Below are 72,089 nucleotides of genomic sequence, written 5' to 3'. Positions count from 1 at the left end.
TATACCTGTACACTGCCCTTACACACATATTTACACTGCCCTTACACACACACACACTCACACTGCCCTTACACACACACACACACATATACATGTACACTGCCCTTTGATTTTGGAATCAAAACATTTGCTACTGCAAAAAAATTTTGATGAAAAAGTTAAATTTTATTAAGTGGAACAAAACAGTGATCACATTACTCTTCACAAGTTTCTTGTTAGAAACTTTTATTTCTTTATTAATTTATGTAAATATTTTTTTTCATATTTAATAAAAGCTATGATTAAGATTTTTTTTTATTTTCTTTTATTTGCCAACCTGTCTCCCCAGTTATGCACATCTGCCCCCAGGCTTGCCACTCTGCCCTCAGAAATGCCGTATACCCCCTATATGCCACTCTGCCTCCCTGATATGCCTTATTGCTCCTATATGCCACTCTACCCACCTATATGTCACTCTGTCCCATGATATGCCTTTTACCCCCCTATATGTCAGAGTGGCATATAGGGGTATGCCTTATACCCTCCTATATGCCACTCTACCCACCTATATGCCACTCTGTCCCATGATATGCCTTTTAAGACATATGCCTTATAAGACATTTCTGGAGGGAGAGTGGCATATAGGGGGTATAAGGCATTTCTGGAGGCAGAGTGGCATATAGGGGTTAAAAGGCATATAATGGGACAGAGTGGCATATAGGTGGGTAGAGTGGCATATAGGAGGGTATAAGGCATACCCCTATATGCCACTCTGGCATATAGGGGTTAAAAGGCATATCATGGGACAGAGTGGCATATAGGTGGGTAGAGTGGCATATAGGTGGGTATAAGGCATTTCTGGAGGCAGAGTGGCATATAGGGGGTTAAAATGCATTGCTAGAGGCAGAGTGGCATATAGGGGGTTAAAAGGCATTTTTGGAGGTAGAGTGGCATAAATGGGGTTAAAAGGAATATCATGGGACACTCTGCCTCCATAAAAGCCTTATGCCCTCCATATAACACCCCCACCCGACTTACCACTGCTTCTGACTCCCTGCTGTCTGGTGGGGGCAGCAGGTGGAGGCTGGCGTTCATGAAATTAAAGGGGCTGGCACGCACACACCATGCCACCCAATGGCCGTGTCTCAGCAGTTTGTCTTAAAAGGGGTGGGACGAACAGTTGAGGCATGGCCATTCGGAAATTATTAGTTTACTATCCTTCTGGCGTCACAAAGCAACCTTTGCAACCTTTTTAGTGATTGCACTAAACTTATCTTTGACCATTGTCTTATGAAACAAAGGAATGGTGAAACTTTCCAATCGATATAGATTTAAGTGGTTATTGTTTTTCCTACATTTTTGTGCATATGGCTTTTAAATACACTGTGAGATAGACATAGGGGAAGGACATTTCTGAATAATAATTACACTAGCTGTAACATTCCGTTATTGTAAAACACCTATTAAAAGTTGAAAATAGCTCAAAAAGATGGATATAGATAATAATACTATTGTATGTTTTCTCATAAACCCAACACTTGATGAGTTCTGAAATGACATTATGGCAAGCACAATTGTTCAAGGGCCCCAGTGTTCAGATGGGGGCCCTCCACCAATTGCTTCAGGGCACCAGCATACTTACAAACCTCTCACCTGTCCCTTAAAGCGACCATTCGAGAAAGGATGTTAGGCAACAGTGTCAGTAAAGAAAAAAGGTTGCTGTATGTTGCAAGACCGACACAGATTGCAACTCAATGAGGGAGCTGCAGACTACAAAGAACATACAGTTAGTGTATTTGTGTATATATGTATGTGTGTGTATTTGTATGTGTATATGTGCAGTATGTGCATATGTATGTCTGTGTATGCATGTGTGTGGGGGGCAGAAAAAGATGATGAAAAATGTAAAAGGCAGACAAGCAATGATTAAAAAAAGAAAAGGGAAAGAAGGTAGAAAAAAACAGAGGAAAGTGTGTCATCAAGATGAAAAAATAGATAGGACAAAATCAATTTCCAAAGAGGGAGCAAAAAATAGAACATAACAAAAAAACAACTGCAAAAGGTAGGCAGAAAACAGAGAAAAAGAGAGAAGAGACAGGCCCTTCCAAAATGATTGCTCCAGGACCAACCAGGCTTAACCTGTCCTTGATAGCAAGCACTAACACATTTACCTGATAACTTTGGCAGTTATATTTTGTAATTATAAGGGAGATCCCTGTTTCCCAGAATTGAACTTGTCTAGTGGAAGTTAAATAAAAGGTTACGTGAGCTAGTATGGGTTTCAGCCTAGTGCCTTGCTTAGCAGAAGGGGAATATGCGCCATACCCAAGCTGGAGCTGAGTAGGAACTAGATGTGCATTCGCCTTCGGGCGAACATGAAAACGAACACAAAGAGTGCGTTTTCGTGTTTGTTCCGAAGACATGAAGAAGAGAAGATAGCGGCGGTAAAACGGAGACGAAGACACACAACACGAAGAATCTTCGTGATCGTCTTCGTCTTCTAATCTCTCTGGCCCCTTCCCCATCTAGCCTACCTTATCTTCGCGGCATCGCAGGAGTTGACAGAAGCAGAAATCCGTAGGTTCGCCGTCAGGGGTTAAAGGGGAGTGCAAGTGAGCTCTTAATCCGGCCCTGCCTCCAGTGTGCATCAGCCAGCTTAAATCCAGCTTGTACACACAGTGTGCTCCAGCCTTGTGCAATTTTATTTGGCTAAACTTGTTTTAAATGGTTTGTGGATTGACTTTATTTTACTGTTTAAGTAATTTAGTATTGCTAGAATGTCATATAAAGGTTGATCAAAAAACTGTCCACTGCTTTTTTCATTATTGCCAAATTAACCCTGTATTAATATGCATTATAAAGCTAAATGGCCATATTTTCTCTCAGTGAAAAATGAGTGCGGCCCACGCACACATACATTTCTGATGAAGTGGCCCACTGCAGAAAAAACTTGGACACCCCTGCCCTGTGGGAAGCCTGGACATTCTCAACGATTTTGACACCCATTTTTTAACTGTGATTCCTAAGAAGTGTTACTTTTATCCATGGAAAACTTTTCACTTACCACACTTATGTAAATAAACCACAGTTGCCACAAATTTAACCGGAACAAAGCATTTTGAATTTTTTTCTTGATCTTTTTACATTTTGTCTATGTATCAAACTGGCAAAATCTGTCTCTTCAAACTGTCTCTTCACTGGATTTGGGACCATTTTTTGGTGCCTCTCCTTCCCTAAATTTGTGGACATTATTTTTATAAAACCAGCTTGCACACATATAATTAACAAAGCACCCAGTGAATATATTTAGAGGTTAAGGGATAGGATATGGTGTAAGCGGTATTGCTGGGTTACTGTTAGTGAATATTGATAGTGTTATGTTTGGTTAGATGTTAGGGTTAGCGTGTGTGTGTATAGTGTTGGTGTTAGGGATGATAATCAGATTACTAAAAGGTTACTGAAATGAGTAATCAAATGTTAGAAATATAATATAATAATAATGTTTTTATAATATAAAAATGTTAAAAAAATATTGCCAAATATAAAATTGTAATCAATTGTAAGTGGCACCCTTAGGCCAATGAGATTGATCAGTGAGACTAATCAATAAATTGAAAGAGCTTTGGGGTGTCCTGGCAAAACCATTGGCAGACTTATTTGATCAGTAACTACCAGTAGCAGGGAAGAATCTGTCAACTACAGACCAATAAGTGTTATGTCACTAGTTGGGAAATTAATGTTAACCATGCAAAAGGAAAAGATTGTCAAACAACTGGATGTAAATGGCTTTAAAGATTAGAAACAGCCTGTGTTTACTGCAGGGACATCTTGCCAAACGTCCTTGCTAACAAGCTGAAAAAAGGACGTGAAAAAGGACATTATTATGTCCAATAGGTTTTGCACCAGCAGGGACCTTTCCCCACAGTTACATGGGAGATCAGTGTAAGGTTAGAATGGGAGGAGTCCGGAATGCAGGAAAGCAACAACTAGGAACCCAAGAAGGGAAGAGCCAAGAACCACTCCAGGGTTGACTCTAGTGAGCAAGGTCAAATGAATAGCACATATAAAGGAACATATAAAGTTGTTTGAGTGCGCACTGCGCTCAGGACTAGCCATTCTGGAAGCAGCGGCGGAGGGGGCTGACAAAGAGGCACCTGTGAGTATCGGTCACTCTGGAGAGTGACTCTGTTGGGGTCATGGCAGGGACTCTGACAATCAGACTGTCGTTAGACAGCCAGGGGTCTCTCTTGTCAGCAGGAGCTAGCATCGCTAGTTTCTGCTTACTCATATGATGACATGACAATTACATCATAATGGTAGAGAATGACCAAACTTCAATTTGCTGGTAGGGGGAGAGGAGAAGAAACTGTATGTGTGTATGTAAGCGCTCAGTGGTAGAGTCAGTGTATGTGAAAAGTGAATTTGCGTGTTAGTATGTATGTGTGTTAGCTATAGTGAGGCCTTGAAGAAATAATACACCCACTACAATACCAGTACCCCTAGGCTTACCCGTGTTCTCATAAGGTGTGCTTATGGAAGGATGATGGTTGGAGCAAAGGGTAGGACAGTGGGATGGAAATAGGGTTGATGGGAGGGGCATGGGCACCCAGGTGTTAAGCATGTACTGCGCCCCAAGATTTCTGATGGCAGCCCTGTCTGTCTGTAGTTGAAAATGCTGTCAACCTCAAGTTTAAAAATGCCTTTGTCCTTTTGGGGTTAAACTGGTTCCTACTAGACTTGGGCACCAGGCAGGTCTTCGTGTTCGTCTTCGTGCTCGTCTTCGGCAAAAAAAAAATCTTTGGATTCCGCGAATATTCGCCCGTTCCTGTCTTCTCTTTGGGCGAATATTCGTGGACATTCTTCGTGTTCGTTTTTTCTTAGTTTTTTCTGGTTTCGTATAAAGAGTTAATACATGGTTAACACGGTACGGACTACGCAGAAGCTCTGGCGCCAGGAGTTTAAATGTCGGCATGAGCAAGTCTATTGGTCACCAGCAGGGGACTCGTCTGCCATCAACCAGTGGTTGATGGCAGACGAGCCCCCTGCTGGCGACTAATAGAGTCGCTCGTACAGACTTTTTAAATCCTAATGCAGCAACTTGTCCGGCAGAGACCAGTGGTCTTCCTGCTCTATCAGTTAAATGTCCATACAAGCGACTTTATTGGTCGTTCGTACTGACTTTTAACTGTTGCAGCAGGGAGACCAGTGGTCAGGTTGCACCTTAAGCAGTTAAGGGGCCGTGCGAGTGAGCCTATTGGTCGCTTGCATGGCCCTTTAACCTACGGATTTCCGCTCCCGTTATCTAATGCAGCCTCGCAGGGGTTAACAGGAGCGGAAATCCGTAGGTTCGCTGTCAGGAGTTAAAAAGGCCATGCGAGTGAGCCTATTGGTCACCTGCAGGGTCTTCCTCTGGCATCAGCCAATCGGTTGATGCCAGAGGAGGTCCCTGCTGGCGACCAATAGGCTCACTCGCACTGCCCTTTAACCCCTGACGGCGAACCTACGGATTTCCGCTTCTGTCAACTCCTGCGATGCCGCGAAGATAAGGTAGGCTAGATGGGGAAGGGGCCAGGGAGATTAGAAGACAATCACGAAGATTCTTTGTGTTGTGTGTCAGGTTACAGCTCATTAATTCACAGAGGAACGATGACTCATAGAGTCAGAGACTGGTTCAATGATTCGAATGATTCGAATCTTACAGGGATCCGGATCTTACAAGGATCCGAATCTTACAGAGATTCGAATCTTACAGAGAATATTACTGATACCATACTTTTATAAATAAATACATAAATAATGTTCACACTGCCCCCAGGATTTAGATTCCCCTAAGTTTGCCCCCCTTTACCTATAAGTGCACCTACAGTTAACTTTATTAAATTAATTAAATTAACCCTCAGTCATCAGCATAAAATTAACCCTTATACCCCATCAACCATAACTGCCCCTGAAATTAACCCCTTAAGGACAATAGGGGTTTTTACTCGTAGTATATTGTGGGACAATGGCTCTTTTAACGTTTTCCAGTGTTACTGTTTAGCTGTGATTTTCTTCTCTCTCATTTCGTGCTCCCACACATATTATATATTGTTTTTTTCAGGACAAACAGGGCTTTCTTTAGATACCATTCATTTTATCATATCATCTAATTTACTATAAAAAAATGATAAAATATGGGGATTTTTTGTTAAAAAATTACTTTTTCTCACTTTTTAAACAGAAAACTTTTACTCATCTGCAAAAACTAATGAAAAAACCTGCTAAATAGATTCTACTATTTGTCCTGAGTTTAGAAATACCCAATGTTTTTATGTTTTTTTTGCTTTTTTCTGCATGTTATGGGGCAATAAGTACAGGTAACGTTTTGCCATTTCAAAACCTTTTTTTCCAAATCTGGTAATTCTTCCCCCCATGTGCCATTTCGGGTATCTTTGAAGCCGGCCAATGAAATTTACCCCATCAAATCATATATTTTTAAAAACTAGACACCCCAAGGTATTTGAAATGCTGGTATTTTAACCCTTTCAATGCACTAATTTTACCACTACCCTTTGTGAAACTTTATGGTAGTAATTCTTTTTGTATTTTTTTCACACATGTTGTACTTCAGGTATAAATCTATCGCTCCTGGTGTATGTCCGTGTCACACAACACCCCAATATGTGTTCAGTAACATCTCCTGAGCGCAGCGATACCCCCCATGCATGGGTTTGTAGGGTTATTTGGGAGGTAAAAGGCCGCCTTTGTGAGGTGTGTATTTTTTTGCCATTTACACATCTGCCCCATGTCCCATATTTGGGACATCTTTGAACCCGGCCAATTCAATTTACCCCATCAAATCATATATTTTTTAATACTAGACACCCTATGGGCATTTGTAATGCCAATATTTTAACTCTTTCCATGATGGAATTTTTGTAAAGATAAAAAATTTTAGGACTTGCTTATTAAAAACTTTTTTTTTTTTTTGCTGACAGTGGGGATTTTTACATGTTACCATATTTTTAACATTTTTTTTAAACATTTTTGACCATTTTTTTTTATTTTTTTTTAATTATTTTTTTTTTTTTTACACTATTAGTGAGCTGGGCTCCATTGACCTTGCATGGTTGGATGCAGTACCTGCATTCAACCTGCAGGAGGAGCTCGAGAGTTCTCAAGAGGGTCTGGATAGACCCTCTGTGAACTCAAATCTCTTGTTAATGCCATCCTGTGAATGACGGCAACATCATTCACAGGATGGCACTTGTGGTTGCTCCTCGGAGCAATCACAAGGCGATCGGGGGTCGGGGGGGGGTTGTGTTGCTACATGCCTCGATACTGAGGCATGTCAGCAACACAGTTTATGCTTAATTCAGATCGCTTCCTAAGCAGTTTTTGCCGGGCGCCGCCGCGATCTTTGATGATCGGTGCGGCGGCGGCCATTTTTCCTCCGGGGAGGGCTGCCGAGGGCTGCCCTCCCCGGATCCACGGTCAGCCTCACTTGTGAGGCTTCCGTGGATGCTGCAAAGCCGCCGATCGCGGCGATGCAGCTATTTAACGGCAGCCCGTACATGTACGGGCATTGTCGTTAACCCGTTGCACGGCAACCCCGTACATGTACGGGGATTGTCGTTAAGGGGTTAACCGTAAAGATCCCATTAACCATAACAGCCCCTGAAATTAACCCTAAAGACCCCATTAACCATAACGGCCCCTGAAATTAACCCTAAATACTCCATTAACCATAACTGCCCCTAAATTAATTGCATGTACTCCAGATAAATTACCTAATAAATTGGTATGGTTGATGGGGTCTTTAGTGTTAATTTAGGGGCAGTTATGCTTAATGGGGTGTTTAGGGTTAATTTAGGGGCAGTTATGCTTAATGGGGTCTTTAGTGTTAATTTAGGGGCAGTTATGCTTAATGGGGTCTTTAGTGTTAATTTAGGGGCAGTTATGGTTAATGAGGTGTTTAGGGTTAATTTGGGGGCAGTTATGCTTAATGGGGTCTTTAGTGTTAATTTAGGGGCAGTTATGCTTAATGAGGTGTTTAGGGTTAATTTGGGGGCAGTTATGCTTAATGGGGTGTTTAGGGTTAATTTAGGGGCAGTTATGCTTAATGGGGTCTTTAGTGTTAATTTAGGGGCAGTTATGCTTAATGAGGTGTTTAGGGTTAATTTGGGGTTAATTTGGGGGCAGTTATGCTTAATGGGGTGTTTAATTAATTTAATAAAGTTAGCTTAAGGTGCAGTTGCAGGTAAAGGGGAATGTAAATCCTGGGGGCAGTGATTATTAATGTATTATTTATAACAGTATGGTAATATTATCTCACTGATTCGAATCCCAATGAAGGCAGAGAGTCGTTCAAAGATCCGGATCTTACAATGATCCGGATCTTACAGTGTTCCGGATCTTACAGTGATCCGGATCCCTGTAAGATCCGAATCTTTGAACGACTCTCTGCCTTCATTGACATCACTGGAGGCAGAGGGGAGGATTCATAATGAAAGGGGCGGGGCCAATCGTTAGTGTGCCTGCACGGAGTTACTGGAAAACAGTAACTCCTGTGAGTCACACTGAGTGATCCGAAGATTCGGATCATGAATCGGATCATTTCAGTGAACGAATCGAAATGATCCGATTCACTTTAATGATCTGAACTTCCCATTACTATTATCATCCCTAACACCAACACTATACACACACACTCTAACCCTAACATCTAACCAAACATAACACTATCAATATTCACTAACAGTTACCCAGCAATACTGCTTACACCATATCCTATCCCTTAACCTCTAAATATATTCACTGGGTGCTTTGTTAATTATATGTGTGCAAACTGGTTTTATAAAAATAATGTCCACAAATTTAGGGAAGGAGAGGCACCAAAAAATGGTCTCAAACCCAGTGAAGAGACAGTTTTAAGAGACAGATTTTGCCAGTTTGATACATAAACAAAATGTAAAAAGGTCAAGAAAAAAACTCAAAATGCTTTGTTCCGGTTAAATTAGTGGCAACCGTGGTTTATTTACAAAGATAAGTGTGGTAAGTGAAAAGTTTTCCATGGATAAAAGTAACACTTCCCAGGAATCACAGTTAAAAAAATGGGTGTCAAAATCGTTGAGAATGTCCAGGCTTCCCACAGGGCAGGGGTGTCCAAGTTTTTTCTGCAGTGGGCCACTTCATCAGAAATGCATGTGTGCGTGGGCCGCACTCATTATAAAGCATATTAATACAGGGTTAATTTGGCAATAATGAAAAAAGCAGTGGACAGTTTTTTGAGCAACCTTTATATGTCATTCTAGCAATACTAAATTACTTAAACAGTAAAATAAAGTCAATCCACAAACCATTTAAAACAAGTTTAGCCAAATAAAATTGCACAAGGCTGGAGCACACTGTGTGTACAAGCTGGATTTAAGCTGGCTGATGCACACTGGAGGCAGGGCCGGATTAAGAGCATCATGGGCATGGTGCTAAGGATTTTGGTGGCCATTTTATGGAAATAAATAAAATAGACAGAATCTTAATACAAGATAGAATCTTATGTGGTGGGATTGGGAGTAATCAATACACTAAAAAAGTCATCATACACGGGACGCCTAAAGCCAAAATTTATTGCCACTAATCCTTTTTAATAAAATATGCAGATTGAAACAGAGTAAATAACACAAAACCTTTACTTTTCCTCACTGATTTCTGGGCCAAGAGAGTTTTGTCCTCTAAAGTGACTACAAATTCAGGAGGGTGTTTTATCTCTGGATAAATAGTTCAATAGTTCAATAGGGATGCACCAATATATTGGTGGCCGAAACGTATCGGCCGAAAATAGCATTATTGGCAAAATGCCGAAACAAAAAACACCCACCGCAAATAATCATCCGCAGGGGCCCTGTCGATTCCCTCTGTGTTGCTCAGCAGCATCTCTTGCTCTGTTGAGGGGACGCAGGAACCCAGCAGAGTCACGTGAATGTGCGTCACCTCACGTGACTCCGCTCCATTCCTGTTCCCCTGGGCAGATCAAGAGAAGTTCAAACAGACTGCGAGCAACGCAGAGGGAGACAGCACCCCTGCGTAAGTCTGCGAGCGGCACCGGAAGAACTGCAGTTCAGTTAAGGGTAGGGGAGGGTGTATGAATGAGTATCTGTGAATGAGGGAATTAATGTTTATGATGAATGAATATGCATTTGATAGCATGCATGTGTAAGTAGGGGGGCAGGGCATTGGGAGGCTGTATCATGCCCAGGCATACCTAGATTCCAGCATGTGACGCTGTTGGACTCCCCTGCCAAATACCATCTAGACATAATCTTAAATGCTGATTCTTGGATTTCACGAGAAATTGAATATTTTGGAGTCAGACATATATTTTCCTTCTTTGGTCAGTATTTTAAATAATGTCTTTGCCCCTCCCTTACAGCCTAAGCTAGTATGTGGTTCCATCTGCCTGTACTACTGTCAGCATCTGATCGCATGCGGAGGGAGGTAATTACTAGAACAAATGGTGTGAGTTTTTTGGGAAGGGTATACTTTTTCTGAAGGAAGTGAATGCTTAACTTGATGGTACAAAAAGCAAGTCTTAAACAGTATGACCAGCATCTGCACAAGGTCCCTTAAGAGCTTGAGCTCATCATTATGGAGAATATGGTCCAGGCAAAGATATAAAACATGTCAATTCTACCATGAGTAAAGTCAGGATTATATCTAAGGGGTACCATAAAACTGGGAAAGGTAGAAATGTGTTTATTTTTATCATAGAGGCCATTGGATGTCAGAGATCCAATCCATCTTGACCGTAAATCCATGCTACATAGGATAAGAGGAGGCCAGACCGTTCCAATATAATCCATTATTTATTGGAATATGTTGGACACTCAACAATTCTTTATAGTTATATTACATGTCTGGCAAGCCCAAACCACCTCCCCCTTCGATCTTGACACTAAGTGATATGCCAATCTAGGCCTCTTACCCATCCAGATATAGGCATTTTGGGAAACAAAATGTTCTAGAGATCTATATGATTAAGGCTGATAAAAGATTCCGAAATCTTGGGAGTATTTTCATTTTGACCAATGCAATTCTACCTAGCTAGGTGAGGACATGCTTGTCTGGTGCCATTTGACAGCCATTTTCGCATGTAAGTGTACCATTCACCTTGAGCCGAGTACAGGGTTCCTAATATAGGGCTTTTATCCAATTCAACATCATTGGGCCAAATCTCATGGACTTAAACACCGCAAACAAGCAGGATCAAGCCACCCTGTGAAACACTTTTTCTCTATCCGTTGGCAAGAGGATCATTGGAGTGTTAGTTTTATGGGCATAATAAAGTAAGTTTAGCATCTTAGTAGTATTCTCACAAGCTTCACACCCCTTTACAAAGCCCACCTGGTCACCATGTGTCAGCTGGGGAATTATATGTTTCAATCAATTGGATAATATTGTACTAAATATTTTAAAATCCATATTAAGTAGAGAGATGGGCCTATAACTACTGCATAACTTTGGGTCTTTCCCTTGTTTATGTATAACTGTGATATTAGCTTCAGTGTTTGGGGTGAGAAATGTGTATGGGGGCTTATTGAGTTTTAAACTGTCTTGAAGGGTATGAAAATACTTGGCTGTAGATCCATTTGGTCCAGGACTTTTAACATTATGCAACGATTGGATGACTTCTGTAACCTCATCCAAAGTCACAGGGACATCAAGGATCCCTACTACATGTTGTAGAAGCCTACTATGGAGATTAGATTGTAAGTAATCTGAATAGAAAGGTGATCTTGAGAACAAAGTGAGTCTGTCAGAGCCAGATTATTCAACCCATGATAATATTGTTGAAAACACTTCATAGAAACGTTTTGCAAATATCTTTTGAGGAGGAAAGATTAGCCAGTTTTGCTCTCAGTATAGTATGTTTTTGCAAGGCATCTGTGGATAGGGTAGTTTTATGTTGTTATTTCACGCTTGCAATCTCATTAACTAGGTTGAGAAATTTAGAGCCCAATTTTATAAGATATACTCTAATAACTGCCTTATGGGCCTCCCATGTCATGGGTTTGGGAACATCACCTGTGTTTTTGTGAAAATAGTGTAGAAGCTGGGATTGGCGGCTAATAACATGCATTATCTAATAAACTCTGATTAAGCCACCATTTCTAGGTACTGCTTGGGAGATGTGGGAGTTGAAAAAGCATGTGTATTAGAGCATTATCACTCCAGGTAGACTCCAATTTCAGAGTGTCACAGAATCAGTAAATGTCTGTGAGATATAAAAATCATAGCTAAGCTCAAATATTTGATGGCCTGTCTAGGGTTAGTCACAACATACCACATTAAGAGCAGAGTAGTGTAATTTGACAACACTGCTAAGAAATTAGAAAAAACGAGCATTAGGATAGGTGCACACGCATTAAACAACAAATATCTGAATGTCTAATCGTTAAGTCCAAAATGGTATATCTCCTATTTGGATCTATAGTTTTAGAGTGAATGGTATATGTGAGGGACCTGTGCAACAAGATTGAAATTCTTCTAGCCTTTTACATAAACATGGCATTTATGTAATCAGAGTTCCGTGAATCTTTTCATATAGAATTTTCAATTGTAATAGCAGTATTATGGCGTTCAAGTGAATCCTAGTTCTCACCCAAGCACCCTGACAGCGGCAGGACAAAAAGAACTACAGGTACAAACATAGGTGTTTGTGGCACACAACAGTTCCACTGTGGCCAAACGAGCAAGCCCACAAAAAACTATTTTAACATAAATGACAGTGCCAAACCTAGCTCATACTGACGAAGTTCCATCCAGAAAAATAAATAAAGGATTACGAGGATGATTAGATGAAATTCGTGGAACACGTTCAAAATGGTAAACCCTGAAGAAAATCCTGGGCCTTCTGGGGGATTTTTAAGGTGTAGTCTTGTGCAGCAAATTACAGCCATTCAGGGTGAATCATGAAATAACAAGAGTAAACTCTCTACACTTTACAGCAGTGATTTTTAGGAATCATATTGTAAAGTAGGTGTGTTCCACTAAAAATATAATTTGGAATTTATCATAACATTTCCTGAGTATCATAATGGCTGGTCTAGATGTTTTAGCAGATGATATGCATGTTTGATTCGTAAAGGACAATCACATGACAGATTAAGAGCATTGGGGAGCTGTGTTTAGATCTTCAGTAGAGTCACATGGAACTTTAGGTTGTTCCTGTAATTGTGGCTCAGGTCATCTATCCTATCAGTTGATGAGATTCGTTGAGGTTTAGACTGTAGTTTCTTCTAGAGTGGTGTCCTCAGGCTTATTACATGATTGTTACAAAGCAGTAACCCTCATTAAGGTGGATTAAATCTGATGGAGAATAAACTCAATGAAGGTTGTGAAGTCCTTCAGATGTTTATCTAGAAGGGATATGGTGTATTTTGAGACGTTACACTACAGAGGAGAAAATACAAGAAAAGTGCAGAGTCAATTCGGCACCACTAGATTTAAATATGAATGCCAAAGAGAAAGAATAGTTAGTGATACAATGTGCTGCCACATCTATCAGGTGAAGAGGACAAAAAGTGTTGTACTGATTTAATGTAGCTAAAGAACTATATTTAATGCAGGCTATACTGTGAAAAGCAGGGGCGTAACTAGAAACCTCAGGGCCCCGGTGCGAGAATCTGTTGAGGGCCCCGGTGCGAGAATCTGTTGAGGGCCCCCCCACCCATCTATCCCTTTCTCACGATCTCCCCTCTCCCTCCCTAACCACCCTTCTCACAGTCTCCCCTCTCCCTCCCTACCCCTTCTCACAGTCTCCCCTCTCCCTTCCTACCCCCTTCTCACAGTCTCCCCTCTCCCTCCCCTTCTCACAATCTCCCCTCTCCCTCCCCCTTCTCATAATCTACCCTCTCCCTCCCTACCCCCCCTTCTCACAATCTACCCTCTCCCTCCCTACCCCCCCTTCTCACAATCTACCCTCTCCCTCCCTACCCCCCCTTCTCACAATCTACCCTCTCCTCCGTATCCCCCCCTTCTCACAATCTACCCTCTCCCTCCCTATCCCCCTTCTCACGATCTACCCCCCCTTCACACGATCTACCCACTCCCTCCCTACCCCCCCTTTGTAGGTCACTTACCGTTAACTCCTGTGCTGGGAGCGTAAGGCATTTGTCTCGGGTGCCGGCGCTTCACTGCTGAACGCCGGCATATGATGTCATAGACAAACGCCTCACGCTCCCAACACTGTACTCTGGGCAGCGCTGAGGCAGGCGGCGGCGGCAGCAGCAGCGGGGTGCAGAGGCATCCTGGATTTCTGTCAGTCAGGGGGGCCCAAGAGTTGCCGAGCGGTCGTTTTCAGCAACCGCTCGGCACCCCTTGGGCCCCCCTGACTGGCAGAACTCCAGGACCCGGTCGCAGTCGCGACCCCTGCGACCCCGGTAGTTCCGCCACTGGTGAAAAGGTAGAAAACTCCTCAGCTTTTCATAATAGAGTAAATTATGAGACAATGTGGTGGGATATGCCACGACTGTTACATAAAAGATGCAACACATATAATATGTGATGCCAAGGTAATTTTCAAAGACCTAAGATAAGTACTTGAATGTTCAAAGAAGCTTATCATTAAAAATGTGTGTATATTCAGATACATATTATATATGAGATGGAAAATTATGTAATGTTATTAATTCAATCCATTTGTCAGTTGTTCAACTCTTGGACTAAGGCAAGTAAGGAAGGCCATAGAGAGAATCTCATGCCATGGGTCCCAATGGTAAGCCTGGGAACAAGTCAGCACCTAATTTTGCCTTTCAATAAAGATTACCTTTTGTGTGCCCAAAGATCACCAACTGGCTCACTGCACACTTATAAATATGCAATATACCAACACCAGGTTTTGCGCGGGCTAGTAACTCTTTAGGAAGACTTTGTTCTCACACATGCAGAATGACTGTGGGACTAGCATATCTCCCGTATGTGTGGTACGATGGCATTGGAATGAGTGCAGTATGCACCCAGGTACTTGCTGCGGAGGTAGGTAGTTTTCCTTACAGCACATTTATGCTGAATTCTGAGTTCTAATTCAAAGCTTGTTAAATTATCAGATATTATATAATGTTAGGATGTGTGAGTTTGAATAATACAAAGAAATCCTGGTTGGTTTGCATAAATGATATCAGTTAAAAAAAATATAAAGGCAATTTACACAACTTAATAATATTGACAAATGTTTCAGAAAGCATTTATGAGCTGCTAAGATAACATATAGATAACATGTGTTAGAAGTAACGGTAATGAGTGGTTATGCCCCCATTTGTATGCCCCCACATTTCTGTCTAATGCTAACTTAAAATGAAAATATTAATTCCAGTCTTTTTTGTCCTGAGAAGTAATGGGAAATGCAGTATTGCATGTATTAGTGAGGCAGATCAGGCCATCTTACTAGAAGTAATAACGAGTCTGAAAACAACGTTTTTTAGAACGAAAGATAAGTCATAATATCTGGACATGTTTCATGAAATTGTTACTTTATTGGCAATGGTGTGATTGTATTGGTTATACCTTCATCACTGTTTCTAATATATTACAGTTATGTTTTCAGGTTTTCATTTTGTTTTGCACTAGTGCAATAACCCCACACACCAGTTATTTCATCCCTCATCGTTTTGCATACCTCCTCTATGATTGCATTCTCAAATAATGCCAGCAAGAGTGCAAGTGTATCATTTTACCAATTAATCAAGGATGGTCAGCACACCATTAATGGTATATTATACACAATACAAACAGTATACTTAAATAGCATGTAAGCAAAGTAGCAATACTCAGCACAATATAAAAGAAAAGGCACTACCCGTGATATCAGTATCAGCTATCAGTATTGCATTTTTCAGGTTGTCTGGCTTATGAGAAGATCTCACAACCCACTCCCTAAACTAGCTACCTGCGACTCTCTGGTCTTTTCAAGGTACAAGTCTGTAATTTTCCATTCTAGCTCCAAAGTAGCAATTAAAATTAATTAGTGTCTGTATTGTGTGCATATATCATTAGATGTACTAATATGTATGTTAGGGCCTTACCTCTGGTACCTGCGTCCCCTATTTCAAGTTACCAGGCTGCATCTTGTACTGTTTTTGGGTTCATATGCCCGGGGCTGCCATCAGAAATCTTAATGGCTGAATGCTTGGGTCCCCATGCCTTGCCCATCAGCTCACCCCACATCTGTTCTATTGTCCTACCCATTGCTCCATCCATCACTCCCCCTTATAATCCCTCCATAAGTGCACTGTATTAGAGATGGGGTCTCTAGAACTGTACGCAATACTCAAGGTGAGGGCTGACCAGAGATCTGACCAGAGAAATAGCCATATATCCAGCATGGAAATGCCAAGCAACTCAACTATTCACAAAAATACAGAAAAATGGCAGCAGGTGCTCTTGACTGATGAGTCAAAATTTTAAATATTGGGTTGTGTCAGAATGAAGGAAAAAGAAATGTTTGCAGGCAACAGAATAGCATGACTGAGGTTCATTGTGAGTTTGGGGCTGCATTTCTACAAATGTAGTTGGGAATTTGGTCAGAGTTAATGGTTTCCACAATGGTGAAAAGGAGTCCTGAAAGTACTGGTATGGCCCCACAGAGCCCTGATCTTAACATCATTGAGTATGTTTGGCATTACCTTAAGAGAGAGAACAACAGAACAACATTTGGAATAATCTACCTGCCAAGTGCCTCAAAAACTGTGTGCAAGTCAACCTAGAAGAATTTATGCTGTTTTGAAAGCAAAGGGTGGTCACACGAAATATTGATTTGATTTTTCTTTTGTTCACTCACTCAATTATGAACCACTGACATCGGCAGGCAGAGGATTCTGGTCTTGACCCGGAGAACCGGAGAAGAAGTCAAACCCGGAGAGTTCCCATGTATGGTCATGAAGGGTACAAAAAATAAAATCAACCATTGTCACGATATTATATCAGATAGATCAGAAATACAGTACAGTTATTGCTAATGTTGTAAATGAGTATTTTAGCTGGAAATGGCTGATTTTTCAGGGAATATCTCCACAAGCGTAGAGTAGGGTGATCAAATCAGCCATGTTTTCCGGGACATATAATTTTTTACATACTACTGACCAGCCCAGATAAAATGCTGCCCTGCAGTATGGGATAAGCATCACTGACTAATTTGTTCCCTTCCATGCAGAGCCGTAGCTAGCTCCTTTTGCGCCTGAGGCAGGAACACAAAATTGCGCCCCCCCTTTATTTTTACAAAGGTTTTTTTGAGGAAAGTAGATAAAAAATAGGGAAATTTATAATACTATTAGGCAGATTTATAAAGATATGTAATTTAGCATGAGCAATTTATTGCATGAACAAATTACAATCCTCACAACTTGCATACAAAATAACGTAAGATATTGAAAAAAATCAAATTTACACAAAAATAAAGTGCTCGCAGTATTAATTGTATTAATTAGAGAGAAAAACAAAGGATAGTGCAATAATGTTGGGTAAATAAGGATTTATAACATTTACTCACATTTTAAGTGAGCAATAAGGGTTCACAGAGGGTTATCTCTCTTGTGAGAACACTATATGGACACCTGACCATTACACCAACAGGGACTTTTATGACATTGCATTCTAAATAGATAGACATTAATATAACACGAAAGAATCCTGCAACACCTCTCATATACAATACAATATCATTACATAAACTTATTGGTGTATATGTTGAGTATAGGGAAACTCATAATAAATTGTATACCAAGAGAAAAAGAGTTACAAACAAGCCCTTCTATTATATATAATATATAATAATATAATATATGTTATATATAATATATATTATATTATTATATATATTACTTTATTATACAAAAATATAAAAACACATACAGCATCTCAAAAGTTGGACAAAAAAATCTCTTGAAAACAGATCTGAGCATGTGGAGGAACTACCGTATTTGCTCGATTATAAGACGAGGTTTTTTCCAGAGCAAATGCTCTGAAAAATACCCCTCGTCTTATAATCAGGGTCGTCTTATAATCAGACCTCAAACAGGTCTGATTATGAGACTAAGATCCAGATCCCCCGCAGCGATGCAGGGGACCTGGATCCTCCTGTGTTAACCCCCCCCCCCAACTTACCGGTGCTTCTGAGTCCCCGGTGCTTAGTCCCGGTGATATAATCGCGTAGAGCTCTACACAGGGCCGGCCGAAGACTTAACGCCGCCTGGGGCGAAGTTTAAAATGCCACCCCCCCCCGCCGACGCCGGGGGGGGCGGCATTTTAAACTCATCAGAGTGGCATATAGGGGTATAAGGCATTTCTGGAGGCAGAGTGGCACATAGGGGGTCAAAAAGGCATATCATGGGGCACAGTGGCATATAGAGGGTTAAAAGGCGTATCATGGGGCACAGTGGCATTTAGAGGGTTAAAAGGCATAGCGTGGGGCACAGTGGCATATATGGGGTATAAGGCATTTCTGGGGCAGAGTGGCAAGCCTGGGGGCAGATGTGCATAACTGGAGGGGCAGGTTGAAAAAAAAAAAAGGAAATAAAAACAAAATATTTTTCTCAATCATAGCTTTTATTACCAAACAATTGTTCACATAGTTTACATGAACTAACATTTACTGGTAAAACTTTTTTCCTACAGGGTCGTCTTATATTCAGGCTTTTTCTTTTTTTCATAAGTTAATATTCAGATTTTGGGGGGTTGTCTTATAATCAGGGTCATCTTATAATCGAGCAAATACGGTATAATTACATATATAAAGTGGCTTATGTGCATATAGACAATGATATATATAAATAAATAAGAATAAGATGCTATAACATCAATTGCTCACTATGGAGTGCGCCTATATCCATTATAACATATTGTGCCTATGCAGAATCGCAAACATACACAGATTATTATCATTACAAATGATTATTATCGATCAAATAAAGTGCCCTAGTGCTTACCCATTAGATAAATATGACCTCCACTTCCCCTATGCCGTTTCGGTTCTCCTTTTTCAAGGGGTCGCTGTTATTTCCCTAATGTGTAGATATATACCTCTCTCACCAGAAGTTACGTGTTGAAGACAAATTGGCGCCGGCACCACTTCTCCGCCTAGTCATACACTGCCCCGCATCCGATGTCTTTTCCATAGTGCGCAGGCTCAAGAAAACATTAATCGAGCATACGCACATAGGTCAAAACACCGGGCAAAGACAGGACCTCCGGGTGGATTCAACATGGAACTAATCCTAGTCAACAAACCATTATACCAAAATAAATAAATAAATAAATAGAAGAATAAATAGACATTTAAAGTGTATAAAGTGCTGAGCTGGAGACTTGATTAAAGTGCATAGTATGTAAATCTAAATTATCTATATGACAATTTTTCTTTAATAGATGTGTAAATGTATATTTATATATAAATGACTGTGCAAAACAATATCAGTGTCAATGATCAATTATTCATGTATATAAATAAAAGCTTTGTGTAAAAACTAAATTGATGAATAGGTGAAAAATATAAATGCAAAAAGGGCCAAAATCATAAAATAATCCAAAAAATTTCATGATCACAAATTATAGTAACCGTGCTAAACAATATCAGTGTCAATACCCAATAATTCATAATTGAATACATACTATATGATGAAAAATAATACATGAATAAAAAATCTATAAATACGGCAATCAAAAAGTACATAAAACAAAATATAGTGATAAAGTGCCAATTGTCTCATCTTATCATATTCACTCAACTATTTGTAAAAACAAAACAAAACAAAAAAAAAACGAATTTATTGCTGGCTTCTGTTGTCGTTGGTTTACATTATTACTCTTTTCTTCATATGTAGATCTTCCATGGTTTTTGGTGGGGGTATTCATAGATTGTTAAGCCTGTATGGCGTATAGGTATATAAACTACAATAAAGGAATAAAAACAAAAGTTAAAATCACCAACAGAAAGATATTATAAGAATGCAGAAAAGGACAATTGCTCGTTTAAGCCAACAGGTGTCATGGTACCTAATTGGACAATCCACCTACATTGTTTTGGGGCTAGAATCTTTTTAACATTACCTCCTCGTACTCCTGTGTTGATCCTTTCAATTCCCTTCACTTGTAGACTCGATGGATCGCAGTTATGTGTAGTTTTGAAGTGTCGTGGTATTGTTTTTAGTATTGTCCAATCTGATGCATTCTTAGCCGCCAAGATGTCTCGTACATGTTCTTGGGCACGGATTCGCAGTTCCCTTGATGTTAATCCTATATATATTTTAGGACATCCACAGGTTGCATAGTAAATTACATTTCTGGTGCTTCAGGATATGTACTGGCGGATAGAGTATTCACGAGACCCATCTGCTGATTTAAACGTGTTGGCCCGAATTATATTTTTGCACGCTACACAATCACCACACGGATAGCATCCTAATCGTGGGTTTGTTATTCCAAACAGTTGTTGATTTTTTGCTACATAGTGGCTTCTAACTAGCAGGTCCTTTAAATTGTTACCTCTTCTTGCAGTAAAGGAAACCCCTTCTGGGATCACAGACGCCAAAATCGGATCTGTTTTAAGGACTCCCCAATGTTTTCTTACAGCTTCTTGCATATATTCCCACTGACAATTATATGTCGAAATGAATCTGGCTGTGTTATCATGTTTATCCTTATTCCTCTTCTTTTGTTGATTTTGTAAAAGATTTTGCCTCAATTCTCTTTTTGCTCTTCTATACCCTTGCTTGATGCATCTCCTACTATAGCCATGTTCAATAAATCTTCTTGTTAGATCTGTACTTTGATTTTCAAATTTATTTTCTGTTGAGCAGATTCTCCTCATCCAGAGAAATTGGCCCACTGGTATCGCTCTAACTGTGGACCTAATATGAGCAGAATAAGTGGCCTTTCGGAAAACATCTGTCTCAAGACTACCATCTTGTTGTCTTTCTATTTTAAGATCCAAAAAATCTACCTGTTGATAACTGTAGACGTAGGTTAATTTTACATTGATGTCGTTAGTCTTGAGGATTGTCATGAAGGATTTCAAAGCAGACACCGATCCCTGCCAAATAAAATATTGTCAATGTATCTAAGCCAGCACTGTACATGGTTCACGTACTGCGCACCACCACACTGCAAAATCCCCCTCTCCCAGAAACCTAGGAAGAGGTTTGCGTATGATGGGGCGCAGAGCCGGCCTTAGGTGTTCTGGCGCCCTGTGCGGACTACTCCTCTGGCGCCCCCCCATCCCAAAAAAAAGAAAGGAATAAAAACTTGTAACAAAACTTGTAACAAAACCCCAATCACTATAAACTACGCCAAACATTGATGTGGTGTAGGCCTACCACTTCATTGTCTGGCTTAGTAGTAGGGATGCACTGAAACCGAAAGTGCAGCATTTACCTGGCCAAAACCGAATATGACCCCCCCCACACCATAAAAAAAATCTAACACTTTTATTTAAAGTAAGTAACACACCAAAATAGGACAAAACAATTAAATAACAATATTATATATATATATATATATATATATATATATATATATGATTAACAGCAATCACATTCCTATCATGCCCAGGCATACCCAGATTCCAGGATGTACTCGCAGACTTGGCATGATAGGAGTATGATTGCCCTATCTACCCCTTCTCACTCCCTTCTCCCTATCTACCCCCCTTTCCCCTGTCTCACTCCCTTCTCCCTATCTACCCCCTCCTAACTATCTACCCTTTCCCTCTTTGAAGTTCACTTACCTTTCAGGAGTCCTGCGGTGGGGGTGCAAGGCTCTGCCACTGTATGGAACAGGATAGAATGATGGGAGTTATGATGTACTTTTAGAGCATAATCAGATCATGAAAAAGACATTGGAAATGGTACAGCATAACACCCATCACTCTCACACACTTACCAATCCACACATATACTAATCCACACGTATACCAATCCACACGTATACCAATCCACACGCATACCAATCCACACGCATACCAATCCACACAAATACACTAATCCACACATATATACCAATCCACACATATACTAATCCACACGTATACCAATCCACACGTATACCAATCCACACGTATACCAATCCACATGTATACACTAATCCACACATATATACCAATCCACATTTACCAATCCACACATATACACTAATCCACACATATATACCAATCCACACACATACCAATCCACACACATACCAATCCACACATATACCAATCCACACATACTAATCCACACATACACTAATCCACACATACACTAATCCACACATACACTAATCCACACATACACTAATCCACATACACCAATCCACTCTCACTCTCACTGAATGCTTTCCTACCTTTCCTCTTTTCTCCTTACAGCTCCTTTTCCTGCTCTTCGCTCCTCTTCTTCTTTAGTTCTTCTGTCTTCTTCCGGGTCAGAGGGCACGGACAGCGGTGGGCGCGGCTTCAGTGTTGTGCGCCGGGATCTGACAACAAACCCCGGCGCACAGCAGCTGTTGCCGCGCGGATCACAAGGGAGCGGTATCGGAGGTCTTTAACAGACCTCCGGCTCCCTTGAGTGATTTTAAGGGAGATCCTTGAACCGGCTTAAAATCACTCAAGGGAGCCGGAGGTCTGTTAAAGACCTCCGATACCGCTCCCTTGCGAGCCTGCTCCTCCAGCGGCAGACATTACTGTCCGTCTCTGGAGGGGTGCCGGGTGCCCCCCTGATGAGCGGCACCCGGTGCGGACTGCACAAGCCCCCCCCGCTAGGTACGCTGCTGGCGGCAGCGGTACGCTACGGTGGCGTCGGACCCCGCGGTGGCGGCGGACCCCGTGGCGGCGCCCCCTGGAGTGTGGCGCCCTGTGCGGTCGCACAGGTCGCACACCCCAAAGGCCGGCCCTGATGGGGCGCAGGCCACGCCCATGGCAGTGCCTCGTTTCTGGAGATAAAATCCATCTTTAAATGTAAAAAAATTATGGCTCAAGATGAATTGTAGCAATTGTACTATCAACTGGTTGAGGTCTGTGTCCAAATTACTACTCTCTAAGTAGAATTGGACTGCTCTAAGTCCATCTGCATGTTTAATGCAGGTATAAAGCGATTCTACATCTGCCGTTACCAGTAACATGTCTTGCTCCAAAGAGATCCCATCAATCCTCCAAAGCACGTCTGTTGTGTCTTTCACATAGGATGGTAGAGTTTCAACAAGTGATTTAAGATAAATATCTAAAAATTTACATATTGGGTCACATATACCATCAATACCAGACACAATGGGACGTCCTGGAGGATTGAGGGGGTCTTTGTGTACTTTTGGAATTAAATAAAAAGTTGGAATTTGTGGATATTGCTTGGTCAAGCCCTCTATTATTTTTTTTGATATTATTACCTTCTCTTCTGTCTGTTCCAAAATTGTCGCTAATTCTATAGCATATGATGTTACGAGGTTAAATGTCAATTTTTCATACATAGACTTATCTTTAAGTTGACGAAATGCCTCTTTCTAATACATTGTATTCGGCCAAATAACTATATTTCCCCCTTTATCTGCCTGTTTTATTGTAATGTCTTCCATTTTTTGGAGTTCATTTAAAGCCTTTCTCTGTGTTTGAGTTAAATTATCTTTAGATCTTTTAATTGAGATCTTCCGAAACTCTTCTGTCACTAACCGAGTAAAAATATCGATAGCCGGGCAGATAGAGAAAGGGGAAAAGTTTTTGACTTAGGTAAAATACACTCCACCAATTTACCAGGATTATCTGGTTGTTGTTCCCATAATTCCTCAAGATCTCGCAATGTTTCCCTTTCCACCTCATTAAAATTCATGATCTCCGGTCTAATGTGTAACTTTCTTAATAGCATTTTGCGCGAAAATAAGTGGAGGTCTTTTAACGCTGTAGAAAAATTAAAGTGGGAGAAAACTTAAACCCAATTCCAAAACTTCACGTTGTGTTCTAGTCAGAGCATGATGTTACAGGTTAATTACCTCCATATTATCGGGGAGTTTTCATTTGAGGTGATAAGTCCCGAGATACATTTTTGTTCTTTCCCTCATTTGAATCAGAGTATTCTTCTCTGGAGGTATTGGATGAGAAAGAGGTAGCTCTTTCACAGAGGTAGATCTTTCACAGCTGCTAGACTCAGCTAAAGGGATTATCATTTTTAAAACAATAATACTGCCCCTGGGTTAAACGTGTGTTACAGGGAATCATTCTCTTCCCTTTAAGTACCACAGGCCTGCCCTTACACACATATACACTACCCATGCACACACATACACTGCTCTTACTCATGCTTGCCCACAAACACACACATTGCACTTGCCTGCACATATACACATATGCACTACTCTTAAACATGCCTGTCCACATGTACATAAACTGCCCAAACACACACACAAGTCTCCCTATAAACATAAATATACACACCTTATACACAGACACATAAACATTGCCCATACACACATATACACAATGCTTTTATACACACCTACCCTACACACACACATATGCCTGCCCTTAAACACACATAAACATTGTCCATATAGATGCCTCACTATATCTATATGCACAAATAATGGTTTACATATAGGCTTGAAGCACCCCCTTCCTCCTCATAATCTACCACCCTTCTTTCTCCCCATCAGATACCTATACCACACTTTCTCCCCATCTCTTACCTTTCCTTTCTTCCTTTCTTCCTTTCTGCTTTCTCCTTCTTCTCTCCTCTTGTCTTGACATGCAAGTCTCCTGGTGTAGGACTTGAACGCGAGGTCTGGTTTGCCGCTCTCTGTCACTGCAGTGGGCTGGGATATAAAGGGCATATCCCGTTGCCCAGCGTCTATAGCCGGGGCCCGGCACACAGTGAAGAGGAGCACGCTTAATGTTAGGTTGGCTAGGGAGATCCGTGATCTCCCCAACCAGTCCTGGAGGCTGCAGCTGCTAATCTGGAGGCTGTGCGCCCCCTCGCAGCTATGCCCCCTTCTGAACTGCGCCCAAGGTGAGTGCCTCAGTCGCCTACACCCTAAACGGTAGTGAATTAGGGGTAATGACAAATGAGAAGGATTTGGGAATTGTTATAGACAACAAACTAGGCAACAATGTGCAGTGTCAGTCTGCGGTTGCTAAGACCAGTAAGGTATTGTCGTGTATAAAAAGGGGCATCAAGTCGCGGAATAAAGATATAATTTTGCCTCTGTATAAATCAATGGTAAGGCCGCACCTTGAGTATGCTGTGCAATTTTGGGCACCTTTTCTAAAGAAGGATATCATAGCACTAGAAAGGGTGCAGAGGCGGGCTACAAAATTAATAAAAGGAATGGAGCACTATAGTTATGAAGAAAGGTTAACTAATTTAAATCTGTTTAGTTTAGAAAAACGTCGCCTCAGAGGGGATATGATAACGTTATATAAATATATTCGGGGCCAATACAAACCATTGTGTGTGAATATGTTCATAAACAGGACTATGCATAGGACACGTGGTTATGCATTTAGACTGGAAGAGAGGAGATTTAGTCTAAAGCAGAGGAAAGGGTTTTTTTTACAGTAAGGACAATAAGGATGTGGAATTCTCTGCCTGCAGAGGTAGCTTTATCGGGGTCTGTACAGACGTTTAAACTGCAACTGGATGGATACCTGGAAAAACGTAATATTCGGGGATATAATCTTTAATTATGGGGAAACAGCTTATTGATCCAAGGAGAAATCTGACTGCCATTTTGGGGTCAAGAAGGAATTTTTTTCCCTGGTTAGTGCAAAATTGGAAAGAGCGAAGCCGGGGTTTTTTGCCTTCTTTTGGATCAAACAGCAACAAATTAACAGATATAGGAAAGGCTGAACTTGATGGACGCATGTCTTTTTTCAGCCTATGTAACTATGTAACTATGTAACTATGCCTCACCCTTCCTACAGCCCTGGTTCCATGAATCTATACATTCCACATACTGCAGGGCAGCACTTTATCTGGGCTGGTCAGCAATATATAAAAATTAAACGTGTTCTGGAAAACATGGCCAATGTGGTCACCCTAGTGTATAGAGGCCCTTTATCATCATCCATGACCCCTAAATTTTGATGGCACCTTGTGTTAGCTAATCCAAGTTTAAGTTTAAAAGGCTAATTGATCGTTAGAAAACCCATTTGCAATAATGTAAGCAAATCTGGAAATCTCCTTGTTTCTGTATATAAATATAATAGTTTAATAATAAATGCTGGGGGCCCTCCTGTGAGATGGCAAACCTGCAGTCAAAGGGGGGGCCTGACCCCGTATCCTGATAGCAGTCCTGCATATGCTTTATTAGTGTATTCCCAATTGTGTTTTCCTAAAAACCATTTATACATACGCTTATGCAGACTTTGTGTTATTACTATGCATCGCTTTACGTGTGGCCCAACTTGTTGAGGAATCATGCATTTGTAACTAAGCAATTATTTAAGACTTACATGGGCTTCTCTTCTCATCTGTGTAGTGACCGAGTTTTGGTCATCCTGGCCATGTAGACAGGGGCGTTACTAGAACCCATGGGGCCCTGGTGCGAAAAATTGCCCAACTTCAACAGTTGGTCTATACCTTCATTGCCTCCACACAACTGGTCTGTTCCTTCTTTGCCCCTTGCCCCCTTAAAACATACAACATATGTAAACACACTTACACAAACTACACACACTTACTCATACTCACTAACACACACTCCATCTTATCCCACTTACACAATTACACATCCATGCTCTCACACACACATACACAATTACACATCCATGCTCACACACAATTACACAGCCAAGCTCACACAGAAGTACACATGTACACATCCATGCTCAAACACACACACAGAAGTACACATGCATGCTCACACACATGCACACAAGTACTGATGCATGCTCACACACAAGTACCCGTGCATGCTGACACACACAAGTACACATGATTTAAACCATCTATCAGGATAATTACTGCAGAGAAAAAGCCTTACTTGGCCATTCCTCCGTCTTGGTGGCATGTGCTTTCAAAATCAATTCAGGTCCCCTTCCTCACATAGATATAGATTTTTTTAAGCATACATGTTCCACTTTTTAACCTAACAGAGAAACATTGACCTTGTATGCTGATTTACTCACCCAAGATTGTTTGAGGTTTGCAAAATATTTTAATGATAGCAAGGACCAAATATAAAAAGGCCTTTGTGACAGTAAAGGCAATAAAATCTATTTGTGTTCCAGAAACATAGAAATAGTAAAACCATAGGTATGCATTGTATTGTTATATATAATGAAACTTGTTTTCTCTTTATTGTTATTTCATAATTATGGAAATTACCATAATTGGACAAAGATATATCTCAATATTCACCCTTGTTCAGAGCAATATACAAAGCATTCCCATAAGGTATATGAGACTTACAAACTAAGAGTACTTACAAACTAAGAGTACATGTATAAAAAGACATTTAAGTAAATTTCATAATCATTAACATCAAGAAATCAGATGTCACTCAATGTTCCTCAACTCAGTCTATTATTGACCTGAAGACTTAGTTCAACCCTTTTTTTAAATGCTAGTTAAGGGCATAAAAGGGCCTGTTTCAGAGCAAGATAATCATCAGGGGTAAATGTGCGTAGATATATTTTATATCACTATATTTTTTGTTTTCAAGTTAGCTACAGCTACACTCACTATAACAGCTTTTATTGTCAATCAGTTCATCAGATGGAAACTGAGATCTGTTTCTTGGAGTCGCAGGGCCAGCATTATCAAATCAATTTCCTCTTCATTCCCCTCACCCATCCTTACAATAGATACCTGGACCAATCAACAACAATTAACAACTTAACAATAGGGCAGAGATAAGATAATTGATTGAATAATCATGCAGATCTCGAGAAAGGAAGTTAAGATACCATTTCTGATGGTATACGCATAAGGTGGGCTTTTATGGCATACATATTGTTTATTTAAGTTTGTAAGGACCCTTTCATTGTTTCTGGTGTGTAGAACGTTAAAATGTAGGGCAATGGAAAAGTTACTGGTCTGCTTTATTTTAGTTCTATTACTTTAGTACTTTTTGTTTATTTGTAAACTAGCATATGTTGCATGCTGTAAATAGAATAGATGCAACCTAAATAAATATGACCCTAAAAGATCGAATGCATAGGAACAAAGGAAAGTGTTCCATTTACAACATTTTTTTACCACTCTCTGCACCACTCTTTGCATTTCTGTAATACAGATTACCTCTTCTTGGTAGCAGTAGTTTTCAGCCCCATGTACACCTAGGTTTTTTTTTTATGTTTTATATAGCACTGTTCAATGAGTAGACAGTTCATAACAAGAACAAGTAGTATATAACAAAACAAGCTGACCTACAGAGAAGGGCCCTGCTCAAACAAATTTACAATCTACAGATACATCTAAATTATATATATATATAATTTTAACTACTACTTTTTATGTTTAAAAAAAAAATGTCATTACTTTTTTTGTCTTTTGCTCAGTTTCCTAAGTACACATGTTCTCCTCCCAAATTCTACGATTTGAGAGGCTGCAAACTCCAGCCTATCCTTATAAGCATCCATGAATCAGATAAGCATTCTAGATTGTAGCCCTTCAAATGAAGAATCAAGGGCCTTATTTAAAATTAAAGGCCACTTCAATACGTTTTTGGCAGTTCCAGTGGATGCTGTGCTTGGTTTGCCATCCCTTTTAAACTATCCTACTATCATGTATTATCATATTTACTACATAATTGAACCAGGCATGTATGATTCAAAAATTCACACATGCGCATTGTCATGCAGGACTGTCCACAAGATTCCTAGTAATCTAAGAGGCTTTAGTCCAACTAGATGCCCTTTATTGGGCCAACACATAAAAAAGTTGCAAACACTCAGCAGTCTCTTCTGCAGATGGAATCTGAAACCCTCGGCAACCTATAACATTGACACCCTCCCCCCCCCTCTACATGCACTGGCTTGTTATTGGGGAGAGAACAAGTGGGGGGGGCAGCGATTTGTATTTCTTCAAACAACGACATGGAAAGGTGTTATTTTGTAACACTGGCCTCTTCTGCTCTTTATATTACAAAACTTACACGGACAGACGTTAATTTCCTGAATGGTGTTTATATGTAACAAATGTGAAGCTGGCTGGAGTATAGTATCGGCTTCATGCAAGTAAACAGCCGTGTAGTTCCTGTAAGCATAACAGAAGTGTTACCCGATGACACTTCTAAATCCTGATTAGGTCTCCAAATTGGATTTACCCAATTTACCACATACACACTGCAATTCAATGCTAAAAAGCACTAAAGTTAGCAAAAGTCAAAGCAAATTAGAAGCAGTTTCGGAGGGCGGGAGTGTAAAATAAGAAAATCAGTGCGTTCTTATGTATTATCATTTATTGCAACCAATCTACAAAACTAAATAGGAAAGATAACAATCTCAGCATTTCACACAGAAATAAGGCGCGACAACTGTTCTATATGTGTTTGCTTTAGTCTGCATGGAATGCTACTTATCACATCTTTACTTTAATATTTATGAATTTCCTGTTTATAAAAAGCAGACACGTTTGTGAACATATTGGTGCGCCGATAACAACACATACAATAGCTTCTCAGATCAGTATTTCGTCAGTGTTATTTAATAGGGCAGTTTGCCAAGGTTTATGTTTCATTGAGACCGAGTAATAATATATATTACCCAAATAAAACACTCTGTTGGTTCCACCACAGGGAGAGGGCTGGAGCAGCCGAGGTGCAATTTCGAGTTTTGCACAATTATACCTTCCTGTTATCGGCATTATATCTGCTAAGACGTGAGTCACATAAAGCTGGAAGATACAGCAAAAACTAGAGTCACCCGCCTGAAAGGTCATCAGTGCCTTAAAACATGAAAGCGCGTTTTAAAGCGGACTCAAATAACCGCAATGTCTGGCGCACTTCCATATATATATATATATATATATATATGTATATATATATATATATATATATATATATATATATATATATATATATATATACAGATATATATATATATATATATATATATATATATATATATATATATATATATATATATATATATCTGTATGAGTGTGGAGACGATGCAGTACTAAGAGGTAATATTAGGCTGCTGTCGCCAGGAAAGTTGTTTGAGGTGTTACGCCTGGATTTACCACAGGTGAGAAAAGATACAAAATCTTTTAAAATAAATTGTTACAGGGAATTTGGTTATTAACAAAGACAAAAGAAACCATTGGAACGTTATTTCAATACATTTGCAAAAACAACACAATAACATACAATAGCTACAAAATAACATGCGACAAAAACACTGTTAAGCGTGTGACCACCAAAACATGTCAATGAAGCTTACCATCTATGCAATTGATGACACACTCAAATGTAGTGGTTAATATATAGAAGATACAGAATATCGGCTTTCTTGCCAAATATTTATTTCTCTCTAAACTTGTGAAGTAATAGCAGATCAGTTCTCTTCCATCACCGATTTTTTTTTAATTTTAAACCGATAACGCTGGATCTTATGTCTCGATTCTGCAGCAGCACCATCCACTTTTTTCCGTTTGCCACCTTTTAGCTTAACCAGGACTGGAACTTTGGTAGTTGGATGAAACCTACTTTTTTGGAACGCAACTCACGGAAATCAATACATATACAACATTTGTGATGATTAAACGTACTTTTTGATTTGTTGACGAAAACTAATTTTCCAAATTCATCGGTAGGTTATTTTAACCTGTTCGTATTTCGTGCCGCATTAGCTCATCAAACTGAAATATTTTAATCTGGGTTTAAGTCTTAGATTTCCAAAATTGCCAATTGCAAAAGGGTTTATTTGTTTTCAAGCTTGCCTACTCAGGTGTCCTATTCTGTACGCTAAGATGTTTGCTCTGTACATATGTGGGAGGGAATGGAAAAGCAAAGTGTAAAGAAAAGGTGATTTAACTTATTCTGTAGATGCATATCATATATGTGTGTGTGTGTGTGTGTGTGTGTGTGTGTGTGTGTGTGTGTGTGTGTGTGTGTGTGTGTGTGATCGGAACTCGGTCCACGAAGTGAGCACAGAAAACCAATAAATGGAATTATCATTTCTGTATACATACTTTTTGTGTTACAGGAGTGTTTTATATATATATATATATATATATATATATATATATATAGAGAGAGAGAGAGAGAGAGAGAGAGAGAGATATAGAGATATAGATATATAGATATATATATATATGTGTGTGTATAGAAAAGTTGTAGTTCCTCAATAACTTTAGAACGAATGCAGCAGCTTCTTGCTACGGTCTCCAAAGTAGGTGGGTTTACAACAGAACCCCTCCCATTTTGTCCAATAAAAGGCGTAGCTGGCGGGACGTGCCAGTATCATTTGGAGCATCCTTAGGGGTTTTTTTAGGTGACTGTTCAAAAGCAGCGGTAAAGAAGGAAGTAAGTCAGGAATGATAAAGGAGGATTATCTCTACTTTAATATAACAAATCGACTGGATATGACTCAATATTAACCATCAAGAGACCAGTCAGTGCAGATCACACATAGTGGTACCAATAATCGAACGGATTGTTCATTAGCAAAATAATTAGCAAGTCAACCTGGCATAGAAGACATGATGACTGCACGTACCTTTCACCGGTATGTGGCAACATTTTTGGTCAGTTTTTTGTTTTCTCAAGCAATGGGAGAAGTGAAAAGCGGACCTCATAGCGAAGACGGAGGAGGTCATGGGGAAGAATCACCTACTAGTCTACAAATTGTCACTTTTAAATGGCACCATGTGCAGGACCCTTACATAATTGCTTTGTGGATTCTTGTGGCAAGCTTAGCCAAAATTGGTAAGTCACCTATTTGTAATGAATAACGCTTACATTGTTTGCATTTTAAAAGTTTAATTGTGTACACTTCCATGATTTCTCGCAAATTGTTGAAGCTTAATGTGTTCCATTTATATAATATATAATTTCTATATGATATATTATTTATTTCCATCTATCTATCTATCTATCTATCTATCTATCTATCTACTCAATCTATCTAATCTATATATCCATCTATCTATCACCTATCTATCATATGATTTGCATTCCACAGTGAAAGTCAGTCTTGGTAAAATCATATATATTTAGGGCATTCTGTCTGTGAAAAGGTATACCCAAATATCTGACTGATATTTCAGGATCATTTCTCTTATTTTTTTTTAATAGAATATATTTATGGTACATTATTTTATTTCCTTATATAAGGTGTTCTGACACTCTGGTTTATATTGCATTGTAAATGTTTACCTGTTCCTTTGCTTAAACTCTTTCAAGTCGATTACCATCTTCTTCCTTCTCTGCTGATATATTATTTATTTTTTAACCTAAGGCTGCCCTCCTTAGTTTGGATGGCACTATGTAGCCAGCCAAGTATAATTGGGTCAGTGGGAATATGTAAAGTCTCTAATAAGTGGATTTTTCTTCCTTAGAAATAGGTTAATTAACATTTGGGGTTTTTTCAACTAATTATGAAGTTTTCATTTTACACTGAATTAAAATATGTAATGATCTTTCCATAATTTATTTGCAAAATTCTCTAAAACACATATAAATGGACAAACTGATTTAATAAAAGCGGGATTTATTTATTGTAGAACCTGTGAAATGATTGTTCATGTACAACATTATATATTATATATTTCAGTATATCACTGGGTTTGGTCAATGGGTAGATATTAAAATTGAACCCCTTAAAGACCAGGGCTTCTTTATTCCACAGCACCAGAGCAATAGTTATGTTTTATTATGTCTCTGTTCAACAGTAATTTCCCTCTTTTTCAAATAGTGAACACACACAAATTATATATTGTCTTTTTCAATGAAAAAAATGCATTGTTTCACAGTTTTACTTCTATATAAATTGGGCACGAGTGCTGCAAAGTGGGTAAAAAGCAGGGAGCCTGGACCCTGGGCTGTTTGTGTGTATGTTAGTAAATGTGTGTAAGTATGTTAGTGTAAGTATGTTACTGTGGCTGTGTAAGTATGATACTGTGTGTAGGTATGTTACTGTATGTTAGTGTGTATATTTTAATATGTGTGTAAGCATGTTACTTTGTGTAAGATCATGTGTGTGTTAGTGTGTGTAAGTATGGTAGTATGTTAGTGTGTGTGAAAATATGTTACTGTGTGTGTAAGTACACATGTTAGTTTGTGAGTGTAAGTTTGTTAGTGTGTGTAAGCATTTTATTGTGTGTGTAAGTATGTTAGTAGGTATATAAGTATGTTACTGTGTGTGTAGAAGGAGCATGAGGGTTCCAACCTTACACCTTGCAAGGAGACACCAACATTTTTTGTTAAGCCACTGAGTAGAGAGGAAGCAGTGCGTACATGTGTATATATGTGTACTGTACTGTTGTGTTAGAGTCAGAGTGTGTATTTTATTTATAATATACACACTAACACTATACATACTGTATAGGAGCATAAGAAAGAATGTGTTTGTATGTAAGTGTACAGTGGCAGGGTGGGTGTTAAAGTGAGTTTACGTGTTAGTATGTATGCGTGTTAGTTATAGGGGGCCTTGAATAAATACCGCACCCATACACCACTAACACTAGGCTTGCCTCTGTCTCATAAATATAGAGGATGTTAAGGTGGGGTGATGGGTGGACCGAAGTGTGGGGCAATGGGATGGACATGGGTGGGCTGATGGGAGGAGCATTGGGGCCCAAACAGTAAGCTTGTACTGGGCCCCAGAATTTGGGTCGGCCCTACTCCTTAAAAGTATATGTCTAAGAAATAGTAGACAACCAAGGCTTTTCAGCTAGGGTTATTTTGATACTTTTCATGTAGCAATTTCATCACAAATCTCTTCCAAAATTTGACCTCCCCCGGGTTAGCCCCCCCATATTAAATTTTTTTACAAAAGATCATGGCATTTGTTAGATCTTTGTTAGATCAGGTTTGATCAACTGTTTTTTTCGTTAGATCTACTCTAAAATAGGCAATATTAACAATCTTTTTCAGGGGGGGCTAACCCGTAGCCAGCCCCCCCTCAACAAAAATTTCAACAAAATGTTACTGATTATGATAGCTCTACGTTAGATCAGGTTTGATCAGACAAAATTTTTGTTAGATCTAGTCTAATTACTGAAATATTGCATATTTAATGAGGGGGGGCTGGCCCCCCCTCAACTGAAATTTGGATTTTTTTTAATGGATCTTGGTAGATATTCGTTAGATCAGGTTAGATCAACAGTTTTTTTCGTTAGATCTACCACGCAGGAGGCGGTATTCACAATCCTATTTTGTGTGCGGGGGATGGGTACACATACGGTCTGGCCCCCCCTCAACTGAAATTTGGATTTTTTTGTATGGATCTTGGTAGATATTCGTTAGATCAGGTTAGATCAACAGTTTTTTTTGTTAGATCTACCACGCAGGAGGCGGTATTCAAAATCCTATTTTGTGTGCGGGTAATGGGTATACATAGGGGCTGGCCCCCCTCAACTGAAATTTGGATTTTTTTTAATGGATCTTGGTAGATATTCGTTAGATCAGGTTAGATCAACAGTTTTTTTCGTTAGATCTACCACGCAGGAGGCGGTATTCACAATCCTATTTTGTGTGCGGGGGATGGGTACACATACGGTCTGGCCCCCCCTCAACTGAAATTTGGATTTTTTTGTATGGATCTTGGTAGATATTCGTTAGATCAGGTTATATCAACAGATTTTTTCGTTAGATCTACCACGCAGGAGGCGGTATTCACAATCCTATTTTGTGTGCGGGGGATGGGTACACATACGGTCTGGCCCCCCCTCAACTGAAATTTGGATTTTTTTTATGGATCTTGGTAGATATTCGTTAGATCAGGTTAGATCAACAGTTTTTTTCGTTAGATCTACCACGCAGGAGGCGGTATTCAAAATCCTATTTTGTGTGCGGGGGATGGGTACACATACGGTCTGGCCCCCCCTCAACTGAAATTTGGATTTTTTTTATGGATCTTGGTAGATATTCGTTAGATCAGGTTAGATCAACAGATTTTTTCGTTAGATCTACCACGCAGGAGGCGGTATTCACAATCCTATTTTGTGTGCGGGTAATGGGTATACATAGGGGCTGAAAAAATGCATGTACACAGACCTAAACAAAAAGGATCAGTTTTCTGGGTTTTTTTTAATAAACAGTTTACTTAGTATAATAAAACTAAATATTGAAGTTATTTGCATGGTCTAAAACACAACTAAGTAAATACTGTAGAAAAAAATGTGCAGTGCTTTTACAACAATGTCTAAAAATGGAAACATGAAACATCTTGAACATGCATAATAAATGCCTATAGTGTACAAATCCTATGTAATTTGGAAAATCAGAAAAACATAGTTTTGGTGTATGTAAACCAACATGTAGCTCAATTAAGAGGTGTGGGCCACATTTACATCCCATTGTAGCATGTTGAATGCATTTATATGAAAATGGTCTATGAATGACCTTAGATTAACTTTATAAAGAGTGTTTAAAACTATGTTTTACATAATTTGTTACATCTGTTATGTTAACAGAAAAAGCTACACCTTAACATATACAACTACCTCTGAAAGTCCACATACTTTGTTTGGGTCAACAGTTTTTACAGTGCGCACCATATCATCGTATACCTCCCAAAAATTGTCTTTTCTTCTACAACATGAAATGTAATGGCCTCCTTGAAATTATACACTGAAATTATACAATGGAAATTATACACTGAAAGTAGTGTATGTATATATATATGTATATATATATACATATATTCCATCAGGGCCGGCCCAAGGCAAAATGCCGCCTGGGGCGAATTTTAAAATGCCGCCCCCCCTTCCCTTATCGTCCCTGCCGCCCCGCCCCTGCCCTCTTGTACTTACCTTTCAGCAGTCCTGCAGCGAGTCTCCCTGTTCGGTCTCGGTGCCGGCTTGTAATGCTGAGCGCCGGACATCTTCCGGCACTCAGCATTATAAGCCGGCACCGAGAACGAACAGGGAGACTCGCCGCAGAGGAGAGAGAGAGGGGCGCCGAGCGAAAACCACTCGGCGCCCCTCTCTTTCGCTTTAAAAAAAAAAAAAAAAAAAAAAGGGCTTGGGGCGGTGAAGTGCCGCCCCTTCAAAAGTGCCGCCTGGAGCGGTTGCCCCACTTGGCTCCATTGTCGGGCCAGCCCTGTATCCCATATACAGTAAACCAATACCCACCTTAACATTGAGTTAGTGGTCACACAGGATGTGTTTCTTTAACAACTGTTATGACTGGAGGGAAATTATTATCCAATCAAAGAAGATGTCATACACAGCATTATTCAAATGTAACTAATATCTTCAGGCTGGACATATGCTGACCTCAGCCAGGTTAGTTCACCAATATTAAAGCAACTGCATCACCTAAACATTGCTTATACTGTGAATGCAGAGAATAAAACAATATTGAAAGTTATCTATACATTGTGTTAGGCAAACTGCAAGAAAATGCCTAAATTCGGAGAAAAATGTGTTTTAAATGTGTCTGTGGAGTCTGTTATTTATGACATCGCCTCATACCTTCCAACTGCGCGCTAGTGCTGTCACTGAAGCTGGCAGTGTTACTGCGCATGCGTACAATGCTGAGCATGTCCAGTAGTCGTTTTCTGGTGACCCAGGCACCAGAGAACACGATCAGGACCCGCAGGATTCTGAATCCCGAATTCCATGGAACAGAGGTAGAGCTCAGCGGGACAGAGCCTCCAAATCGTGACTGTACTGCATTAATCGAGACAGTTGAGAGGTATGCACCTGTGGCTTGATCAAAAGAATCAAAGGAAGATTGTGAGTAGATAGATCTAACGAAAAAAACTGTTGATCTAACCTGATCTAACGAATATCTACCAAAATCCATAAAAAAAAAATCCAAATTTCAGTTGAGGGGGGGCCAGACCGTATGTGTACCCATCCCCCGCACACAAAATAGGATTGTGAATACCGCCTCCTGCGTGGTAGATCTAACGAAAAAAACAGTTGATCTAACCTGATCTAACGAATATCTACCAAGATCCATAAAAAAAAATCCAAATTTCAGTTGAGGGGGGGCCAGACCGTATGTGTACCCATCCCCCGCACACAAAATAGGATTGTGAATACCGCCTCCTGCGTGGTAGATCTAACGAAAAAATCTGTTGATCTAACCTGATCTAACGAATATCTACCAAGATCCATACAAAAAAATCCAAATTTCAGTTGAGGGGGGGCCAGACCGTATGTGTACCCATCCCCCGCACACAAAATAGGATTGTGAATACCGCCTCCTGCGTGGTTGATCTAACGAAAAAAACTGTTGATCTAACCTGATCTAACGAATATCTACCAAGATCCATAAAAAAAAATCCAAATTTCAGTTGAGGGGGGGCCAGACCGTATGTGTACCCATCCCCCGCACACAAAATAGGATTGTGAATACCGCCTCCTGCGTGGTAGATCTAACGAAAAAATCTGTTGATCTAACCTGATCTAACGAATATCTACCAAGATCCATAGAAAAAAATCCAAATTTCAGTTGAGGGGGGGCCAGACCGTATGTGTACCCATCCCCCGCACACAAAATAGGATTGTGAATACCGCCTCCTGCGTGGTTGATCTAACGAAAAAAACAGTTGATCTAACCTGATCTAACGAATATCTACCAAGATCCATTAAAAAAAATCCAAATTTCAGTTGAGGGGGGGCCAGCCCCCCCTCATTAAATATGCAATATCTCAGTAATTAGACTAGATCTAACAAAAATTTTGTCTGATCAAACCTGATCTAACGCAGAGCTATCATAATCAGTAACATTTTGTTGAAATTTTTGTTGAGGGGGGGCTGGCTACGGGTTAGCCCCCCCTGAAAAAGATTGTTAATATTGCCTATTTTAGAGTAGATCTAACGAAAAAAACAGTTGATCAAACCTGATCTAACAAAGATCTAACAAATGCCATGATCTTTTGTAAAAAAATTTAATATGGGGGGGCTAACCCGGGGGAGGTAAAATTTGTGGTACTCTTTTTGTGTTTTTTTTCACACATACATTGCGATATTGCATTAGATTCCTTGTACGGAATATGTACAACTGCAAAAAAACAACAAGTTGCGTTCATCAACATCTCCTGAATATAGCACTGCACCATATGCATAGGTCTGGCATGTTTTCTGGAAGTCACAAGGACATATGCATTCTCCAGTATGCATTCTCCAGTGTCCCAGATATAGTGCATAGTGAGGAAGGGGAGCAGCAGGGCTAAATGAAAAAGGAATAAAAAACACCTCCCCATCACCCAGAACTGCATGTCTTGGGCGTTGGGCGATATGAATTGCGCATCCCTGCACTACACCCCAATTATAGGCCACCCCCACTTTAAAGACTTAAAGTGTGTGTGGGGGGGGTGCGGCCTATAAACGTGCCAATACAGTAATTATAGCAGATACTTCAGGAAAGTTTCAGGGCAACTTTCTCATCCCAGGTCTTGGTTTTTCTTGTTATGGGGTATGGCAGCAAAAGCTGATCCACACGCCATATGCCTGTTAAAGGCCTTAATGCATACTAGCTTCCTTAGCATCTGCATGTTGCCTCTGAAACAAGTGGACACAGTGCTGTGATCATGGCTGGTAGTGAGTATGTACACGTTATTCTTGTCCCTACATTTAACCACCAATAGCTCCTCTTGGAGCAAAGCAAGGGGCTCTCACCATTTTAGCTGAGTATTTGCAATTTGTTTGGGGAAACCTTTGTGGCTTGGCTTTACTGTGCCATAAGCCTCAAGGTACACTAGAATAGAAATTGCCCACAAATAAGGGGGATTCTTTGTTCAATAAAGGGTTTAGTAGGTCCCACACAATATTAGTACTTTTTCCAGATAGTTTAGGCAACCTGGTAAGTCAAGGTGGCAGTGTTTTCCTTCATATACGCTGATGGCGTATGTATACCCCACTGACACTTTCACATAATTGAAACATTTTACTCTGTACCGGAAGTGCTTGGAGGGGATATACTGCTTTAACCCCAACCTCCCCTGTATTTCATGTGAGATTTGTCTATCCATATTTCCTGGAGGTTCCTACCTTGCATAAGGGTCAGTTTCTTTTTAACAGGGGGCCCAGCAGTGTCAGGGGCTGTGCGGGATGTGTAAGTTGACTCAAAAATCAAAATCAAAGTCAGTGGCATAAGAATATGATGCCAAAATAGTATATGCCTCTTCCGAACTATATAACGTGCAAACACTGAACAAGCAGTGTAAAAGAACAAAAAGGTTTTTTTTTTAAACTCTTTATTTTCAGGAAGCATTATTTTTAAATTAATGCAGTGAAACACTTTATAACACTCATCTGCCTCTCTCAAACTCAAAGTAAGAAGGAGAGAGGCAGGAATACTGGTCAAGGCAATGTTTACAAACATTGGCTTTGTCATTTAACGTTTACTCATGCCTGTGATTCGATATATACATGCATGGAAATGCACTAAATTAACTGTAGACTGACTGCTCGGGTCATGGAGAGGTCAGCCACAGCCGTCATCCCGCGATCATGACATAGGTGATAAGTCCTTTGGTCCTCAAGGACCAGCTTTTTGTGACACCCCCAACATCCTTGGTCGCTAAGGGGTTAATAAAGCAGTTGGGCACTAGTTAGTAAATACGACTACTTGGGATAGTGAAATACTATTAAAGTAAGTTGGTGGTTGTAGCTTGCTAAGCATTATGGTAACACAAAGGTTTTTTGGTGATTGAACACTACCAACAGAAATACATAAATAGAAGAAGCAGAATAACAAATACATATTGAGCCACCCTGCCAACATTGTTGAATACTGTCCTTCATGATGAATGTTACAAAATGGAAAAAAAAACTTAATTAGTGCAATAGTCAAAAATTTGCAAGAACAGTCCCAGCAGCTTTGGCTGCACTTGTGATGTCATGATTCCAACAACATATGAATGGTACTTAACATGACAATGTATGCTCCACAATATACACAATGTTTTGCCTTAGGCTGATGCTTAACACTGGTTCCATTAGGTAACTATTTAAACTAACCACTTCCACAACAATTTCGCTGATTGACAAACAAAAGGCCGCTGGTAGCTTCAATAACTGAATTTAATGATAATAAAATATGTAATGAGCCCAATGAATTATTATGTAAATCAAAAAATAATAAAGAATTTGGACTGTCCTGTCACTGATATTCCGCACCACATGTTGTATGACAACCAAACATAATCTTTTATGGTTGAATATGCAGTCCCCCAGAATCTAGGCGGGCACTAATGGAGTCCTGTAGATTTCTCTTAACAGAAGAAAAATCTGCAATATTCTGGCCTTTTGTTGCACTTTTGAAAAAGGGCAGATCCATGAGAACAGCCTCTGCTCCTCCAGTGGGGGGAGAGAGTGTCCCCAGAACCTCAGCTCTTTTTGCAGAAGTGCAACAAGAACAGTGGCGTACCTAGGGGGGTGGGTGGTACTCCCTAGGCGCAGCTTATCAGGGGAGTGCTGACCCCATTACAGCCTATGCCCCTTATGCCTTTATAGTAGAGGGCATTAGGTTGAAAACTCAACATCAAGGACAGATGAGAGGGTGGTGGGATGAAGTGTTTGTGTGGGAAGGCAGGTAGCCAGTGAGCTGTGCTTTGTATGAGGTCAACATAACTATACTGTGCTTCTATTGTTCCCTCACTGTTCCTTGTGGATCCACTTCCTACTGTAATTATGTAATCCTATTTAAGTGCTGCACTAAGATTGCCTTAATAAATCAGATGTTTGAAGGTAAACTGAACACTTGAACTTACCGACTTCACTATATATATGTGTGAGAGAGAGAGATTTAATTTTACAATGAAGCCTCTTTATTTAAGAGAAGCCTGCTGTTCATTATAAACAGGTAAGATAAAATGTTAAAACTTACCTGCAAGTTCCTATTTGAGCTACTTTTGAGGGACACATACATTACACATGTTGCTGGCAGGGCATATATATATATATATATATATATATATATATACATATATATATATATATTCCTCAATGGCCAATATGACAAATCTATTTCACTGATAGACTTATGGAGCATAACTAATTCATGCAATATGCTTTGTTAGGAATGTTTTCCTCAAACAAAACTGTGTTGTTTTTTTTTACCCTTGGTAGATGTAAAATGATGTATTTAAGTCTCACTACTTATTGCAATCTGTATCTAACTGGCGTAATAGAAAACACTATTTCTCTCTGGGGATTCCACATAGAACAAGGGAGTACAAATTGCTTGAAAATATAAACACAAAAAATAAAATAGATATATTCCAATATAAAAGTATCACCCTATAAAATTCTGTAGATTTTACACTCACTCTTTTAGGAGGAAAATACTGCTTTATTTCACAGGTTGTCTGTGTAGGTAGTGGATGCTCACTGAAACTACTTATGTTCTCCTTGGGATCTCAGGCAGATTAGAAGAATAATCACTAGGTTCACTGTGAAGGAAAAAATTGCCTCTGTGCAAGAGCAACCAAATACAATGCCATTACCAAGGTTCCAAATGCTAAATATAAGTAAGAGTTTAAAAATATATAAATAAATGCTGTTTCTTACAGCTTTTCTTTATATTTATATTTGTATTTATTGTGAATTACAAGAGAAGATATTAACTCCACAATTATTGACAAAGTGTAGTGTTAACAGTGCAAATTAGGTAATATTTATGGATGCCTTAGGGGGCAGGGGTATTTCAATGACATTACTGCTAATGCCATTATAGCTGTCTAAACATGTTGTTTATAATGGATATTAGATTCTAGCTACAAATTCATGTAATTGGAGTACTTAATGTTCATTGTTGCGGAAATAACCTCACCACTTTGCAGGTTTACAATTACTTTAGTGCTTTCTATTGTGCTACAGCATACCTACATCTTTATACAAATCAATTATTGAGTCACATTTCTTTGGTTTTCCCATATAGTTGAAACAAACGTACCATTAATTCATCATAGATTGACATTACTATTATTGATAAACAGTACTCCATGAAAAATAAAAAATAAGACTGAACATAAATGACAGAATCAGTCTAGAAAGTATAATATTGTAAACACTGGTTTATGAGATGGAGTAATTCTAAAAGTCTGTTACCTTGTTTCAAATTTTATCGAATTTCTGGGCAGTCTGTTGAGGTTTCAACTACTGGACTTCAAAATACATTATTAAGGAACAACCTCTGTTGAGCTTCTGCTGCAAGAAAAACCTGTCTGGCCCTGTATAATGCACTGTTAAATTGATATGATTTCTTTAAATTATCCTTCCTCACTGCAATATACAGGGCCAGATTAGCCTTTCTTGAAGGAAAAACTTGCTAGTGTTGACCCTTCATAATGAATGGTGAAGTGAGAGAGTTAAAACCAGAACTCTTCTGCCAGATCTTCTGACAACTCTCTCTTTAGTGAGTAAAGCCTTATGTAACTGTTCGGTGCAAGCCATGCAGCGATTCTAGTGCCCATTTGGTTAGAATGTTAACGATGGCAGTTTCATTATACCACCATACTTGAACATTACTGATCATGCAGTTTCCCTAAACCTAAATAAATTCTGGGTTTATTTATTAAATTGTGCAGGTATTTTCAGGCCTCATTTTACTAACTTTTCTGTGTATGCCAATCCCAGTGTGTATAGTTAATGCGGGAGAGTTTCAAAGGATCAAAGGTTGATTTAGCTATGCATTGTACAGAACAATTTTAGTCCTTCTTTCAGGAGCTGAATTGAAGAGAGGTACAAGTACTGAAACTGCAGAAAACCCTAAATAACTTATGATATGTATATTTTATTTCAGTATATTTAATTTTATATTGTGTCGTTATAATACATATTTTTATTTTGACTATGTTCTGTAATGGAATGGAGCAATAACTAAAGTCACTGAATAAATCAAGACAATGTAGTTAAAATTTAGTTTAATGAACCCATTAAAGTTGTGTGCACATTTAAAGTGCTAATTACCAACTGATGAGTCCTTGTAAAGCTGGATAAAACCAAACCAAAACCAGTTCATTTTAAGACCCAATAAATCTAGTTTGTAAAGTAAGTGACTAACACATATAATACTCTTGTAATGATAAAAATGTACTCATTTTCCAGTCAAGGTTAATTGTCTTGACATGCCATTAAAACTATAAGTGGTTTAGTAAAAACCACAAGTTAGCATTAACCCCCTTATGAACAGTAGATAAAAGTAAGTGAAAAGCAAGAAGTTGCTCAAGTGGTCATCTCACTCAAATGGTTCAGTAATTCCATGGCAGAGTAGAAGTTTAAACTGAGGTGTTCATTTTTAACACTATGACCACTTTATTTCTTTAACATACACATTTCTGTTTGTTTTCTTGTATCAGAAATACCTGTCCATTACAAGTACATTTTGAAATACAAACATTATTTAAAGACCCACAACACACAAGGAAATGACAATTTGTGCTACTTAGCCATCTTGGCTTTCTTAACTGTGTTATTCTAGACCATTGATGGACATCTGTACTGGAATAGCCACATATCCTGTTCTTATTCTGCTGAACTATCATAAAAAGCATTTGTCATCTTTCATGTCCACATCTGGCACACTCTACACCCAGCCAATCATCACGACACTTACACCTTTACACCGTGATCAGTGTTCCCTCTAAGCTGTGTGCTTGTGCGCGCACATAGCTTGTTTAGAGAGCGCACACGTCCAAAAATTGTGCACACAACAGTTTTTCTCAAAAAAAGAAAATAATAATAATTTTTTTTTAACTTTATGCGGCGCAGATATTGTGCGCACAAAATTTTTGCTCTGTGAAAATTTTTGCAAAAGAGACATTTTCTGCGCACACCAACTAAGAAAAATTAGATGGAACATCAACCGTGATTATTATTTAATCCAAATTCTATTGACCTGCTGCTGATTGTTGGTCATTGCCCCAGCATCTGAAGGGTGAGGTGAGGGAAAATATAAGACCGTTGTTATATGCCATATTTATATTAAAACCCTTTCTTGTGTGCATTAAATACGTATTTCCACAAACCAATGAAACCTTTTTTCTCCTTTAGCTGCATCCACTTTTGTGAGTTACGGCTACTATGACCGTCAACGCCATGCCCAATTGTTTTTAAAAATATATTCATAAAATGTATATGTTTGTTTTAATTGTATTTATTGATATAGGGCTTTGACAGGTGGGGGCTCCTGTCATATCACTATGTCCACAATAAGCATGTATTGAATAGATTTGACTGCAAGCTGACAAGCTGATCTAGCCAGCATGTGGTAACTTGTATTTATTTTTTGGCACCACGGAAACCAGCAGCTGAATTAGGCTGCCTTTGCCATGCACCAGTGCCTGTTTGCAAACTGTGTGGTCACTGACCAACGACGGGTTGATGACGTTTTACATTTTGTGTAGAATCCTAATATTACTGTATGACAAATCAAATCATTAATGTGGTTCAGAATATGTCATTTGGAGATGCATGTATCTAAATGTGTTTTTCTTAACTGTTTATTTCTGTGATATTTTCCATCTTTCCAGTCACCTAATATTTCCCATTACTAACACCCAGCATAAGTATAGATGTGCTTATTCCTTGTTGTTGTAAATTATGCACATGATGGCATGGCAGCACAAGTACACACAACCAAAATGTACAACTTACTAAATATTAAATGCATGTATATAAAATGTACCCTCCAATAATGAACGTATGCTTCTGTGGCATGTGAATTTATATTCCTGAGTTTGGATGTTTTCTTTTTGGCTTAGGCATTTTCCTTAATTGATGCAGGGCATATATTAAGTCATAGGAACAACTTGCACCTCCAAAAAGCCTAAATGTAGTTAGGCCACATAGAAAGCATGATCTAAACCTCAGGTTGATTGACTCCACTCCTAATGTGTCCGATGCATAGCATAGAGCTTGCACATAGTAGCTCTTCATTTCTATTCGACCATCAAATGGTATTATCCATTTCTATGTACACTATCAATTCTTATTAATGAAACTAGTAATGGTAGCTGTGGAAGAATACACCATTCTATTCTTAAGCAGTTAATGTGAAATATCATGTAATTTAAAGAAGCAGCTTACTAATTTCATCTATGCGCATTTGTTAAACAGTATGTTTGTATAGAGGACAGTAGCTGTTAAAAACACTTGAAACAGTTTAGTTTGCCCAGCTTTGAAAATGCATAGTTACTGTAATTGCATTAGTTTGTAACTTTTCAAAAACAAGGAAACTCTACTTTCTAAACACATATACTTGCCTTTGTGTGAACCCACGAAGACATTAACCATACAATATATTCCCAGTTACATTATATGACCAAAAGTTTGTGGACACTTGACCAGCACACCTGTATTAAAGTGAACCAGGGCTAATCTTGTGGGGCAGAAATCCCACAAACTGACTTTGGGGCAAAGGCAGCATCCTATGATGTGCCATGTTTAAAGTCACTAAACTCTTCAGTACAAATTTGTTTTGCCTTTAATAAGCAGATATAACCCAAAAATTCATGTGTATCTTCTTGTAGATATTGGTTTGCATTCTCTTATTTAAAAATGATGTAATACTTTATATATAATATGGGGCTATGTTTGTCATGACAAAACTGGGTGAAAAAGTTTACAAGGTACATTGCCAAACCTACATATTGCAATCTTGCAATCTTGAAAGCTGAAGCTTGAATTATGCAGTGAACATCTTCTGAACATGATACATTTATTTCATAGAAATTTGTTCCATCTGCATTTTCTTACCCAAGTCTCTGATGAACCAAACCCCCTCTACAAAAAAACCCATTATATTGGCATATATCAACAAATGTGAAGAAGGAAAAACTGAAAATAAACCAATATATATCTATTTTTTTCTTTTCATTCCAGTGTTTCATATATCCCACAAAGTGACCACTGTTGTTCCAGAAAGCTGTCTTCTTATCGTACTTGGCCTGTTCCTGGGAGGAATTGTGTGGGCTGCGGACCATATTGCTTCTTTTACATTAACTCCAACAGTCTTTTTCTTCTACTTACTGCCACCTATTGTTCTCGATGCTGGCTACTTTATGCCAAATAGATTATTTTTTGGGAACCTTGGAACCATTCTTCTCTATGCAGTGGTTGGAACAGTATGGAATGCTGCCACAACTGGTCTTTCTCTTTATGGCGTTTACCTTACTGGAATAATGGGTAAGAAAACATTTTGTTAATCTCTCTTTATGCATGGCAGTCTCTGAAAGTATTGTTATTTTTTGCAATTGTGAAAATGGAGATAGGTTTCCAGTAAATTACAATTAAATGCAAGATGTAACTGCTAATTATTGTGCCTTTACAAACAGAAAAATGTTTTATTAAGTCACGCTTGAAATCACAATAGCATAGACTTAAAAAATCTATCTATCCGCTTACATATGGAGGGGAACAGCATACATTATTTATACACAGTGGGACACACTGTGATCCATTTACCCATAGATCTATTTTTAAAAGTGGGGGTGCGGATCCATCCATTCACGCACAGAGAGGCACAAAGCTGAATTGGCTATAACTATTCATGGGTCACAATGCATACTCCCTCAAACATAACATAGGGGCATAGTATGCTTCACTTACGTGCTGCATATATTTTTACACTCAAGTGGCAGTTGCTCTAATTACACATGCAGGGTGTGAGAAATATATATTATTTTATTTATATACTGCTCTAGCTGAAAGAATTATTCATCTGATGTTAATATCAGCTGGTCTGAGTAACTATAACTATAGCAGTAAGTGTATAAGTGTTTTTCTACAAAGAAACAATAATAGAAGAAAGAATGAATATAAACACCTCAAGGGTATAAAAAATAAATTTTATCAATGCAACATGATTGCTGTTAGTAGATATAACAACAATAGAAAACAATGAGTCTGATTTTGCAAATATGCATAATACTTTTTTCTTTTAGGTTATTCTTTTTAAGTAAATCAATACATTCATCTATTTATTTCATTCCTGGTTAATGCGTTTTTGGGAGGTAGTCTTGTCATAAGAATGTTGATTCAAAGACCACTCTGCACTTGAAACATAATCACAGAAATACTGTCTACTATTCGAGTTACAAGTCAGTTTCTAATGTGCGTGGCACGTCATTGGTCTTAAAGGGGTTAACAAAGCTATTCTACTGTTTTCCACAGGCATTATTATAAGGAATATAGATTGGATAGTAGATTGGAGTAACACAGCTAGAACACAAACACATGACAATCATACAACTGTCTGAAAATATTGTATTAACTAAAAAAAACACATTAATTCATGTAAGTGTACAGGGTCGGTGCTTCCTAAAGCCTAAGGTAGGGGTCAGGCTAGAGCTAACCCACTAACTGGTGGAGCTCCAGAAGCAGGGCTGCCCCTTACAAGTCATTGATGGATTCCGTAGAGATAAAGATATAAGTCCTGACATCTGGACCTACCTCTTTATCTCTTTACTTTTCTGTAGGAGACAGGGTCAAGCAGGGTTAAACAGCGTCACTGGGTGACCCTGCGGTAGCTGCAGTAAGCGCCTGCTGAGGCACCTCAGTCAGTAACAAGAAACAATGGGGTCCTGGTGCAAACAATTGCCTGGGTCCCCCAACTTCAACAACTGGTCTGTGCCTTCTTTGCCCCTCCCTCGTCCAACATAAACATATGTAAACACACTTTCACAAATGACAAACACTCATACTCACTAACGCACACGCTATCTCACCCCACTTACATAATTATACATCCATGCTCACACACATACACATCCATGCTCATACACAATTACACATGCATGCTCACACACACACAAATACACATGCATATATATATATATATATATATATATATATATGCAAACACATATAGATATATCCTACCCCCCGCTTACCTCTCACCGCTCCTGCAGCTTTCCCTCTGGCTGCTCGGCGTACACTGTGCATGCAGCCTCGGCTTCATCACAGGGTTATGTGGCATAAGTTCCTGTCTCCCCATGCCAGTTCAAAATAGTCTAAAAAGGGCCCTTCCCACCTGGATCGATGCGGTCCAGGTCAGAAGGGCCCTTTCTAAACAATTTTAAACTGGTACAAGGAGACAGGGGTCGCACTGGGCCCCCTAGAGGCACAGGCCACGCCGCAGCTGCAACCTCCTTGTAGTTATGCCAGTGTTAGTGTCTGGGCATGTTAGTGTCATCTGAGTGGGTATGTTGTCTGAGTGGGTATGTTAATGTTTGAGTTGTGTTGATCATTAGAAAACCCTTTTGTTAATTATGTTAGCATAGCTTGTTTCCATTAAAACAGCTAAGTGACCCCAAACACATATATTTCTTCATTCAGGGACAAAGCTGCTTTAAAATCTGTTTATTCAAACACTGCTGTGTCCCAGCCATACCAACAAACAATGCTAAGTATTAAAAAAAATAATATAATGAAGCTGCTTGAAGGTGCACGACTTTGTAAGGGACGACTCAGCTATTATATGCATTAAAGTGCATATGGTTTCATGGTCTGAATGATTATCTAAAATGTCTTACACTTCCTTACAATACAACATTTATTACAATGCACACATACTCATTTGTAAAGTCTCCTTAGCTCCGAATTTATTTTCCATTTAATCAGATAAATTGTAAACTAACCTGTAAACATCATCAATTTTTTCAGGAGATCTGAATATAAGTGTGGTGGAGTTTCTTCTGTTTGGAAGCTTAATTGCTGCAGTGGATCCTGTGGCTGTTCTCGCTGTGTTTGAGGAGGTTCACGTCAATGATGTCCTATTTATTATTGTTTTTGGAGAGTCTCTTTTAAATGATGCTGTCACAGTGGTAAGAAATGTTGTGTAGTCTACTGATTAATGTAACATCTTATCACACTGGGTCCCTGTTTACTCCCAATGCTTCATGTCCTTACTCAAAGTTTATTTTATTTTGCATTAGTCATTACTATACATTTTGAGCTTTTTGTTTCATTGTTTTCACATGCTGTACTTTGATGTCTGGGCCACTCCAAAAGGTGGATTTCCTTTTATTTGAAACTATTCTATAGTATATTTTGCTTTGATGTTTAGGGTCATTCTCCTGCTGCATTACAAAACTGGAGTCATCTTGGCTGGGCACCCACTTCTTGGGAGAGTTGCCACAGTACTAACCTGTCTCCATTCTAACTGTATTCTTGATTGTAGCTCTCCTGAGATTTCTTTTTTGTGAGGAATGGATCACATCAACTGATGCTTCTTGAGAATAGCAAACTCAAAATGTCTGAGTGTTTTTTAAATGTCAAAGTAGCTCTAAAACACACATCCATCCATTCAGCTTTTCTTGGAGTGATTAGCCTAGTGGTTTACGTACCTTTTCCAGCCCACACTGTGAATGGTTGAATGATGTATTCAATATAGACAAGAATAATCATTTTTGTGTTAGTAGTTAATACAGATTGTTTGTTCAGTATTGTAAGTTAGATGAAGATCATATTTTAAGACAAATTTATACACATTTATTTATAATACACTTATTATTTATATAAAAGCATCAAAACTGGATGGTAATTTAATGATTGTATTATTATAACTGGAGTTATTTGTCCTTTCATTTTTTTACTTATTGAAGTAGTGTTTTGCTGAATTCACAAAGCTCACAATTTGTTCTTCTTGGCACCTAAGAATTACTTAATCAGTCCTTATGCAATATGTATTGTGCTCATATCCCAATAATTACAGTAATTTCTGCATATAGTAAATATGGTCATTTCCTTTAAAATTGCACCAAACTCGGGTACAACATTCCTAGATTATGGACCTTTTATATCTTTAAGATCCACAAAATGATGAGACAAGTTGATAAAATCATATTAGCCCAGTACACATATAACATAAAAATAACACAAAAAGTATGATGTAGAATTCTATGCAAATTAATAGATAAAAGTATGTTGGCATTTTTTATGTGCAAATTATACATTTTTCCATAAAAACACATCACTCTCATTTATTCTAAAATGCATGTTCATTTTAGTGATAAAGGAGTTGGTATTGAACTTAATGTTAACTTGAAAATCTTATACTTTGTAAAGTTAGTGAAATCATATCTAATGTTAATTATATTATTTGTAATAAAAAAAACATTTGCGATATTCATGAGCTTAACCTATAATATATCAGCTTTTAACATCATTCAGTAGCACTGCTGTCTATCACAATATGTATCTAACACATATTTGCTAGAAGAAGCTACATAGAAAGTCAAAATAAGCAGAACAGGAAGGATACCTTTATTGTGCCAATGCTGCCTTTTAACTCTGATAACCCTCACTGCTGGCCGATCGCACACATTGTGACCAGCAATGCTATGAAGCCCTGCTTCTTAATTGGAGTTTGATCTTCAATCAAAGAATAAATAAATAAATCATAAATAAAAAAACAAACAATAAAACTATAAAAATGTACCCCAATACCCCAATACCCCACTGCAAGTAAAAAATAAATTAGGTTATTGTTCCTCAGCAGCACATACCCTGTAGAAGAAATTCTAGGCCAAGTTGCACAAAATGTGTTTTTTCTCCATTTTAGCATGGTTTTTTTTTACATATTAGCAACAATAATTATTGTATGTATGTCACGGTTACCATACTGGCTGGTGGTGAGACATCTTGTTTCTGGATTATGGCATGTTAGGCAGTCATGAGCAGAGCAGTCTGAGGTTCCAGAGAAGCTAAACTAGTTTATGTAAGATAGTAAGGGACACATAGGGCCTCGGGGGATTTATACGTATACCAGAGGAAATGGGGATACTGGATTGGTTTAGTACTAAATCAAGATTCTAGTTGTCTCAATTTTTGCTCAAATTTTGGCCACAGTCTGCCGATTTTCTTGGTGTAAAGACTAGGTTTATGCCTATCCGTGCATATTCAAATTAAAATTAGTCTTCTCATTTTCCTCTTCCTCTTTGCAGCCGCCAATCATACTTATACCAGGAAAACATCTGTGCAGATCAGCATACATGTGATTGGTTGCCGCTACTTCCATTCATTTCAATGGGATATTCATAATTTATAAACCAAAATTGCAACCATTGTTTTATTGCCAGTTTAACTAGGACAATACATATTAACAATTAACAACACAAAATAAGACATTCTCCTAATGAATTGATTTTCTATTCACATAATTTAATTTTATAAATTGAGATTGATTAAATCATTCATGACACAAATCATTTTATTTTAAGCTTTACATTTCTGTTTTTATTTTAGGTGTTGTACAATGTATTTGATGCATTTGTTGCTATTGGAGGTGAAAATGTGACAGGTGTGGAATGTGTAAAAGGAGTTGGTATGTATATTTTATATAAAGAGATATAAGCATATAAAACAAACCTTTGGTTTTCTACTGCGTGGTTCCTAAAGCATGGCAAATGTGTCAATAAATTAATATACAGTTGCATTTATTGTCACAGTTGTTTTGTTATAAATATGGATGAGAATACTGCCATGTAATACATACTCAGTGGCAATATAAATTTAAATCTATATATATATATATATATATATATATATATATATATATATATATATATTTACTCACAAAGTCCATTGCACACCATTCCAAGTTTCCCAAGCCTGGTGCTAGTAACCAGCAGTTTCCATATAAAGCATTTTCAAAAGATGGTCAGCACTCCAGGTCTTTAAATTAACAATTGTCCTGAGGAAAGTCAGTAATGACTGAAACGTCGACTTTGTTTGAATAAAGGGAAATTGGTAATTTAAAGACCTGGAGTGCTGACCATCTTTTGAAAGTGCTTTATATATATATATATATATATATATATATATATATAAAACAAAAAGACTAAAATACATAAAACCAATATTGTAGGTTTTGCAGCCACACTGTTGTTTATTTAAATGTTTATGTTTATTAATATTTATTTTCATTTCTTTTTCAGTGTCTTTCTTTGTGGTTAGTTTAGGAGGAACATTAGTTGGAATCATTTTTGCCTTCATTCTCAGCTTTGTTACTCGATTTACTAAACATGTTCGGATTATTGAACCTGGATTTGTTTTTGTTATTTCATATCTGTCTTATCTTACATCAGAGATGCTTTCTTTGTCTGCAATCCTTGCGTAAGTATATCTTAGTATACTGTATAGTTACTATAACTATAAAGTATCATTTTTATTGAAAAAAAATTTTTTGTCTAATTCATGTTTGGCTTTTAGACTGTGTTTCCTATACGCTAAAATGGGTCTGTCAATCTTTCCAAATCGAGTGGTGTCTCCTATAATTGTATTTGGGGGGGGTCACAAACAAAAATAAAGAGCTGTTTTCAAACCAAGGATGGCACCGATGGGTTGCATTGGGTTTATACCTGAACACAGCCAGAGGTGGGAAAAGCACTACATTTGTTCTAGGGTAAAAATTAATAAAATTAGGTTATGAGTGCTTTGGGTACTGGCATGGTAATTGCTGCTCATTTGCTTCTTTTTTAAAGGCATACAAATACTTAAATTGAGTAACTTAATAGCTTGAGTAAGATATTTTTGTGATGTACCTTTATATAACTTGTATTTCTTAATAATAATAATAATTATTTATTTTTTCAGTATTACATTTTGTGGAATTTTCTGTCAAAAATATGTAAAAGCGAATATTTCAGAACAATCAGCAACTACTGCGAGATACACAATGAAAATGCTGGCAAGTGGCGCGGAAACAATTGTATTCATGTTTTTGGGAATATCAGCAGTGGATCCAAATATTTGGACATGGAACACTGCTTTCATACTTTTAACATTGCTCTTTATCTCTGTTTACAGAGTAATTGGTAAGTGACAACATAGAAACTTTCAGAAAACCTTTGTGTCTTATCACAACTAGTTAATAACTAACTATGGATTGTTAACACGTCATGCAGAGTTTTATTAGAAGGTGACTAACAAGAGCTAAGGCTTCACCTGTAAGGATGTAACATAATGAAAGAATTTTAGACCATACCAGTTGGGGTATGATACAATGGCAGTTGATTAAAAGATAACACTTTCATTTTCTGGGCCCTAATCCAGGGATGTGGATTATCTGGCCTTCCAAAAAGTCAGGGTGATGGTGGCAGGAGTGGGGAAGGGAAAGTAGAGAACAGCAGTTTTATAAGTCAATGAAAGATTAACTGTCAGTGTATGGTTTGTTTATTACTGTCTATGTAACAAAAAAGTCAAATAAAGTAAAACATGAGATGACATGGTATTTACCGGTATATAAACTTAGTCACATGGACTATTATCTCTGTGTAGGTTTTACGCCAAGTCAAACAGTAGCAGGCACCCATTTTAATATAATTTGTTCAATGTCACACATAACAGAGGTTATAACAGTATTTACAAACCAATTTTCCCTTTTTATTTGACTTTTTAATGTAGTCCTTACTTCAATGCAATCATTACTGTTGGTTTGAACCACCAACATAAGTAAACATGAACAGAATGTTGGGTCAAATTTTCCTATTTCCTGTAAGAAGAAACAAAATAGAAACAAGAAATAATGAAACTCTCCCATAACAGAATTGGTTTGACAAAGCCAAAAGAAATAAACTTGAACATTTATATAATGACATAAGATTTTGAGAGCCCTATAGAGTTTATGGTGCAAAATGTGCCCTTTGAAGTTTGAATAACAACATCTGCTGCTAATGAGGTATTGAAAAACAAAAACTGTCTGCGCTTCTTACCCTAATAAAGTTGGCAACAAATATATAAACATAATATAAATGAGAGGTTTTGGTTATATGAATTGGCCAAAGCATAATTAAGCTCACCCGCCACGTCAAGGCACACTCTCAATAGGGTGAGATCCTACTCTCACCTCCTACATAGTGGGCACACAAAGCAGTTTATACTGCTACCAAAACCTTATTAATGTGTGGGGGAGGTGCAATTAAACCTCCTCCCTATTAACCCCTGAACAGCAAGCTGCAACCAGACTGATGAGGAGCCAACAACCTCAAATATGTGCAAACAGGGAAAAGAAAAATGTCGGTGCGCTAAGCTAGTCACAGGCTCAAATAATACAAATGTATAATACGAGGCCTACCAAACAGGTGTAAGCATGCTGCAAGAAACAGTGTATTGGCTGTACAATGTATACAAAAAACAAAAACTGTCTGCGCTGCGGTTTTGGTAGCAGTATAAACTGCTTTGTGTGCCCACTATGTAGGAGGTGAGAGTAGGTTCTCACCCTATTGAGAGTGTGCCTTGAAGTGGCGGGTGAGCTTAATTATGCTTTGGCCAATTCATATAACCAAAACCTCTCATTTACATTATGTTTATATATTTGTTGCCAACTTTATTAGGGTAAGAAGCGCAGACAGTTTTTGTTTTTTGTATACATTGTACAGCCAATACACTGTTTCTTGCAGCATGCTTACACCTGTTTGGTAGGCCCCGTATTATACATTTGTATTATTTGAGCCTGTGACTAGCTTAGCGCACCGACATTTTTCTTTTCCCTGTTTGCTAATGAGGTATTGGTAAGGTTTTTTTATGATATTGCTAGCTTATAAACATGTTATAAAATGTTCAGAGCTGCTGCGCTGCCCAAAACGTGTGCAGGGGGCCCTAACTAGGCCTGAAGTGATCACTAGACAGACATCTTTACACATATCTTTACCGCAGCTCATGTGAGGATTCAAAGTATGAATGTGTAAAAGCACAGCATGCGGTCATGTGTACAAATCATTTATCAGCCTTTGGCCTTAAAGTCCCACCCTGGCATTGACAGGAATGCCAATTCAATTGTGAATTGATATCTTACAAAAACAACTCTTGGTACCAACTTTAGCAGTTTAGTTGACTAATCCATCAATATTAGTCAATGTCTGTCACTTGCAAGTTAGCAGCATGAAAAAAATGTGCATATAAAATGTACCAAAACTTTCTTGATCAGCTTTTTGATGATATCAGAGATTAGCACTGCCAATGATATAAACATACATTTCTGTATTCCTTCAAGGTGTGGTTGTTCAAACATGGATTCTAAACCGCTACAGAATGGTTCAATTGGAAATAATTGATCAGGTTGTGATGTCCTATGGAGGACTACGTGGTGCTGTTGCGTTTGCTTTAGTCGCTTTGCTGGATGAAAACAAAGTGAAAGAAAAAAACCTGTTTGTCAGCACAACTATAATTGTTGTGTATTTTACAGTCATATTTCAGGTAACCCAATGAACTGTGACTATATATGAAAATAACTACTTTTAAGCAATACTATATACACATATACAAAAACGTGTGCAAAATGAATAACCGTATGCTGGTAAAATGTCAATACAACTAGTTAGAGGCTAGCAATCTGTGATGTGCAACTAGTAACTTTGTTTTGGTACATTGCATACATTTTCTAGATTAAAAAGCAAGCTTCACAAATGTCCCTGTTATTTGTAAGCCATAACGTTCAGTTAGTAAGACCATTCAGAATTTTACTATAGTTATGTTTTTTTACTACCTTAGTAACCTTTTTTGTTAAATGTAGTTAAAAAAACAGCTGAATATAGGCATTAAATAGTGCCTAGTCTGGAGCCTTATTTTAAGGAAATGTAATTGAAATATGCTAGATAAAATTTAGATGCTACATATTTCAATTAAAAAACACAGAACAAACTTTAAAAATGTTGGGAAAGAAAAGAAACCGCGTAACTATTAAGAATGCAAGCGAATGCAACATAAAGCTAATTAAAAGGAGGATTTCATAAATAATGATGAACAGAATGGTCTATTAATTAACAGAACCAGTCACAACGTCTGTGTAAATTATGGGTAATTTAATGTGTTCTTTTAATGTGGAATTTTATCAGTTAAATTTATTTATCTGAATAGCCAAGCACATTTTAGTTTTAGAAAAGCCAAAAAATCTACTTTTAAAGAATCACCCCAGTGCATAATCGAATTCCTGATCATTTGATAAAAGGTATATCCTTTATGCGTGTGTTACAGCGTATCATAATTTGAAAAAAATATATTTTTTTAAATTTTCTCTCCTTATATGCCCCCTATAGGCAAAATCTACAAAAATGGCACATACATTTACCATCTTCCCCCAGACATAAGCCTCTTGCCATAGTGTATGACTTGACATTAAACTGTCTTCAGCAACCTCACCTTGTTAGTGAGTTTGGCTGTTCCTCAACCAGTTTTATTCCACCTACACAGCTGTTTCTTTTTTTGTTAATGATTTTCAGCATTCTCGTACCATATATAATGATTACATTTCTGTCCATTTTAGGGATTAACAATTAAGCCCTTAGTGCAGTGGCTGAAAGTGAAAAGAAGTGAGCATCGAGAAATAAAGCTGAATGAGAAACTTCATGGCAGGGTAAGTCTTTTCTATGTCTATTTTCCATAATAATATAGTTGTCATATGATATGTATGAAGTATAAGGTTACAGACTTGTCTTAAGAGTGTTACTTTTTGACCAGGGTAGCCGACAGGTAGCTCTTCAGCTACAATTCTAATCATGCCCATTGTAACGCATGAATATAAACAGGCCTGGACTGGTAATCTGGCTCACTGGGCAAATGTCCTCAGACTGAGAGAGACAACAAGATACACCAAAAGCATAAAAACCACAGGAAATATTTTATGACTTGCTTAAGAATTTCCATATCTTAGCATTTGTGGCTGGCATAAACTGTAGTCAATGTATTTATAATCGGTAATTTGTATGATCTGTTTTTCCGTAAGGCATTTGATCACGTTTGCTCTGCTATTGAAGATATTTCAGGACAAATTGGACACAATTATATGAGGGACAAGTAAGTTTATATCTATATAAACAAAGAAAAATCAAATGTTTCTGTCTTCACAGCATAGGCTAAAATAAGAAAAAACATATATTGCTAATATATTATACTGATGTTCAACTTTCATGGTGGCCATTATTTTGAGTACCCATTCATATTTTTTATGAATATTATATTCATATATATTTCTCTTTATAAATGACAGACTGACTTTAAATGTAACTAACGTTATTCAGGTGATGTGTTGTTGTATTCATTTTTAGGATTGCAAAGTTTGATGCCAAATACCTCAGCAAACTTTTTATGAGAAAGTCGGCTCAAAAAACACAAGATCGAATTCTTAATGTTTTCCATGAATTGAATATGAAGGATGCTATAAACTACGTTGCAGAAGTATGTTCCATCATTTTGTTTCTTCTAGTTACATAGTATAACTGTATCTTGTAACAGTAATATTAGAACCAATATTGGAGATTCTTTGTTTTATTCACTTCATAAAATTGTAGGGAATGTATAATAAGATGTTGCATTGCAACATTCTTAATAAAGTGTAATGTGCGATTTATAGGTTAAACGTCTTTCTCTTGTACCGATGGAAGATATGTGAGTTATTTCTTTCTTTCCACTAGTACCCTAGAACATTTAACATTTTTGGTTAAAGATTCTTGTCTTAAAGGTGAACAGGCTTATCTGATTTTAACTTCCTCAACTTTTACATAATTCAGGGACAAGTATTTTATTTTTACAATTGTTCTTAGTGGTTGGCTCTTTTATATATCATACAATAACATCTGGTTATATTACACTTGGCACTAATATAGGGGGTGCTTTAACCACAATTCTATCTAAAAAAAAAAGACAGCATTGACACATGTTAAAAAAATACAAACAATAAAATTTCACCAAAAAACATGTTTAATCTTACAAGAATCGTGTTGACAGTGAGACAGAGAAATAAACCAAAACAAATCAAAATAGAACTTGGGACTTTTACAAACAATAGTATTTTACAAATACATATGTAAGATACTGCTGGTACATATTAAATATGTTGTGTTGTATCACAACAACATTAAATATCTTTTTCCTTTTGGACATTATTTTTAATTAATCTAATCCAGATCTACTCAGGAAATCAGCATTAGGTATCACCAAAAGATGCGGCTTGTAACATTGTGTTGCCAATTGTGTTGGCAATGTTAAACGTACATATTCTGTTGTTTGTGGAGAATACATTATTAAGATATGTATTTGGCTACAAATAATCTATGATATGTGATATGGTGCACTTAACTTTAACATCCCCTGCATGTGTGTCTGTTCCATGTATAAATGTAAGAACAATTTCCCAATCCCCACCACAAACCAAAAACCAAAATAAAAAGGCAAAGAGAAAGAAACCCAAGCAAATCAAAATAGACCATGGGACCTTTACAAACTATATAATATGTATGTGAACTACTCCTGGCACATTATATATGTTGTGTCACAACTACATTAAATATATTTTCCTTTTTCAACATTTGTAATTAATTTAATCCAGATTTACTTATTAGGTATCACTAAAAGTTGTGGTTTGTAGCATCTTCAGATCCCATCAGGGGCTAGGTTTCAAGGATCTTGTTTTAATGTGTTGCCAATCTTCAATTACTCAATCCTCTTTCCTAGGGTGAACGTAGAGGCTCCTTAGCATTTATTCGCTCCCCAAGCATGGAGAATATGGTCAATATTGATTTTAGCAGCCCCCGTCCATCTCTCGTTGAGCCATCTGTTTCCTATCTCTTGTAAGTTTGACTTTTTAAGTTTTGTTTGTTTAAAACATTATTCTGTGAGTAGTTGGTTGCATATATTTCTGCCCTTTACCAAAACATTTTGTTAAGTCCAGGACCTTGCTTAAGACCACCTTTACATTGATAATAATTCTATAATTAGACTTTGTTTTACTAAAGAGTTCAGTTGACATAAGCAAATTCCACAATAAATTCCACAATATATTTTTAGCCTAAATTAAAACAAATCTACAAGAACATTCATATTATATTTGGAAAATGTCCCTTGTAAGTAATTTGTTTAATGTAAAAAGACAAACAACTATTTTTTATGACAAAAATGTTTAACATGCATCCCTATTGGTTGCAATTCTGAAAACATTTAAAATCTACTTAGTAAAATGGTTTCATATGGAAATGTAAAGTAAGCTATTTTGCAGGTGATGTAAATAAGGTATTTTGGCAATACAGTCTTAAATTTCTAACACCCCTTTATCTTAAAAAAAGAACCTACTAAGTAAAGGTGGATCTTTGTAGCGAGTGAAAAACGAATGATTAGCTATCATTAGCTCAAGACGTCACAAACGAATTATTTCAATAAAACCAAGGGGAATACAGCTACAATCCCACCATTTTCTTACCTCTCCTATAAAAATTCAATAAGATTCAGCATGGATGTAACCCAACCAGTTCCTAAACCAGGAAAAAAGAATCGGTGTGATACCTTTATTGGCTAATCGAATAGAATTAGAGTGCAACATTTCAAGTCAATGTTTCTTCTTCTGGATAATCTGTTAAATTTACTGAAAAAATTGCCACTTTCTGTTTCAGAAGAGAAAATGCCAGTGCTGTTTGCCTAGATATGCAGGCACTAGAACAAAGGAGAAAAAGCATTAAAGATGTAGAAGATATTTTGAGTCACCATACCCTACAGCAATATTTATATAAACCAAGACGACAGGTAAGCAGAACAAATCATACTTGGCAGAGCTTCTAGGTATATTCTATCCAATGTTGTATAAAAGAAAAGCATTAATAGCAGAAAGAGGTGATATAATACATTAAAGATCCCATTGGGGGATAGCTAGACGCTTGGGTCAGAGTGTCTCCAAAAGTGCAGCTCTTGCGGGATGTTCCCGGTCTGCAGTGGACAGTACATATCAAAAGGGGTCCAAGAGGGAAAAACTGGGACAGGGTCATGGGCGGCCAAGGCTCATTGATACATGTGGGGAGAGAAGGCTGACCCATATGGTCAAATGCAACAGATGAGCTCCTGTAGCTCAAACTGCTGAAAATATTAACGCTGGTTCTCATAGAAAGCTGTCAGGACACACAGTGCATCACAGTTTGTTGCATATGGGGCAGCATAGTCGCAGACCAATCAGGGTGCCTATGCTGACCCTGTCCAATACCGAAAGCGCCTACAATGGTCAGGTGAACATAAGAACTGGACCACAGAGCAATGGAAGAAGGTGGTCTGGTCTGATGAATCATGTGGATAGTTGGGTGCGTGTGCATTGCTAACCTGGCACCAGGATGCATTGGTTAATCACAGCGATGGGGTCCAGGAACTCTGAACCAAGGAAACAAACGGTGTGGTGAGTATAACACTCACTGCCTGTTTAACCGCTTCACAAGTTAACTTGTCATAAGGTTGCAAATGACACATGCTTTTTTACGGTGGTGTAAATAAATGCAAAGTTTGTCACAAATAGATCCTCATAGTATCTGTTGTGTTCAACATAATAAATAACAATATGTTTAAATATGGGCCCCTGGGGTGGTTCCCCCAATGTGGTGGTATCAGAGCCTTGGCATCATTAAGCAGGTGTTTAATCACCGATTTTTTTATACGCCCCAGTCGGGATGGGTGTGTGGTGGAGTAGGCAATCAGCCAGACGGAACGGCTAGAGGCGATCTGTACATTTCTGAAATGTGACATTTCTATAGTAGAAAATTCTATATTAGTTATTATACTGTGCATTCAGACATTGTTCTTCTTGTTTTAACTCAAAGCAAAAGCACCTTTACAGTCGTCATGAAGTTACTTTAGATGATGATGAAAAACAAACAAAGGAGATATTTCAAAGAACGATGAAGAAACGTTTAGAGTCATTCAAGTCAACAAAGTTTGGTCGAAAACAAGCAAAAAAGATTAATAAAAATTACAAACGAGATCGAGGTCAAAGAGTGAGTAAAAGTTGTGTTATTTACATTCCTTGTATTAATTATTAATTTGTGATTTTGATGGATATCAAGCGAAATAGCAATATACACTAATGTAAACCAATTACTATGTCAACAGAGGTGGCAGAAAAAAAGGGCCTAGCCCTGAGATCCTATTGCTGTCCTTTCTGAAGGGATTCACAGATATAACACAAATAGTATAAACATCCCAGGTGCAATTAGCAGAGGACAGTAAATCCTCAAAATCAATGCAGAAGAGATGTGTGTGTGATATATATTATATATATATATATATATATATATATATATATATATATATATATGTCCTGAGGAAAGTCAGTAATGACTGAAACGTCGACTTTGTTTGAATAAAGAGAAATTGTTAATTTAAAGACCTGGAGTGCTGACCATCTTTTGAAAGTGCTTTATATATATATATATATATATATATATATATATATATATATATATATATATATATATATTGGATTATCATAATTTCTGTAAAACCCTGATGAAGAGCCAATCTTCCAATCTTTTAATAGGGTTTAAATATTGATATCTATATAGAATAGAAAAAATATTTTGATTATTAACATACACGTTTTTTTAAATTTACTGCTATTGGTCATAGCATTTCTCTTTTTTGTCATTATCTGCAATTGTTTTAAATTTCAATTGAACCCATTGACAACTTCTCTTAGCTGCAACTGAATGCAAGCTTCATTAATTTGCACTAAGACTTGACTTGAGACAATTGAACGTTATCGTCTAAATTGGTTACAATTACAAGTGCGAATTAAAGTGCTAAAAAAATAAAGTGCAAATTTGAATTATTGTTTAGGTAAAAAAATTTAATGTATAAATATGCAAATGTAAATATGTTACTTTTGATTAACTATTTGATATAGCATGTATCTGTTGGGGAAGTGTGGGTTATTGTTTCTTGTTCTTTTGCAGAGAAACAGTAGTATGACTATGCTACCAAATGGAAACTTTCCACATGAAAACAAAGTGCAAGGTAAATTGATGAAATGCTCATCTGTATTTGTTGAACGTCTACATTGCTTCTTTAACTAATGAAGAGAAACACCATGCAGTTATGTTTATAAAAATAGTTTTGCCTTCCAGATGTGTGTGTGTTATTTGCGTATGAATAAAGTCAATAATCAGTTAACATTTTGTGAGACATGTGACTGTATTTAATATGATAACTTGCTGGCTAAAAATGCAATGTGTAAAAACCTAAAGCCAATTGTCCATGGTAAAGCTGTGTTTCACTATCTATGTGATATTATGTAGGATTATAAGGTGTACAGTGGAATGCTCTCTTTTTGGAATATATGATATGGTCCTGCCTAGGTAAAGATAGCGGTTTTGAATGTGGTTAACAGTTCATGCATTGATATTTTTTTAATATGAAAATGAATAACTATATACAATATATATTTTTTTGTACATAAACAGCTAAGGAAAGTTTCCACAACCAAGTATGTGGAAAACATTATTTTTCTATTTCTTGGGGAAGCTATAAACAAAAAGATACAGACATGGCTATTTGATTAGCCTGCTGTTGTTTAGAGACCCAAAACAGCAGTGATCTGGAAACATTCAATTTTTGGAAGTGAATACCAGGAAATATTGTCAGCGTAGACTATCCGATACTTTACTGTGCGAAACACTCACTGTGCACTAACCTGTGCAAAAAGGATTTAGTTAACAATTAGTCTAAAACCATTGTTACTGTAGACAGTTCAGTACACTATATTAGCAACTGTTTACAAACACCTTAACTAATTATTTAGTTTAGGGGTTTCTACCACACTCATTGGTAACACTAGGTATGCAAGAAACCACATAGGCATGCTATCTCCACAGGCAAACATTGGCATTAGAATGGATCATACTGAAGAGCTCGGTGACTTTAAACATGGTGCTGGTCAAAGGATGTCAACGGTGCTGCAAGTCAGTTTGCAAAATTACTGTGCTGCTATATCTGCCCCAATCCACTGTTAGAGCTATTATTGGGATGTAGAACAATTTAGGAATAACAGCCTAGTCACAGGTTTGGTGTGGAGGAACTTGAGTGGCTGACCTCAACCCTATTAAACATTAATTGTGAGCCAGGCCTCCTTGTCCAGCATTACTGTCTGACCTCATAAATGCTCTTTTAGCTGAATGCACAGATTCAGAAAAAAGACACACTCCAAAATATTGAATGGCTATAACAGCCTCCCAGAAGAGTTGAGACTGTTATAACTTACTAGTGTCACAACGCATATTAACCAACTAAATGTTATTCGTAAAAAGTGATAAATAATATGCAGTCTCCTTGCATATATAACCTTGCATGTTAACATTCCTATTAGACTTGCAGATTTACTAATCCAACTCACATTTTAAGCTCATAGGTTAATGAATTTGTGAATAGGCTGCTTAAACTGTTTTATTTTTTTAATGAGTGCTTATGCTTATTGGCTTTAGTGAATTTGGAAGTTGGACTTTTGTCAAACACGTATTTTTATTCAATTCGCAAATACTTTTAGTTTAGTGAACAGATCTCCTTGATTCAACAGCAGTTATGGAATAGGGTAAAAAAGATAATAATTATGTGAATGCGTAAAAATCGAATGTTTTTGATATGTTGATATGTTATAAATTGACATTTGTATTTTTCAGAAACAGAGTTCTCTGATCAAGAAGACACTGTTGAATATGACATGCAAATGGACGGCTGCATTACATTTTTAGCTTCTTTGACCAACAACAAAGACTTGACTAATACAGCGTTTGGTAAATATCATAAGCACATGTATATAAAAAGTACTGACTGTCAATTAAAACTATTTAAACCTTTGCATAGAATATGACAAAAAGCTAAAAATGACAATAATAATATAGTATTTTTTATGCTCACATGTTTGATCTATATTTATTGTCATCTATAAGTGCTTCATTAAAAGACACACCAGAAGAACAAAAGTGTGTGTACCATGTACCATACATGGATTGACACACTTTGCAATCCTTATCTCCACAGCTATCAGCAAAGTATCTTTAGCTAGAATAACTTTACTGTATGTTGAGAGAATATTCATTTTCTGTTACCAAACATTTATGCTTGCAGATATAAAAGAACATATTAATGTTATGTATTGCCTCTAAAGAAAGATTATAACGTGCACCATTTTAAATATTTGACCTAATCATTATAGTGTTTAACCGGAACATAGAATGCTAAATTATATTTGATGCATCTTGTTATTAATGAAATTTGTAAATCCCAATTTTAGGAATTGATAACCCAGTATTTTCAGCTGATGAGGAACAAAATATCTGTCCATTTGCACCCTGGTCATCCAATGAAGATGCAGTAGTTCCATCACAAAGAGCCCGTGTACAGATTCCATATACTCCGAACAACTTTCGAAGGCTTACCCCATTGCGCATCAGCAATAGATCAGTAGATTCCTTTTTGATAGCAGATGGTTCTGAGGAGCGACCCAGATCTTTTCTACCAGAATGAAATATGTAATATATGGATTGGAAATTGTTTATTACCAATAATCTTGTAATCTTGCTCAGCCTGCTTCTCAATGTATGCTTTCCACACCTATTTCATAAATTTTTTTCTTCTATAATTTTATTTAATAATAATAATTCTAAGATGAAAAACTTACCAGCAAGTCAGTAATTACTTTACAGCATTTTGTCAATAAATACAAAATCACTTTTGATTGGCTGCAGAGTTCTTTGAACATGTCTAAAACATAAATCACATATTCTGTCTAATGTCTCAATATTTATGAATATTTTTGTTTCCTTCTCTTGAACATCTTTATTAAATAAAGGTTTTATAGCAAGTTCATGCTTGGTTATATGCAGTTGTTACTATAGCATTTCTAAGTGTTCAAAGCAAAAGCATAGGCCTTGTTTTGAGATTCAATACTAGTAATATAATTACACATACCTTTGTAAAACACCTCTTCAAATGCCCTTATGCCCTGATTCGATATATTTTATTATCAGCATAGTTATATTGTCAGTAAAATATTTTAGTAAACGATATACTCATAATTAATATCTTATTCCTATATTTAGGTGATTGTGACACTAGTGGCCAACAGGCATATGAATGCTCCACAAAGAATCCCCCACCTTGGTCATTTCACAAGACAAACAGAATTGCTGTGCCTCCATTAGAAGGAACATTAAAGATTGTGCCTTCTTGTCTTCAGTGGCCTTGTACTCCAGGTTACTCGTCACTAGAGTCCAGAGGAATAAGCAATCTGCCTTCTACCAAATTGGAATACATGAAAAGCGACCAAAACCAGCCGTCATCTCAGTGTGAAACAATTTCAGATGTAAATGAAATAGGTCTTATGAAATCTGGATATTGGACAGGGCATATTGATCAACTGATGGATAGACACCTGGACATTTATCTAATAAAAAATGATTCTGAAGACTCTAATCCCAAAGAGGATTATGAACACAAACCACTGTTAAAGAAAAGTATATCACTGAGATCAGCCACACCAAGGCAAACTCACTGTTCTTTCCATTCGCTGAATAATTTTGCATATCTTCCTCAGCTGCAAAAACTACATTCTCGCACTCCTCCACATTTTCTAGATCAAGAAGAAACACAACTTTAAGATATTAAAATAATATACTAAACTTGCTCTACAGCAGGTAACACTTCATTAAACAAAATGAAAACCAGCCATTTGAATCTTTGATGCTATAGAAGGAAGGGATTAATTAGCGTTGAAAGGGCTAATTAACAACAATCACAATTTAAAGGAAAACATTACGGTACCTACTTTTATTATAAATATGTTCATTTATTTAAGCAATACCATGTATTTTGGTTTCGCAGTGATTGTAACTGATGTTTTTGTTTTTCAGTCATAATTGCTTTGGAGATATTTAAAGCAAGAGACCTCATTGATGATTATATTTTTGCAAAAATGTGGCAAAACTATCATATTAATTATTTTCCTTTTCTAAAATGATCCCCCCCTGTCATTGTAAATGGAAGCAGTAGTTTATCAAGAAGGGGAAAATAAATTAATACAGAGAAAAAACTCATGCAACTCAAGAGAATAGGAATTGAAGATGGCTGTTCTATACCTGTGTACACAATACTTATGTATTGTTTTTAATCTTTAGACACCATTACATAGCTTTATGTAGTATGTATGTGCCAAACTTTCATTTTTTATTGTATACGGTACACTGACCAAACAACAAAATATACTTAAAGTGTTTATGAATTGTCTATGGGCTTTTCTGAGATGTATCTAAAATCAGGGAATGTGATAATCTTCAAAATGAGCCTAAATATACTGTGATCTTTCCTAAATCACTAGAATGCCAAATTATATATTAACTTAATACCATTTTAGTAGTCCATTAAATTGTGTTCAAATACATATATGTATATAATATCCAGAAAAAATATATGAAAGAAAAAACTAAAGAACATATATAAAAGCATCTTTTGTGTATTATTATATTTGTATAGGTGTACCATATTTTATATACTCTAATAGCAATAAAAATTTGTGATCGCAATGTTTTTTCAAATATTTTTCATTTGTGTTTTAACCTCTTCAGTCCCAGGGGTTTTTGGTACCCGGAGCGAATTTGCCATTTTTGTGGTATGTCAGTTCAGCGATTATTCTCCTTTCTTGCGAATAGTGTACCCATGCGTACCCTTTCTTTTGATACCATAGTTAGATAATTAGCTGAAAATAAAACCCTTTTTTATATATTTTCTCTCTCAATCCTTACAAAATTAGGTAAAGTGATGGAAAATCCCCTCCAAGTTTATCAATTCAGGTGTCCTGATTTCAGAAATACCTAATTTATATAGAATCTCCATACTTTCCCAGTACTTATAGGCAGGCCCAGACTGGGACAAAAAATAGGCCCGGGCATTTAAGAATGAGCAGCCCATTTTTATTTATTTATTTATTTATTGTTAAACCAAATTCTGACAAATTGCCTATTAGTTATATAAATGAATCATAATGTCATGCAATTTATAAAGCGCTATATCTTTAATGAAAGATTCAAAACAGTAACTAATCTTTGACCATTTAGTTGGTAGTGTGGCACTCCTTGGGTCAGATCACCCTCACAGACTCACAGCACAGCAGGGAAGAAACTCAGACCTCAGACCACCCCAACTGATTTGCGGTGCTCAGCCAATCCTCTAGGCGGAGCAATCTGACTAAAAAAAGTCATCATACACGGGACCCCTGAAGCCACAATTTAGTGCCGCTCGTCCTTTTTAATAAAATACGCAGGTTGAAATAGAGTAAATAACACAAAACCTTTACTTTTCTCACTGATTTCTGGGCCTAGAATGTTTTGTCCTCTGAAGTGACTAGAAATTCAGGAGGGCATTTTATCTCTGGATAAGTAAAAATTAAATAGTTCAATTTATCCCTACAGAAAGTAAAGGGCTAGAAAACAGATGACTAAATACACATCAGGACAGGCTCTGCCACCCAAACACACACACCAGGACGGGCTCTGCCACCCAGACACACAAATCAGGACAGGCTCTGCCACACCGACACCTAAACACACACAGCAATCACAGTTCCATCATGCCTAGGTTCCAGCATTTACTGGTTGCCTGGGTATTGCTGTTAGCAATCACACTTCTATCATGCCAAGTCATAATGTTGAATTTTTTTGTCCAATTGTGGTGTGTTACTTACTTTTATTAAAAGTGTGGGGTTTTTTTTTAATTATTTTTAAAGGTGGGGGGGTCATTTTCGGTTTTGGTCCAGAATTTTCATTTTAGTGCATCCCTAGAATAAATAGAACTACTTCATTTTTAATTATCCTGAATCCTGAATTTTTAGTCACAAAACTTTCTAGGCCCAGAAATCAGTGAGAGCAAAAGCATATCTTATTAAAGGCCATATTTTCTCACAGTGAAAAATGAGTGCGGCCCGTCCACGAATACATTTCTGATGAAGTGGCCCACTGCAGAAAAAACGTGGACACCCCTGCCTTAGCCGGTGTGCCTTTTTCCCTATAGTGCCTCCCGGTGCCATGTGTTCTTCAGGTCAGAGATGTAAACGCAGCTGGCCATCCACATGATGTAAAAGTCACTTTCAGCAGCGGACAGGTGTAAGCATGGGCACCGTGACTTAACTGCAATGCACTGTGTCTCCTAACACCTTTCTACCAGGCCCAGCATTACCTTTTTACCGCAACTTGAGCTACAATAGCTCCTCTGTTGGATTTGACCGCGTGGACCAGAATTTACCCCCACGTGCATCAATGAGCTTTGGCCGCCCATGACAAAGTTTCACCACACTCCTTCCATGATCCTTATACTTGCCTATTTTCCCTGCTTCAAACACATTGACTTTCAGGACAAAATGTTCAATTGCTGCCTAATATATCTCACCCGCTGACAGGTGCCGTGATAATAAGATTATCAGTGTTATTCACTTCAGTGGTCATAATGTTATGGCTGATCGGTGTATGTTAAGATCCTGGAATCTTTCCTGGTAAGTCTTATCCCGTAATACATGAACAAGTTTAGAAGCCCTTCTCTGAACTTTCTCTGAAGTGTCTATATCTTTCTGGAGATACGCTTTTGCTATCGGAAAAGTATACAGAAATAAATTTATTTTCCGAATCCACATAAATGAAAAAACAAAACAGTACCAAAAAATGTCTGTTTAGGTAAAATCATAGTTACATAGTTACATAGGCTGTAAAAAGACATGCGTCCATCAAGTTCAGCCTTTCCTATCTGTTAATTTGTTGCTGTTGATCCAAAAGAAGGCAAAAAAAACCCAGTTTGGCTCTTTCTAATTTTGCACTAACCAGGGAAAAATTCCTTCTTGACCCCAAAATGGCAGTCAGATTTCTCCTTGGATCAATAAGATGTTTCCCCATAATTAAAGATTATATCCCCAAATATTATGTTTTTCCAATTATCCATCCAGTTGCTGTTTAAACGTCTGTACAGACTACGATAAAACTACCTCCGCAGGCAGAGAATTCCACATTATTGTCCTTACTGTAAAAAACCCTTTCCTCTGCTTTAGACTAAATCGCCTTTCTTCCAGTCTAAATGCATGACCACGTGTCCTATGCATAGTCCTGTTTATGAACAGATTTCCACACAATGGTTTGTATTGGCCCCGAATATATTTATATAATGCTTTCATATCCCCTCTGAGGTGCCATTTTTCGAAACTAAACAGATTTAAATTTGTTAACCTTTCTTCATAACTATAGCGCTCCATTCCTTTTATTAATTTTGTAGCCCGCCTCTGCACCCTTTCTAGTGCTATGATATCCTTCTTTAGAATAGGTGCCCAAAATTGCACAGCATATTCAAGGTGTGGCCCCTTTTTAAACACAACAATACCTTACTGGCCTTAGCAACTGCTGACTGACATTGCACATTGTTGCCTAGTTTGTTGTCTAACAATTCCCAAATCTTTCTCATTTGTCGTTACCCCTAATTCACTACCGTTTAGGGTGTAGGTTGCTTGTGCATTCCCTACCCCGAAGTGCATAACTTTACATTTATCTACATTGAATTTAATCTGCCATTTGTGTGCCCAGTCCCCCAGTCTATCTAGATCCCTCTGCAGCACAGTAATATCCTGCTCGCCTTGTATTACTTTACCTAGTTTAGTGTCATCTGCAAACACAGAAACATGACTTTCAACGCCTATTGCCAGGTCATTTATAAATATGTTGAATAAAATTGGTCCCAGAACAGAACCCTGAGGGACACCACTTACCACTTTTGACCAGCTTGAAAATTTACCATTTATAACAACTCTCTGTACTCTGTTCAGTTTGAATACTAACCTATTGTGTGGAACCGTGTCAAACGCCTTGGCAAAATACAAGTAGATTACATTCACTGCAACACCCTGATCTACGCTTCTACTTACTTCTTCGTAGAATGCAATTAAATTAGTTTGACAGGACCTATGTTTCATAAAACTGTTCTTCCCAATGAATTCCTGGATATTATCCCTTAATAAGCCTTCAAATACTTTCCCAACCACAGACGTTAAGCTCACAAGTTTATAATTTCCGGGCACAGAGTTTGAACCTTTTTTGAATATAGGAACCACATCTGCCTTCCTCCAATCCTCTGGTACAATTCCTGAAAGAAAAGAATCCCGAAAAATTAGAAACAGAGGTACACTTCCTGACTCAGCTCCTTAAGTACCCTGTTTCCCCGAAAATAAGACATACCCATAAAATAAGCCGTAGCAGGATTTCCAAGCATTTGCGCAATATAAGCCATACCCCGAAAATAAGACATAGTGATAGGCGTGGCTATGCAGCATACCGGCGCGGAGCGGTAAAGAAGACTGGCAGACCTTCTCATCTGCCCCATCGTGACAGCTGCTATCTCGGAGGTGACCGGAGAGGTGCGGGCAGCCCCATCAACATGGTCGGCTCCCCCTGTCAGGTCTATATTTGAATAAAACTTGTACCATACTTAAACTACTTATACCATAATAAAAATAAGACATCCCCTGAAAATAAGCCATAGTGTGTCTTCTTGAGGAAAAAAAATATAAGACAGTGTCTTATTTTGGGGGAAACACGGTAGTGGGTGAATACCGTCAGGCCCCGGAGCTTTGTTGACATTAACTTCCTTTAGTTGCTGTAGCACCTTGTCGAGTCATTCAATCACAGTTTGATTGCAATTTTTTTTTCAGTAGTCATATGTATATCCATTGCCATAGGTTCCTCCTTAATATATACTGAGGAAAAATAGTTATTTAAAGTTTCTGCTTTTTCCTTGTCCTCCTTAACCAACGTTCTTGGTTCTCACCTACATTTTCATTTTTTTTTTTTTTTTTTAGAATTTATGTACTTAAAGAATTGTTTGGGGTTAGTTTTGCTCTCTTTGGCTATCACTCTCTCATTTTCTAGTTCAGCCCATCTAATCAGCTTTTTGCATGCTTTATTGGCTTCCTTATATCTAATATAGGATGCCTCTGATTCGTCTGATTTAAATGCTGTAAAAGCCATTTTCTTATTTTTAATTTTCTGCTGAACGTCCCCACTAAGGCACATGGTTTCAATGTGTTTCTTTTATATCTATTTCCTAGTGGTACATACTGAGAAGTGTACCCTGCTAATATTTGTTTGAAAATACTCCATTTTTCCTCAGTGTTTTTATCCCTAAAGAGTTTATGCCAGTCAATACGTTGTAAAGCTGCCCTTATCTTATTGAAATTGGCCTTTTTAAAATTATATGTTTTAGTATTCCCCATGGGCAATTTCTTTTTGGAGTTTATTTCAAAAGACACCATATTGTGATCACTATTAGCCAAGTGCTTCCCCACTTGAATGTGAGACAAAATATCAACATTGTTTGTTATCACCAGATCCAGACAAAAATCCTTTCTAGTTGGTGCTTGTACCAACTGTGACATGAAGGTGTCATTTAACAGGTTCAAAAACCCGAATCCCCTTGCAGAACTACTACTCCCTCTATCCCAATTTATGTCCGGGTAATTAAAATATCCAATAATTAACGTGTTACCCAGATGTGCAGCTTTCTCAATTTGCTCTTAACAGCTGTTCTTCCTTATCATTATTAAGGAACCCCACCTAAAATTCATAAGGATCCAGAGAAACCTCCTGGCGGGCTTTAGTATCAGGGATTGGATTATTTTTTTCCAATTTATCCAAATACGTAGATATTACATATTTACATATTTAAAAGACTCTATGAGCCTGTTAAATCTTTTAAATATACCTAAGTGGGACCCTGAATATATTTTAGTTTCTAGTTACATTTCTTCACTGTATACGATAATTGATCACCAACAAGGTATGGAGGCTCTAGAAAAAACATTTTTTTTTGTTTTTAGATACCTTCTATCTCCAATTAAAAGGAACAGCTATGAGGACCAGTTATGCCAATTAATTTATGGGTGATGGGAAGAGAAATATATTTGGGGAGAACATCAATGGCGGGCGAGCCTGCTCCTATATGGAAGGTATATTGATGATCTCTTGTTCATTTCCAAGGGAGACAAACAATCTTAAGTCAGCTCTTAGCTTTCTTAACCCCTTAACGACCAATGATGGGCCATGCACTTCACGCAAAAATGGTCAGTTAATTACCAATGGCGTGCCTGGCACGTCATGGCATTAAACAAGCATACAAACACTTTCTTCACTTAAACTGTGTTGCTGTAATACATAAATGTCGGCAACACTGAGATCGGCATCAGGGGCCATGGCTGGCCCCTTACCGGGGCATCAACACTCACTTTAAAAAGTTTGGGAG

At 37.8% G+C, this 72,089-nt stretch overlaps 1 protein-coding gene across 2 annotated transcripts; it reads left to right on the top strand.

The window, feature by feature from the left end:
- Positions 1 to 31,647: 31,647 nt before the first annotated feature.
- Positions 31,648 to 65,981, top strand: SLC9A3 (solute carrier family 9 member A3). Of its 2 annotated transcripts, XM_053466097.1 has the most exons (17): positions 31,648 to 31,836; positions 45,915 to 46,217; positions 48,696 to 48,856; positions 51,279 to 51,357; positions 51,971 to 52,148; positions 52,629 to 52,849; positions 55,027 to 55,229; positions 56,296 to 56,385; positions 56,755 to 56,825; positions 57,077 to 57,206; positions 58,482 to 58,597; positions 59,414 to 59,543; positions 60,599 to 60,772; positions 61,730 to 61,790; positions 63,449 to 63,562; positions 64,063 to 64,300; positions 64,871 to 65,981. In XM_053466097.1, exons 1-16 carry the CDS (start codon positions 31,680 to 31,682, stop codon positions 64,293 to 64,295), a joined length of 2,421 nt encoding a protein of 806 aa, XP_053322072.1. In that variant the 5' UTR covers positions 31,648 to 31,679; the 3' UTR covers positions 64,296 to 64,300; positions 64,871 to 65,981. The 2 variants fall into 2 exon arrangements, with proteins under 2 accessions (XP_053322072.1, XP_053322073.1); XM_053466098.1 differs by lacking the exon at positions 64,871 to 65,981 and having other exon boundaries at positions 64,063 to 64,635.
- Positions 65,982 to 72,089: the final 6,108 nt, after the last annotated feature.

This window comes from Spea bombifrons, chromosome 5, assembly GCF_027358695.1.
Source record: "Spea bombifrons isolate aSpeBom1 chromosome 5, aSpeBom1.2.pri, whole genome shotgun sequence".
Lineage (NCBI taxonomy): Eukaryota > Metazoa > Chordata > Amphibia > Anura > Pelobatidae > Spea > Spea bombifrons.
The sequence above is the reverse complement of the archived record's forward strand: the minus strand, read 5'-3'. Positions and strand labels throughout refer to the sequence as shown.

Bases quoted from the DNA above. Each gene is read 5' to 3' on its own strand.
- SLC9A3 (XM_053466097.1), top strand. From the start codon at position 31,680: ATGGGAGAAGTGAAAAGCGGACCTCATAGCGAAGACGGAGGAGGTCAT. The intron at 55,230-56,295 runs GTAACCCAATGA...TGTCCATTTTAG, and splicing joins ATTTTACAGTCATATTTCAG to GGATTAACAATTAAGCCCTT. The intron at 59,544-60,598 runs GTAAGCAGAACA...TTTAACTCAAAG, and splicing joins TATATAAACCAAGACGACAG to CAAAAGCACCTTTACAGTCG.